This window comes from Medicago truncatula, chromosome 4 (assembly GCF_003473485.1).
Source record: "Medicago truncatula cultivar Jemalong A17 chromosome 4, MtrunA17r5.0-ANR, whole genome shotgun sequence".
NCBI classification, from domain to species: Eukaryota; Viridiplantae; Streptophyta; class Magnoliopsida; order Fabales; family Fabaceae; genus Medicago; species Medicago truncatula.
Window position 1 is genome coordinate 24,707,269 of NC_053045.1, and position 72,089 is coordinate 24,779,357.

At 32.4% G+C, this 72,089-nt stretch overlaps 8 protein-coding genes across 9 annotated transcripts in view; all 8 read left to right on the plus strand.

The window, feature by feature from the left end:
* The first annotated feature begins 7,618 nt into the window (after positions 1-7,618).
* LOC25492107 (uncharacterized) lies at positions 7,619-8,786 on the plus strand. 2 transcript variants are annotated; one of them, XM_024781470.2, is made up of 2 exons: positions 7,619-7,714; positions 7,816-8,786. In XM_024781470.2, exon 2 carries the CDS (start codon positions 7,980-7,982, stop codon positions 8,676-8,678), a length of 699 nt encoding a protein of 232 aa, XP_024637238.1. In that variant the 5' UTR covers positions 7,619-7,714; positions 7,816-7,979; the 3' UTR covers positions 8,679-8,786. The 2 variants fall into 2 exon arrangements, with proteins under 2 accessions (XP_024637238.1, XP_024637237.1); XM_024781469.2 differs by having other exon boundaries at positions 7,832-8,786.
* Positions 8,787-16,272: 7,486 nt separating this feature from the next.
* LOC25492108 (protein translation factor SUI1 homolog) lies at positions 16,273-20,716 on the plus strand. Its single transcript, XM_024781132.2, has 5 exons — positions 16,273-16,388; positions 19,476-19,574; positions 19,653-19,858; positions 20,240-20,293; positions 20,386-20,716. The coding sequence occupies exons 2-5, from the start codon at positions 19,538-19,540 to the stop codon at positions 20,428-20,430; spliced, it is 342 nt and encodes a 113-aa protein (XP_024636900.1). The 5' UTR covers positions 16,273-16,388; positions 19,476-19,537; the 3' UTR covers positions 20,431-20,716.
* A 7,101-nt stretch (positions 20,717-27,817) lies between these two features.
* Positions 27,818-28,847, plus strand: LOC25492109 (transcription factor CPC). Its single transcript, XM_013600168.3, has 3 exons — positions 27,818-28,051; positions 28,160-28,247; positions 28,557-28,847. Exons 1-3 carry the CDS (start codon positions 28,003-28,005, stop codon positions 28,642-28,644), a joined length of 225 nt encoding a protein of 74 aa, XP_013455622.1. The 5' UTR covers positions 27,818-28,002; the 3' UTR covers positions 28,645-28,847.
* Positions 28,848-32,031: 3,184 nt separating this feature from the next.
* On the plus strand, positions 32,032-33,376 carry LOC120580214 (L10-interacting MYB domain-containing protein-like). Its single transcript, XM_039833721.1, has 2 exons — positions 32,032-32,438; positions 32,524-33,376. The coding sequence occupies exons 1-2, from the start codon at positions 32,070-32,072 to the stop codon at positions 33,124-33,126; spliced, it is 972 nt and encodes a 323-aa protein (XP_039689655.1). The 5' UTR covers positions 32,032-32,069; the 3' UTR covers positions 33,127-33,376.
* A 1,040-nt stretch (positions 33,377-34,416) lies between these two features.
* LOC112420727 (uncharacterized) lies at positions 34,417-35,621 on the plus strand. Its single transcript, XM_024780301.2, has 2 exons — positions 34,417-35,017; positions 35,104-35,621. The coding sequence occupies exons 1-2, from the start codon at positions 34,474-34,476 to the stop codon at positions 35,571-35,573; spliced, it is 1,014 nt and encodes a 337-aa protein (XP_024636069.2). The 5' UTR covers positions 34,417-34,473; the 3' UTR covers positions 35,574-35,621.
* A 12,066-nt stretch (positions 35,622-47,687) lies between these two features.
* Positions 47,688-50,811, plus strand: LOC25492112 (isocitrate lyase 2). Its single transcript, XM_013600171.3, has 3 exons — positions 47,688-47,837; positions 48,590-50,192; positions 50,447-50,811. Exons 1-3 carry the CDS (start codon positions 47,808-47,810, stop codon positions 50,545-50,547), a joined length of 1,734 nt encoding a protein of 577 aa, XP_013455625.1. The 5' UTR covers positions 47,688-47,807; the 3' UTR covers positions 50,548-50,811.
* Positions 50,812-61,354: 10,543 nt separating this feature from the next.
* On the plus strand, positions 61,355-62,619 carry LOC25492113 (non-classical arabinogalactan protein 30). Its single transcript, XM_039833925.1, has 2 exons — positions 61,355-61,927; positions 62,176-62,619. The coding sequence occupies exons 1-2, from the start codon at positions 61,396-61,398 to the stop codon at positions 62,475-62,477; spliced, it is 834 nt and encodes a 277-aa protein (XP_039689859.1). The 5' UTR covers positions 61,355-61,395; the 3' UTR covers positions 62,478-62,619.
* A 9,295-nt stretch (positions 62,620-71,914) lies between these two features.
* LOC25492114 (non-classical arabinogalactan protein 31) overlaps positions 71,915-72,089 on the plus strand; it is a 1,279-nt gene continuing 1,104 nt past the window's right edge. The window contains exon 1 of the mRNA XM_013600173.3: positions 71,915-72,089. This exon is cut by the window's right edge and continues 342 nt beyond it. Within this exon, the coding sequence (XP_013455627.3) occupies positions 71,966-72,089 (124 nt within the window). The 5' untranslated portion in view covers positions 71,915-71,965.

The window sequence follows — 72,089 nt, forward strand, 5'->3', positions numbered from 1 at the left end:
AGTCCCTTAACTTAATTTCAGGTAACAATTTGGTCATTTATCTTTTTTTCATTTCAATTGAGTCCTTTTTGTCCATTTTTATATACATTTTCAAGCTTCAAATCTAATATTCTTATGCAAGTATAGACGAGGATAATAGATTTGAAAATTGAAAGACCATAAGAAAATAAAATCATAAATTTTAAGCTTAAAAATTCATATGAAAATGGACAAAAAGGACCAAATTGAAATGAAAAAAGAATAAAAAACTAAACTGTTACTTGAAATTAAGTTAAGGGACTAAAAGTATAATTTTGTCTAAAAATTACTATTGCTGAAATCTTAAGACATCATTATAATTAAAATAGCATTTTAAAATTAAAAGTCAAACCTAAAAAAAGAGAGAATTATGGCTAGTGTTACGGAGTGATCAATAATGTGGCACGACCAACATAACTTGCTTAAATATGTTAAAGTCTGACAAGTTCATACGAATATGGATAATGGAGAGCTGAACCATGTTATTAATTGGATTGACTTTAAAAAAATTTCAAATGACACATAGACGTTTCATGGAAACATATAATTTAATGTACATATGGCAGAATCATGGTGGCTGTTGTTCATGAAATTAGAAGAAATAATATGTGAAACTTGATTATGGATGACAAAATTTGTATGTTTGATAAAATTCGTCACGGATACGGAATGATAGTTTTATAGATATTTGAGGATAAAATAGACACATATTTTAATTATATGTCTGTTAGTAGATACAGAAGTGGAGATAATGGTATTTATACTTCTTGTATTTGTAGTACTCATTAGTAAATTATAAAAGTTATTTAACCTAATTTCGTAGTTTATGTTTATTTGTTTGATTAATAATTTTGTTGTCAAGATTTGAGTGCAATGTATCAATAGTTTTATATGTTAATATTATTTTATAAATGTATTTTTCTTTAAAATATACGTAGGTGTTGCCGGTGTTGTTGGTGTTCGTGTCGCTGAAACACCTATTTTTTAGATGCATTTTTCTTTAATTGTGATGACTATGAATGATCCTTTGATTTTTTCAGCGACACGAACACCGACAACACCTATTTTATAAATGATTCTCTTGAATATCTCCAAATATACACATAGATAGCTCAAAATCTACGTATTAAGCAATTTTTGGAACAATAGACTATTGTAATTATGTCATTAAACTTTTTTTTCTTGACAATAAACAATAGCTTAACATTTCTTGAAGTTGAGAATATTACAAGGAGCTAGTGTTAATATTAAAGGGGCATTTTCCAAAACTTTTGAATAGACAATACTAGAGAAATAGTCTATGCACATAAACTTTGTATATAGAAATGAGAAATTAAACCAAATTACATCACATAACAATCCATCCATCAACATTCTCCATCCACTAATAATATGATAGAAAAATTGAAAATCCATAGTTTTTTTTTCTATCCTGTTACAAATCATTATTTTAGTTTCATCATGCGCATTATGACCATAAGAGAAATGATATCTGTACAATTAATTTTAAACAATTTTTGTGACAACCACTTTTCTCTTCTTTTTATTGGACAAAAGCAATAGGGAGAGAAAAAAGAAAAGAGATATTAAAAACATGTGCGAGTATGAGAGAGAAGATTATTTCAAAAGATATCAAAAAAGGGTTGTACAAATATAATTTCTCCGACTATAATTAGTCTCGCATTTGTTCACTTTGTCGCACAGGCCAATAACTAATTGATAAAAGCCAAATTTATTGAAGTTGGGTTCATTCTCATCATAAAGAACCTTATACATTATATGATAGCTAAAATCGAAGCTTAGTTGAGGCAAAAGTTTAAAACCAACAAAACTCACATACAGAACACAAAACATGTTACAGCAAAGCAAAATTAAAATAAATTTATGTAAGTTCACTGTTTTTTATGCCATATAACAAAATAAATTAAAATACATTTACTCTACTTACACGGTTTGTATATAAGCATTGCAAAGATAATCTTTGAAATTATTAAAATTTGTACACAATCAGTCTTGTCAAAAAAAAATTTGTACACGATCAGTAAAATATGTAGCCGAAGGTTTCCATGTTGCATCCATGGTAAAAAAGTACACATTTTTTTTTTACCCGAAGGCTCAACACGCGGTACTGAACTGTAGTGGTTTTGCCAACTGTGAGGAAGGCTCCGGGATTGTTCTCAAAACAATGTTTGGTTCTGCAATCTTCTCCACAATATCTTCTAGACGCCTAACCGCATTAAGTTATGAAGGCGCAGTTAAAGTAACATCATTTCGGTCAGCAGGAGCTGCAAATGTTTTAGATGTATCAACATCCTTTCGACATATTTATGAACTGTTGGCCTAATAACATGTTACAACTTTTTTCCTCGATCAACCTTGTCAATAACCTTCTCAGGGTGTAACCAGCAACATTCAGTGACATTGTGACCATGCTTTTTTAATGCAAACAAAAATATGGTAACCATTCATTGACCACCTTAAAGTTGAAGGCAAAACCATCTTTTTCTACCATAACTTCGTCAAAAATGCATCGTGAGAGATCCATATCCACCAAAATACTAACATAATTGCCAAAAAAACTATTTTGTATGGAAGTATCTAATGTGAGAGGCGTGCCAATTGTGTTTGCAATTTCAAATAAAGTCCGTTCCCGCCAATACTATAGAGGAAACTCAACTAGTCGTATCTAAACTTGAGCATGAGTTTGACGATGTGAATAGATATTGAAGTCTTTTGTCCATTGAGAGAGACGGAGGACGCCCGACTTGAGGTTAATAATGTGGGGAGCCCAAACAATGCGCAAATCGTCGTGCGAAGCAAAGGTAAATTCAGAAAATCCTCTTTCAAGGGATATCATCTTCTAGAGATTTTGATGAAAAGTGCTAGTGCATTCTTCTCATGATAACCGTAAGACACCATACAAGACCATGGGCTGATGGATGCCATGGTGTTAGAGAGATGTGCATTTATCACCAGATTGCAAAAACACCAAGTTCAATTGGAAACGTATGTGAATCAGAAATTCGGTGAGTGCTCGAATTGTGACTAAACGATGGATTCAAAGTATGGTGGCGGCGCTCAAATTCCGTGAGTGCTCTAATTATAGTCTAACTAATGCAGCTGCATCTCAGATTTGTTCTGAAGTGTTTCACCATTTATTTTAAACACCTGATTTTATTAACCAAAAGCTGGCATCAAATTGATTGCCATACCAACCGAAATACAAGGAGTCTCTTCAATCCAAACAAAATCATATTACGAAGAAATTGCAAATTTGGCTAAATAATGTGCGCTTGGTTTGCCACATGACGAACATGGGAAAACTCAAAAGTATTGAAGCTAGAGAAAAGCTTTTTGCAGTCTTGAGCAATTGTCCCCAAGTAAAAGTGTTGAGGTCGAGTCTCTTTGAGAACGTTTATGACATTTGAAGAATCCGATTCAACCGTAAGATTTAGAAAGAGCATGTCCTTAGCAAAATCTAGCCCTTTATACACTGCCTTACACGCTGATATATCTTATTCTGGGATCAAGGCATACACCAACAAGCCGCAGCAACAACAATTCCTTTTGAATCTCGGATTACAGAAAACAATCCCCATTTTCCGTCTTCATTAGGACGTGCAGCGTCGACATTGAGCTTGTAACAACATCCAACAGTGGCTGACCAGTGACCAGTCGACATTGAGCTTGTAACAACATTCCCAATATGTATTTCTAACCACCGACTATTTCTCAAATTGGCAATACGTACCCACTTGTATTTAAATTGACAAGGTTTTTTACGCTTGCATTTTAGAAGTTGGTTTTTAGAATGAAGATTACTCTTGTTTTGAAGAAGGAATGTTACTGATTTTAGCTGCTAGATTGTGCATCAATCTTCTAAAATTAAGAACATAAGATGTTAAGTTCAAGGCCATAATTTTGTAGGAATCTCAAGCTTTTTAATCCAATACATACATATTGCCACACCAACCATGAATTCCAATACAAAAAGAAAATAATGTATATAAAAACAAATCACTATGAAAACTATTTAAACTATAAAACACAATACAATTGGAGAACAAAAATACATGATGAATATAAAAGCCAACAATTTAAGCCTATGATCTATAGAAAAATTAGAAAGAAGAAATGGAAGGGGTTGCGAAATTATATCCTTGACGGAGCAGCATGTTAGTTTCAAGGAAAGAAAAATTCCTCTTTTTAAATCTAACGGTCTCTACAACTGCTAAACAATACATTAACCATAGATCATGGTTCGATGCGCGATGGCATTTCTAACCAAGAAGAAGATCAGGTAGATTAAACACACAATGTTTTGTAGACTCACCATCAATAGGATTAAAGAAAAGGTAAATGTGCGACCCATCTTCGATTCCCCAATCAACAAGAGATTCCTTTTCTTCATCTTTGGTCGTCATAGGGCAACAATCAGCATCAAGAATGAGAATCATACGGTCACAAGGGAGTTTCACCTGGGCCTCAATTTCCCTTTTTAGATCTTCAACCGTGGCATCATTCCCCACTTGGACATAGAATAGTGTTCCTGTTAAATTCTCTATAACAACCTTCATGGTAATGTACATAAACATAAACAACTAGTGTTTTAGTAGTTTCCATTTTTACAATGTTGGTTTTAACCTATAAAGGAATGATATTGAATAGGGAAAGGAGAGGTGTAAGGTGTTAGAGTTGGAGTAACACACAAATGTTGAAGGGTGTTGTTCTGTTCATGTGGGCTGCATTCTCGGGAGTTAGTTTGTGCGTATTGAATTGAATGAATATACTAAATTTAGTATGACCAAATTGTCCATACATCCTTTTTGTACCTTAGAAAATTTAGGCGAGGTGGACCCCAAAGATGACAGGATTGAGACAAACTCGCCAACGGGATTCCTTACATTGAGAGTGAGAATTGAATTCACACGCTTGCGTGTATGCGTCAACTCTTATTCTAAACCTCGTTATATTATAATTAATATAAATTTAGTGGACTAGTCCTTGTTCGCACTTTAAATGTGGTACTCACAAGTGGATTGTAGAATTAAACCCCTTAAATTAGTCGATCGTTGGACTGGATATTGAGTTTTCAAAAAATTAATATTAATTATAGGGCAAATAACATCGACATACATTAAGGTTTCTTTAAACGACACAAACAACTCCTCTAGTTTTGTAGTAGAAACCAACATCCATTAAAATCTCTTAGGTTTTGTTTGGGAGTTTAGAGGGGAGAGGAGGGGAGGGTTTGGGAAAAAAGGAAGGAGCAAGTGGAAGAAATAGAAGACATTGGGAGGAGAGGGCTTTGGAGGTTAATTTTTTACTCATAATAAAAAATATCCCTCATTTGGGGGAACTAAAAAATTGTATTGGGGAAGGGTCTTGGGGAATTATGGAGGGTTTATATGAATTTTTCAAATTTAATCTATGTTGTTATAATATTCTTAAAATTAAAAAGATATTAATTATAAGTATTAGTTTATCATTCTCTAAAAAATAGCTCTTTCAAAAAATGTGAATTTTTTGTCCATTTTTCTATATATTTCCAATACCCCAAAGCCCTCCCCTCCCTTCCCATCCAAACTCCCAAACAAAACCTTAAAATTGATGGATACCTCCTTGGGGGTGGTGGGTGTTGTTTTATGATGGTTCATTATATCAATGGGTTGTCTTCAGGTGAGTTTTATTTTAAGGGAAATGCTAACCGGTGCCCCCGGGGCACGGATTAAGGGTATGAAAAAGGAAATTATATAGTAGTTAATGCATTGAAATTGTGTAATTAATTTATAATAATGTCAAAAACAGTTTCCTTTTATGGTAATAATTCTATTTTATGGTATTCTTAACCAGTGCCCCGGGGGCACCGGTTAGCAGGACCCTTATTTTAATAGCAAATGTTACTAATTAGTTGTTATATTATATTTTTCTTTCTTTCGTTTAAGTTTGAAATCATAACTTTGAATTATTTATCCCTTAATTTAAATTTTAAACCAGTTGAGTTAAACAACCCCCTATTTAAGTTTTAGTTATGTTTTATATTTATGAAAAAATTATAATATAAAACAAAATTAGTACTATATCAGAATATTTCTCTTATTTTTCAACATAATAAAATATGACTTTTTTCCAACAAAAAAAAAACTTCATTTTTTCAACCAGTAAAATAAGAACAGCACGATCAAAATCATCATACGTCATAACATTCTTTTTTTCATATTTTGAATTCGATACAAGTGATTAAAATAGCAGACACTCACTAAAGATATATATTGAACTTCCATAAAAAAAGATATATATTGAACTAATCAAAATTGAAATCCTAACAACCAAACTAAATTCCATCGCATATGGTAAATGATCAATATAGTTCGAGATCCACAACCTTCGATTTCATCCAACTACAATAAAATGACATTTGCATGTGATTGTTCAAATTGACTATAAATAATCTTTGAGATGATCAATTTCGTCACATATTGACAAGATATCTGCGAGGTTGAGAGATACTAAACTTAGTGATAGCCATCATAAGCCCTTTAATCAAGATATAGTACCTATGGAACAAGCTCTTTTCAAGCAATTCAACAAAGATACAAGGTGAAAACTTTAAGCAAAATAAGGAATACAAAACAAAACACATACAATGAAACAAAAATAAACACTACCAAAATAGTTCTGATGCAATATTTCTTTGGTGGCCAATTTATGTTTACACTAATGTCATATTATCACTCTTTTATGTTTATGACGTGTCCATATTATGTTCAATCTTTTTATGTCCATTTTATGTTAAAGAAATGTCAAAAACATGTCATAATTATATCCATTAAAGACCAAAAACAAAAAGAAAAATTTCGTGAAAATTAAAACATTTTATGTTTAGGAACTAAAATCAAAATTTGCTACATCCTCCGATCACTATTATAAGCAAAACTTTGCATTATAGATTCATTCATTTAATAATGTATGTGGTCGTTAGACCAAAAATGAATGACCTGATTATATATTAACGGCCAATCGTCTAGAAAAGAGAAGGTTCCATCGGAACAATTATTTATTGCTATTTCAGGATACCTGGTCTCGTTTTTTCACTTTTAAAAAAAAACGTGTGGGGATAAATGACAAAAAGATATTGGAACATAATTTTTGAAGCGATGATGGAAGCTGGAGTTCATTTTGGCCATGATACTCAGAAATGGAATCCTCGAATGGCACCTTTTATATCGGCAAAGCGTAAAGGTATTCATATTACAAATCTTATTCGAACTGCTCGTTTTTAATCAGAAGCTTGTGATTTGGTTTTTGATGCAGCAAGCATAGGAAAACAATTCTTAATTGTTGGTACAAAAAAAAAAAAAAAAACAGCCAATTCAGTAACACGTGCTGCAATAAGAGCTCGATGTCATTATGTTAATAAAAAATGGCTTGGAGGTATGTTAACGAATTGGTATACTACAGAACCGGAGGGTGTATATATTTAGGGACAAAAAATTAATTTAAGTAACCAACCATCCATATATATAAGATGTGCGGTTAAGATGAGTGCTACAAATAGTACTGCTCATATATACTTACTAACCGTACGAGAAATAAACTTCGATCCAATTATCTTTCCAAATTTTCTCTCACATTCACGCCAACCTTTATTTCATTTCATTTCACTCGTTCTTCTTCCTTTTCCCACGAGAATCAGGTATAATTAATCAACTTTGTAACTTTAATCTCATTCAGATTAGGATCATGATACATTTTGGGATTTTAAGATTATTCTCTTGTATTTATCAAAGATTATAGCTGATTTGTTATTTAGGTGAAAAAAGTGGCTGGTGAATCAAGTCATTTTTGTGCAGAATACACTGTCAGTGTAAAAGGTCCTTTTACACGCTCAACAAATCGAATAAGAGAAGAGAAATGTGGATAGATCATGAATAAATAAACAATCCATCAGAAACTTCGTAATGGAGAAAGAAATTGACACATTCCTTAGAAAACTTTCCATAGCCTCTATAGCCATAGCTTCAGTAACACTCATATCTCTATTCCTTATCACCCCCGATACATGCGTTCCACCCGAAGCGCCGTTAAAACCCCACTTCCGCTTCCCTAAATCCACCTGCGACTTCACCTCCTCCCGCCCCAGCCTCCCCTCCGACAAGAAAAACAACCGTCTCTGGTCCTCACGCGACTGGAACAACAAACTCCGATCATTTTCCCTTATTTTCCTCTCAATTCGCGATATTGGTCTTCTGCCTAACAATACTAAAGTCCTCTGCATTTCCGCGGGTGCCGGTCATGAAGTGTCTGCGTTACAGCGTCTTGGCGTGGAGGATGTAACCGGCATTGAGTTGTTAGAGTCTCTGCCTCTTGTTAGGCGTGCTGATCCGCATAATTTGCCTTTCTTTGACGGGGCGTTTGATTTTGCTTTCACTGCGAGATTTGATGAGGCGTTGTTTCCGATGAGATTTGCAGCTGAGATGGAGAGGGTTGTTAGGGGTGGTGGTGTTTCTTTTGTTCTTGTTGGGGAGTGTGGTGCTAATGAGGTGAGAGAGGTTGTGAGATTGTTTAGGAATTCTAGATTTGTTCGTTCTACTAATGTTACTTTGAGTAATGTTAGAATGACTAGTATTCTTATGAGAACTAGAAAATCTTCTTCATGATTTGTGGTTACATTTTCCTAATGTTATATAATTTATCTGTGTATGTATATTTCGTTTCATTTCTTTATAATCTGTCATTGTTATTATATGTGGATGAGTTTTAGACTATGATATGTAACACCAACACAGACAACTGACATGGCACTGAGACTAACACTAACTAACATGTATACAACAGTATAAATTTGAAAGAAAATTTAATTGATTGAAAGTAATTAAAGATTTGGTGTCAGTTGTGTCGGAGAACAACACATGTTGGACATTTGACACACCTTCGTTCTGAAGTATCAATATTACATAGGTTTTAGAATGCATCCTGTAATTAGTTATGTTCACTGCAACATTGTCTGAATCAAATGTTTGTAGGACATGAAATTGTTTAAAAAGTTCTTCTGTTTGAGTGACTGTTATAACTCGTTATTGGACTGAGTTAAGCTTGTTCTGTTTTTTTCATCATTGAACTTGGACATATGAAAATTTGTGATGTGTGTGTGTGTGTGTCATGATGAAGTATTGAGGTTCTTCTCTTCTTGACGAAGTAGGTTAGGTGAATACATGCAATGATGAGATATTTTTTTCTTACATTAAGATCTGTTGATTTCTTGGCCATTTTAGTTTATTAAAAATTAGAATGATATTTTCTGTGCCTTTTTCTGTATCTTTTTTAACATCAAGTTGATTTTTATTTACCTGTAGTGTAGGCTTGTTGCATAGGAATGAATGATTGGTTCATCATTTATTCTGCACATTTAGACAGTTAAATCCATTATCGTTATCCCATTTGGTTTTTGAGTTTCATTTAAAGCTACTATTTCGTAACAAAGTTATGAACCTCTAGTGTTAATTTTTGGTTCAAATGTCAATGATGGCTTCTTTTATTATTCGATAGAATTTCATTGTTGTGGTATCTGCTAAGACAGTGTAAGACATCCTTTTTACGTGTATCTCATGCTACAATACACTGTAATAAAATGATGATTTAATCAAATTTATTTTCAGCATGTTCCAGTTGTAAAGCACACTAAAGAATCATTATCACATTATAACCAAATGTCATGAATAATTTTAACTTTTAACAGTATGGTATCAACAGGGAGGAAGTATATTTTGAAAGAAATAAATGCTACTTATTTGTAATTAGAAAAGTGTCATACATTATCTGATTTGATAGACAACATGAATGAATCGTGCTTTAGCACTCCAAAGAGATTCATATGTGATGGCTTATTCATGATGGCAAGGGCAAGCACTAACATTTGAAAGATCCAGAAGTAATTGTTCCTCTATGATGTCTTGTGTCTTATAGAAATTTGACAGACATGGTTTTCGTTTAATTTAAATCCACTTGCAAAGAGTATAGATCCACATTTTACTTTGATATCTCAAAGATTAGCTACATGTGTCAATCTTAGGGTATGAATTTTGATTTTTGATTTCACACTCGTTTTGAAACTACAATGTGGACATCTTTTTCAAGATAGATGAGATTGTATATCCGCATGCTTTGGTAGACCACAAACTTGCTGTATTCATTTGTATATGATACAAGCTGTACATTATTTACTGCTGCTTGATTTTGGAAGTTGCAAAATCTGACAGTAATGATACGTGGTAGAATTTTACAATGTTTTCTGTCATTTTTATTCTGCACTTGTGTAACTTTGTGTGGGATCTTTACTGGTTTTGCATAATGTCCGATCCTCGTACAATACAACAGTTCTTGATATGAATCTGGATATCTTTGCTAGCCGTCGAGTTTTTGTCTTTTTGTTGTAATAAGTTCTCTAGTTCTGCCATCTTAAATGCAGCAGAAATTGAAATCGAAGTCTCTAGTTTGCATGAGATTCAAAAGGTTCAACATGGTTTTATTTGGGGTGATAATGAGACAAGGCGGCATATTCATGCCGTGAAATGGGAAGTTGTTGCAAAACCAAAATCTTTGGGGGGTGGGGCTTGGGCTGAGAACTCTTGAAGACATGAACAATGCCTGCCTTCTTAAGTTGGGGTGGAAACTGAAATATGGTGAGAATGCTTTATGGAGTCTCGTCTTGAAAGGAAAATATGACAGGCAGAATTTGTTATTGGATGAAGTGATAGCAAAACCAAATGATTCTAGCATATGGAAACATTTGGTGCAACTTTGGCCAAATATTAGCAAGCTAGCACATTGGGCAGTCCGTAATGGTGAATCTGTGAAGGCTTGGGAGCACTTTTGGTTGGTTAAAGGCTTAAGGGTGGCTGATTTAGATATTGATATCCCTTTAAGCATGCAAAATGCAAAAGTTGCAGATTTGGTGGATGAGTATGGTGATTAGAAAGTGGGTGAGTTGCAATCTTGGCTTCCGGTGGAGATTATGAACAGATTGCGTGCTATCCCTCCGCCGCATATCGAGTATGGTCATGATGTATGTGCTTGTCCAGGTGCGAGCATGGGTGATTTTTCTGTGGCTCACGCTTATAACATTTTACGAGGCTTTACGATGGGGCAGGAGGATAATCATTGGTCTCGGCTGTGGAATTTGAGAACACCGGAAAAAATTTGGTGTTTTGTGTCGCTCCTACAAGATGATAGATTGTTGACAAACAGTAGATTGCATGGAATGCAGCTGTGTTTCCCTTTCTGTCATCAGTGTGAGGAGAGTGTCGAAACAACACTTCATGTTATGCGCGATTGTCCGGGTTTGGGTGAGTACGGTTAGAGCAAGGTATTGGGAGGTTTTTTTTAATTGTGATTTACAACAGTGGATCTTAATATGATTATGGCAATGGATGAAGGGGAAAATTTGGTTTGGATGAGCTTTTGGGCAACAGCATGCTACTCTGGTTTTGGAGGAATAAGTTTGCATGATGATGCTGTTGTCATGCCTATGAACCCATGCACATAGATTAAAAGGAAAATTCATCATTATGATGTTGTTGCTAATATGGTTGTAGTTAGTACTAGTCCCATGACTGTGATTGAGGAGATTAGGTGGCTGCCTCCAAACATGGGTTGGATTCAGCTAAATACGGATGGTGCTTCTAAGCAAGAGATGGTATCGGGTTGTGGTGGAGGTTTTCGAGGGGAGAGCAGAGAGTGGGTATTTTTTTTGAAGGGGTTGGAATTGAAGTACTTAGTCATCATCCTACTTCCAATTCACTATCTACTTCCTTCGTCAGCCCTCCTCGATAGCTAACTTTGAAGGGGCTAGACCAAGCCTCGTAATTAATTGAATAAGAGGGAAAAAGGCCACTCAGGTCTATATCTAGAAAGGAGGCTGGATTGGAAGATTGAGAGACCCGGGACTGTGCAGGTTTGCAGAGAGGCTAGATCATTCCCTTCACTAAAATAGAATAGTAGGTAAGATTCACTAGCTAGAAGTTTACTGAGAAGGGTAGAGTTTGCAGTAATCGATGAGAGAATGGTAATGCTAAAGGTAGGAAGAAAGAAGACTCATTCTATGCTGACCAATTACTATGGCTCTTCTCTCATTTGATTTTAGAATCTTATTTAAGCCATAGGCTATCGATTGGGGGAAGAAAGCCTGCCTTTATTGGTCACCATCACCACCATTGTTAACATCGGTACACTCCTAAATAAGGCCTACCTCCCTTCCATTCAACCAGAGCAGCGATGAGAACATAGACTAAATTAACTAAGCAATGCATCGTTGGAAGCTAGTGCATATGTAGCAGAGCTTTGGGGTGTTTGAAGGTTGGCTACATTGCGTGGTTTTCATAAAGTGGAGTTCCATATTGTTTCTTGGGTAGTATCTTTGACACTTGCTTTAGGGGAAGGAGGAACTGTAGATGGTTGGAGATTATTGCAAAATATTAGAAGATTGTTGGAGTTGGAGTGAGAGATCAAGATTTGACATTCGGATGCAAATAAATGTGTCAATGCGTTGGCGAATATGACATGTGATGGAGGTTATTCTTTGATGTTATATGAGCATTATCTTGCTCAAATTAATTTATTATTTTTGGCTAACTCCGTTGGTATTTCGACTCTATGTTTTGTTATGCGGTTGTTCTATCTTTTTTTTGGGGCTAAGGCCCTCTTGTTATATAAAAAAAAAAATCGAAATCTCAGGAGTTTCAACATCCACGCCATTATCCATGCATGAATTCTAAAACGTTACTGTTATTTTAAGCATCATTGTCTTCAAGAAATTTTAGCCAGTTGTGAAATTATGAGTTCTAATAATGATTTTAATAAGTTAGAAATAATGTGCTGGTGTGTGTCTAACAAAAGATTTCTCCAAACTAGGAACTAAGCAGCTGGTAGTTCTTCTATAGCTCATCTATGCTACTAGTCAGCATCTTGTTCTTTACACTCAGATAAAAATCAAACCAGAGATGTGTTCTCATTACTGTTAGATAATAAAGTAATGGACTTAAGTTATTGGCCTTTTATATTAGTAAGTTAGAGTTCATTAAGTTTTATTATATATTCTCATGTAACCTTTTGCAATGTTAAGGTATTGATATTCTATGAAACCCTAGCCGTCTTTGTTGTTCATATTGTCTCTTTCTCTAATTTGTATTTGTTTTGTTCACAATTACAATCTCAGTTTAATTTTCTTTCTATCTCTTATCTGGTCTTTTTTATCACATCATCGGTATATCTCTCACTTTCACTCTTTCCATTTTATGCCTGTCATTTCTACACATTCATGAGAATGAAGGGAAAAAAAATATTTTTTTGAGAACATATGAATATCAATACATATACAACATTGAAGTTAGTTATAGAAGTAAGAATATCATGTACTCAAATCTGACTTATCAACATTTAAAGTTTTTGAAACTATTATGTATTATCATTTCATGTGTATCTATACAAGTTGTTTGTGTATCGATACACACCTTCATGTATCAAAACATGGAGGTTAAAAAAATGCTATTTGTTCCTTGAAATCATGCAGAGTCAAGTATATGTAATTAAAAACTATCTTACATGAGGGTGTTTAGCACAAATTGTGGAAATGAACATCTTATACATCAAATTTTAATTTTATCCTAATGTTGATATAACATCAAAATATTACCTACGGAAAAATTCTAACTCACAGTGAATTAATTGGAGGAAACTTTAGTGGTCATCTTAAGTTTTGACACCATAAGAGATGGCTAGAGTATAAGAGAAACATTTAATTGGACTGCAATTAATTTACTCTTAAAACTCTTAACATATGGAGGTATAGTATATGTTTGACCGGACTGAGTCATTTTTCTCTAGTGAATAAGTAATGACAATTGACACCTCTGAACCGTGAGAGGATCCTCTCATGTGGAAAACTCTGTAGTTTTCTATCGTGAGAAGAACAAATCAGAGACAATCTCCTCCTTTGAATCACACTGTATAATATTTAATTAGATTAAGCTCAGTGCAAAAGCCTACATGCTTAACTCTTGACCTTTTGGGATTTTTACTAATTGATGCATATTATGTAGTTTGTATAGTTGAAAGAGGTGACTCCACTAAAGGTGTTTGAGGGGAGATTCCGTTAAAAATGATCATTTAAATTTTTCTATAGAGATTAACCATCGACAAAACCGGTAGATACTTTCACTAACAACATGGTTAAGAAAATTACTAACCTTCAACTTTTCTTTTAAAAAATAAAAGATCAAAAGAATATAAATCGACATATTTCAGATTAAATAATCCAAAAAAAGACGTTGGAATTATATAACTCGAACATGAGTTTATTTGGAATTAAATAGGACGCGTGAAGAGGGTAAAGTGAGAGAAGAAGTTGCTTTATATTAATGATTTACCTGGATGCAGGTCTTCGTATTATGGAACACCGTAGCTTTGAGCGGTTGTTAATAAGTAGGTTATGAGTGAGAGTTTCTGATCATTCTTTTCTAGTATCTCTTTTGGATTTCTGTCTTGTTTTATACATATTTGTTTATGAAAAAAATATTATATAATAAAATTTTATTATATAAGTATATTTTTCTAATTTTTGAATTAATAAAATATAACATTTTTTTTATAGTAAAATAAACTTCATTCATTCAAATGTTAAAATAGCAACAACAAAATCAAAAGGAACATATGTTGGGACTTTGCCCAACTATATTTTGAGATGAGTACAATCGATTAAGATAGCTAGACATTCACTATAGACAAATATAGAACTATTAGAAGACATTAAAGAGTTAATAAATCAAAATTCAAATCATAACAACGAGATTAAATTCTTCCATATATGGGCAATGATGAGTATAACTTGAGATCGCCTTTGATTTCATTCAACTACGAGGAAAAATATTTGCAGATGTTTTCTCAAATTGACTACAGATAGATTATCTCTAATATTACCAAATTTTCCGCATATTGACAAAATATTTGCGAGATTAAGAGGATACTTAACTTGGTAAAAGCCGCCATAATCCACTTACTCAAGATATAATACCTATGAAACAAGTTTTTCTCAACAATTTAGCAAAGATACAAGGTGAAAACTTCAAGTAAAATAAAGCATACAAAATACAATTTGGGATAACTGACACTAAAAACTATTTATGAATGAAGAAGGTTTGGGATTAAAAAGACTGATACAACATAATAAAGGTGATTGAGAAGCAAGACGAGCCGATCAATTAAAATAACCCATCAATGTAAATTTGTTGGCACGCTAAATTAATCATAAGCCATTGTTTATACTCCACTAGAGTTTCTTTCCCAAATCGAGTCTTATTAATGCCCTTGAAGGTAAATGTACTACAACCTTCGTCCTTAATTATATGATCATTTTAAAAAAATAACGAGAATTAAAATATTGGATATTTGTATTAAATATGTTTGTAATTACTATTATTTTTACAATTTTATCTTTTAAGAGAGAAGGTTGGTTTATCTTTTCAACATGTTATTTATTGATGATTGAAGAAAAAGATGTATAATAAATAGGGCATGTATGTAAAGAAATAATTAATGTAATTGGAAATATCAAATGATTCTTATAAAAAAGGACAAAAAAAATTCTCAAAAGGATCTTATAATTAAGGACGGAGGTAATATTATTGGTAAAACTTTTTGAACCTAAATTTTTTCAAGAACATCATCCCCTCACCATAATTTTTTACCAGGAAAAAAATATACTTTACCCTAGTTAAAAAGCTGATACTTACACTCAAATGATTTAAAATAATAATTTGTTTTTTATGAAAATAAATAAAAATATCCTTTGAAAAATTAAGACAAATATACAAACTAGAATTCTCTCATACAAAAACAATATAGACCTTATGATCACTATATAAAAAAAATCCACTTTTAAATTCATTGAATAATTGATGTATTTAATCTATAATATTTATCATTTATTTAATAAATTTAAATAATTTTTTATTTATAATAACGACCTGACATAGTGCAAATTAAAAAAAATTGTTAACTAGTATCTCTTGAACACTATACAAAGATTCCCTAAAAAAATATTCTAAATTTTTTTTTTTTTATAAAAGAATCAAATATTTCAATTTTTATAACATTAATTACACATATTTTTTTAAAAAAAAAATAGCCACTCATTAACATTTTCCATTAAAAAATAAGGTCTATGTGGTTGGGATTATTTGTCGCGATTCCAACCCTCCCACTATAAATACAGCAAAATAAACATGATTCATTTTTTCGTTCCCAATTTTCTCACATATACACCCCCCAACTTTCATTTCATTTCGCTCGTTCTTCTTCCTCTTCCCAAGAATCAGGTATTATCACTATTCTATTCATTTTATTTCTGTTTTTTCTTTCTTTCTCAATTTCTATGCTTTTCTTTCTGTCTTTCTCTCGAATTCGTATCATGATTTTATTCATTTTGTTTCTGTTATTTTCCCCCCTCAATTTCTATGCTTTTCTTCGCTGGATAATTAAGTTTCTATTGTTGAATGATATTGTTGAATGATTTTGTGAGAAAAATTGAAATTTGGGTTAAATTTTGCGTGTGGCATCTTTGTTCTTTGAATTTGCTATTTTAGTCTCTAGGTGAAGGAAGTGGTTGGTGAATCATGTTTTCTTTGTGGTGAATTTGTTTTATAGGATACAATGTAAAACTTGTGACATGCTCAGCAAATTATAAATATATTTTTTTTAAATAAATCATAAATAGATTTAATTTGTATGCATCGACAGTGTAAAACTTTCCTACGCATGCATCCAACCAAATCACTCTATAGTGCCACTTTTGTAGGATAGCTCTTATAATATCTTCACAAATATATATGTAGCGTAATTTGATTGGGTGTATGCGTAAAAAGTTTTACACTATCAATGTATACCAATTAAACTCAATCATAATTAGGGTTTGTATGCCTTTTAAGTTTTTTTTTTTTTTTTTAATTAGGATCCTCTGCGCGCAATTGCATAGATTAATAACTTGAGCCGAATAGGACCGCAATGGGTGACAAAGCTAAGAGATTTAACACTGTTGCAATCCCAAAGTTGGATTTGAACTCATGACCTTTGGTTAAGCTAGAAGAGATCATTACCATCTCATCCAAGTTCTCTTGCGTATGCCTTTTAAGTTAATCATATGACTTTTAAGTTAAGTATCATAAAAGTAAAAAAATTAAATGATCAAATGGGTATAATTAATTGATACTTCACTCGAGCGTTTTATGTTAAATATTGTTCATATTGATTAAATCATTAATCAACATATAGTAGCACAAGTAGTAGATACTTGAGTATATTTGGATCCCTCTTACTTGGTCTAGGGTTCGTTTTTTGACTGGTATGAAAGAAAAATCATTTGTTTATTAGGCTCTGCAGTTGCGTGTGGAGGATACATTTTGTTTACAATAGAACATAATTAAATATTTAAAAAATTATTTTAAAACTAGAGTAAAAACCCAATTTGGCCATTTACCTGTAAAAATTAGATTCCTAACCAGTCTGTGTGGTTGGGATAATTTTTCTCGAACCCGATCCTCCCCACTATATATACAACAAATAAACTTTTATTTCATTTCATTTGTTCTTCCTCCTCGCAAGAATTGGGTATCATCACTATTCTATTCCTCTTGTTTCTTTGTTACTTATTTTTTCTGAATTTATTTATTGTTGTTATTTCATCTGCATGTGTTTTTTATTTTTATTTTTATTATTTCGAATTCATAACGAAGTATACCCAATCAAGTTTGTAACTTTAATCTGATTCTGATTGGGGACAAGGATTTTCTTAAATGATCAGTTTTTTATTTTTATGTTGGATATGTATTTATTTCTTGTCCACTAAATAATAGATTTAGGGATTTGAAGTTTATTCTCAGGATAATTTTTATTTCTTGATCAGTTTTGTGTAAATCTTGAAAAAATATTGGGTAAATTTTTTCTATTTATTTTGATTTGTGGTTTTCGTCTCATTTCTTTAGCCTTTAGGTGAAGGAAGTGGTTGGTGAATCATGTTTTCTGTGTGGTCAATTTGTTGGGTTTATAATTAGTTGAGTCACTGTTATCACGTTTCTCGAGGTCATGTTCATCCTTATTTTCATGAATTCCTCTTAGATTTGCTGTCGCAATTTCATATAAGATCCCATTTGAATGAACATTTAAGTTTGAATGTGTTCTTGCAACCAATGTTGTTAAATTCGCAATATAAATCGCCATTTAAATTGCAAGATCATGCAATCCATGATTTTACGCAAGCTTGGTGATCTAGACCGTAGTGAAATGTCAAAGAAGAAGGATGGCACAGTCCTGCGGCTGGTGGAGGTAGGTGGCTGGAGAGAACGGAAAGTTAGGGTTTCATTTCTGTTGCGAGAAGGATATTGGTAGGATTTTTCAATCCGTGAGTGTTCAATCCTCGAGTTACAATCTTTTACTCTCCCCCAGATCTTAAGCAGTATATCAAGTTTAAAAACATTGGTGTAGATATGAAATAGATGGATGGAATGTATATCATTGAGTCCTCATGTTATTTCTGTTAGAAATGTAAAATCATTCATGAACCTACTTCTAAAAGCATAACCTTTTGGAAGAGTTGGGTCTAGATATATGTAAAGACAATGAGGGTTTATTGTTTCTCAACATGCTATTTAGTTTATCATTTTGGACTGGTAGGGCATCCTAGTTCGTTAAAGCCTCGGACCTTCCGTTATGGAAGAGTCTAGAACAGGATTTGACCCAGTTGCGAAGGGCTAGGTCTCTTAAGTTACTGCAGAGGATCTTAAACCTTCTACTGCTTTGCGAGCGGGGGGGGGGACTCTGCATCTTTCCTCTGTACAATAAAAATTTGTTTAATCAAGCGTTTCCTATTTTTTTATAGTGCAATTGCTTATATGCTACATTCAAATTCATATATTTGCAAATTGACAACTACAATTAAGTACTGCATATTTCCTCTGTATACTAAAAACCTGTGTCATCTAGAGACAAGCAAATGAGGTTGCTCATAGACTTGCTAGGGTGGCCACATTTTATGCTAGTATCCACTATTTCACTGTATTACCTGATTGTATTCAAGATGTCCTTATTAATGAAATGAGATAATTATCTTTCTGTCAAAAAAAAACTAAAAACCTGTGTCATAAAATTTTCCTAATTTTTTGAAGTGCAATTGTTATATGTTCATATATTTGCAAATTGCAAACTACTATTACGAACTGCCTATTTCCTCTGTATAGTAAAAAACTGTGCAATCAAGTGGTTCCTATATTTTTTGCTGTCCAATTGTTATATTCTATATCCCAGTTCATATATATGCAAATTGAGAACTACTATTAAGTATAATACAGATATAGAAATGTCTTTTTGCACATCTCATTCCGGACTTGAGTATATTTGATATTTTTTGCCAGTGCTTAGTGGTTGATTACATCAGAAGGACTTCATTTATCACAAGTTACCAAGGCCAAGTTTCATGTCTGAGTTTGACACAAACATCCCAACAACTTATGGTGAGTGTCGAATTTCTTAGGTTCATTTATTGTCAACAGTTTCGCATTCGTTGCTGATGTGGTATGATACTTGATTAGATCCCTTTGCTGAGGCAAATGCTGAGGACTCAGGTGCCGGGACAAAAGAATATGTTCATGTCCGTGTACAGCAGCGTAACGGAAGGAAAAGCTTAACAACTGTTCAAGGGTTAAAGAAAGAGTTTAGCTATAGCAAGATACTCAAGGACCTGAAGAAAGAGTTCTGCTGTAATGGTACTGTTGTTGAGGACCCTGAGTTGGGACAGGTTTGTCTTCTCTTCTTCATAGATAAAGTTAATGTACTATGCAATGATTGCCCATCATTTTATTTTGTAATCGAAAAAAAGAATATATCCTCTGGATTTTTTTTTATTGGAAGTGCCAATCATTATGAATGCAAATTTGTAAAATCACGTCTGGATGTATTCTGTCAAAATCTAATTTTATACTTTTCTTATTTTAAAATTATTTTTTATTGAACAATTGGAACAAAAGCCAATGCTCTGATTTTTATTATTCTTTTTCATTTCCTTTCTCAGCATATGGACTTTCTCATTTTCCGTGATTTAATTGATGTTTCGTCATGTACATAATTTCTTCTCGTTGTTATCAATGAAAAATCAAATGTCTATTTTTTATGGATGCAGGTCATACAACTTCAGGGAGATCAAAGGAAGAATGTTTCTACTTTCCTTGTGCAGGTAAGCATTATGTTGCCTGATTATAATGTGCCTAATGTTCTATTATTTAACGGCGTTATAATCTCTAAGATTTTCTATCATGTTTGTAACAGGCGGGAATTGTAAAGAAGGAGAAAATCAAGCTTCATGGTTTCTAAGAGGAATCAACAGTGTGCAATTTAGCTTCATGTTAAATATTTAGCATGCAGACTACAGTCAATATAATCTGAATTCAAGTAATCAGTCATAGCAACATCTTATAGTCAAGAGTTTTGTATAATATATTCTACATATTTTGGATCAGTATATGCTAGGTTATGATAAGGACTAATGTCTGCCTCTACGACAGATACCTTGAATAAATTTGTCGTAATTTCTACCCATTCGTGCCTGATTGCTGTGTTTTGTGTCCTTGAAATGCACAACTTTTGACTGCTGTGAAAACCCAAGATTTAATTGTTTGCTTCGTTGAGGTATGATGATGATGAAAGAAATATGTAGGGAGAGAAAATAAGCAGAATGTTGGGAGTTTTTCTATTCGGATCTGGTTGGCTAAATCATCCAGGTCGCCCAGAATACGATTTGCCTAATACTTTCTATTGTGCTGCAGATGATTTAACTACCATTTTTCCTCCACCAGCTTCCTTTTGACATTAAGCCAACCCCTTATTGCTTGCATTAACTTGCAATATGTTTTAAATACCGGACCAAACTAACAACTTCAATCGGTTGAACTGGTAACCGATTGAACCGGTGACCAGCTAGTTCGCCGATTGGTTAGATCCCAGTTGTATTGCTGTTTGATTGAACTGAATTGAATTGAACTAGGGATGAATCACGGTAGTTGAACCAAGGTAGGTTCGAACGGATTTTATTTTATGCGTCTTTTAATTTACTTGTCTTTTACTTTTTATTTATTTATCTATCACTCATCTGATTCAACTGTGGTTGATTGATTTATCCTATTGAATTATGATTTGGAGGTTTAATTGGTTTGTTCTCCGGTCCGATTTTTACAACATTGTCTTTTTTTTGTGTCTCTCGACAAAATGGAAAATACCACCTAAAACTCGCACACAATATTGGTTTTGATCAAAGAAAAATACAGACGGAAAATCATTATGTGATAGAGACTTTTGTCACGTGATGTGAGAAGGGAACAAAAACAACAAGTTTTTCTTTTCTTTGAGGTGAGATCGAAAACATGAATTAGATGTTATAGTTTGAGCTACACCTAATGATTGGTGTAGAATGTTTGGTTCCACTTTCAGAGAGATCAAAATTGATTTTAGAGGTGTAGAATTGATTCTGACATGTATGGTTGCTGTCGAATAGAGCTGATTCTGCCTCTAGGATGGATTCTCCTTGAAGCTAGGATTTGTAGTTTTTAGTTCTAGAATTGATTTTCACACAAATTTATAGTTCAACTCACTTTTACATGAATGTATCCAATCTCAAATCACGTTTAATCATAATTACTTTTAACCAAAATCAATTATATAGAATTAATTCCATCAAAATCAATTCTCCCACGGTAGCACCAAACACACACATGCTTAAACCTTTTTACTTTATTATCTTTTCTTGCACTTTATTATTTTATTATTTGAGTATTCTTTTAGATCGTAAGTGTTGCTTTTTAAAATGTTAAAGTCTTGAACCGAGAATCATAAAGTTGAAGAGAGAATCCTACAATTAAGTGATCTATGGAAAACTGAAAGATCGTAAGTTTTTTAAAAGGGACTTTTTAGCTTATATTGTTTTGAAAAGTATTTTTAAAGTCAAACTTATCAAAAGATTTTAAGAACATCATTCAACCCTAGTTTATAGATGATGAAGATTTCCTTGTACACCAAATAAATCAAACCAATCTTCCAAGTGATTGTTTCATTTCACTACACACTTTGCAAGTACCCCAAAGTTCTCGAATCATTTTAGGATATCAATGCATTTCTTCAAGATTAAAGAAGTTTATCCAACCATAAATTGTAACATTTAATCTAAAATCAAAACCATGTAGAGCAAGAGAATCTAAATCAATCTTGTGTTCCTCCAACATTTTTTTGCAGTATGAACATTGAAACTTAATTTAACTAGAGCAACTTTCTTACCCTTGTTCTTGGAACATTTATTCAAATAATTCTGGAAACTTGAAAGGAAATTTAAAAATTATGAAACTAAATGGTGTAAATTTAAAATACCAACAGGACAATTTGTGAAGAAAATAACAATGACAACAAACAATCCAATAAACAATATTCAACCTAATTTTATAGAAAATCACAATCAAATCAAAGAACAAAGATACATAGAGTAAAGGAAAAAACTCATCAAGAGATTGTTTATCAAGTTCAGCCCAAATTGACATACGCCTAGGAGAGAGTAGGGATGGGCAAAGTTCAGTTCAAACCCAAAACTGTGTTCGAACTGAACTGAACTATAATGAAACAATTCGAACCAAACCGAACAGCTGCTTTAAAATAGTGCATTGTTTCATTAAAAAAGAACTGAACTGAATTGAGGTAAACCATGTGTTACTGTGATGTATATCTATACATTGCAACATAGAGAAAAACTACAATAAAATTATATATGTTTTATCATCCTTAAACTCAGGCATAATTAGCATTTCCAAACCATATCCACGTCATATCATTCCACTCTCAAATAAGCTACAAAGACAACCTTGTATGCAGTTTTTTGTTTCGTGTAGATCTTGATCTTGACATTTAATGATGCCACTAGTGTATATAATTTGTAAGGTAACATTGTATAATTTTTTGATGGAGTTTGTTAGAATACACCCACTAGTTTTTATGTGGAAGTGTTTTAGCAAGCTACACCTTAAGGTGTATTTAATTACTTTTTAGTTATAACTTGCTAAAACACACTTTCTAAAAAATAAGTGGATGTATTCTAGCAAATGCCTATAGGAGTTGCTAACATACACCTACTTATATTTTAGAAGGTGTGTTTTAGCAACATTCACCTTAAGATGTATTTAACAACTTTTTAGTTATATATTTGCTAAAACACACCTTAATAAAAACTAATGGGTCTATCATAGCAAACCCCTTTTTTAATTGATTTCATATGCACCGACCATGTGAAGATATTTTACATTATTAATTATTTACTTGCAATCGTTAGATTAATATAAATGTTTAAGTTTAATTTGTCTAGACGCTAATATGATTGTTAGAGTAAATTGCACTCTATTCTTATGAGAAATGCTTAAATTACTCTAATCTTCATTCTTATGTTAAAATATACATTCTCCTTCCTCTTATGCAAAAAATATTATAAAAAATTACACTCCTCTCCTTTAGGAGAAGATTGAATTACATTACCATCTCATCTAATATTAAAGACTACATTTTTTACGTTATTTTTTTTATTTTATTTTTTTTATAAATATTTTAATAGTAGAGCAACGAAATCTAACACACATAGGACAGTGAAAAATGGTGCATAATCAAAATCCGAATCATATTTTTCTTTATTTCTGATAAATTATATTATTAACATATAGTGTTAAACATTATTGTAACAAACAATACAAAATAAATTAAAAACCAATAATATATTTGTATTAAAAAATGTATTTATATTCTAAATTATTAAATTAATAATAAAGTAATCAATTTCATTTATAATTGACATTGAAATTAAAAAGAAATGAATGATTTTTGCTTTCCTAAAAAAAGATTCAATTTTAATTGAATGATGGATTAAAATTTGTAGATATCATAAAAATATTTATATATTTATTTATGTAAAAATAGATTAAAATATAATACATAAATAATTCACAGGGGAGTGGATTGTAATCCAAACATCTCTTAAGGGAGGGAACTATAATTTATTTTAGCTTTTTACTTTCAAGGGAGGGAAGTGTATATCTATACTATATATAAAGAAAATTCATAGTTTTGGACTTATCATTTCACTTCCAATTATATCCTTAAACAAATTTAATTATAAGAATCATATTTCGTGGATGCCAATCATAAAAGATAAGAATTTCTATTATTTTTAATCAAATATGAAAGTGCAATTTGTTACAATATGAAAGTGCAAAATATCAAATATCTATACCTATATTTTTAATCAAAATTTCATAAAAAATATTGTTCATCATTTATAGTAATTTATATACAATAACACAATAAAAAAACAGACAGACGACCACAAAATATCCATCTAAACAATAATTATAACATAAGATATGAGAAGAATGTAATTCAGACTTCTCTTCGAAGACAAGAGAGGAATGTAATTTAGACTTTTTTTTTTTTGACCGGAGTACAACTTCCTTTTTTGTTATTACAATTATTGTTATGTTTTTGGTGAAAAGAGCGTACAATTAGTAAACACAAAGTCCTTCTTGTACCCATGTTCCTGCACTTTATCAACGTTCAACAAAACTAGTTACGTGTGGAACACAATCTTGATTTTAGAGTCTTCAGAATTTGATTTATTATATTTTAACAGCAAAGACAAAAGTTCAGTCAAGTGAAAGTGAGATTCTAGATGAGATTCTAGATGCATGTTTAATTAGTATTATGTAAGAAATTAATTTTCTAATATCAAATGTGTTTTACGATACTCGTTTTTAAGTCAATGAATAATGGCAAATGATCTTTGGCCACCCATAAATCTATTTATATTCTGCAAGAGTAAGAAATAGAAAAATGGATATAATGTCTAGAAATTTCAGTTCAACTGGTAAATATCGAAATTGTAAGGTCGGACGTCGTAACTCATATTTAAATCTGAAACCTCACAGTTGTGTGTGAATTTAATTTTAATGAATTACCACTTCATCTAAGACGAAAAAAAAATGGATATAATAAATGTGATAGATGAGCGATAGAGAAAAAGAGAGACAAAAAAATTACTAGTAGATGTTAGGCTTAATTGCACTTTTCCCCCTTATCTTTTGTTAATTGTGCGATTTTGCACCCCCTCTTTTTTTTTTGAGCGATTTTGCACCCATCTTTTGTCAATTGTGTTTTGTTCAAAATCATCATTAAAAGAGAGGAAAAAGGGCTAAAGATAGGGTGCAAAATCGCTCAAAAAAAAGAAGAGAAGGTGCAAAATCGCACAATTAGCAAAAAGATAAGGGGGAAAAGTGCAATTGAACACAAAGATGGGGTGTAAAATCAGAAAGGGGGCAAAAAGATGGGGTGCAAAATCGCTCAAAAAAAAAGATGGGGTGCAAAATCGCACAATTAGCAAAAGATAAGGGGGAAAAGTGCAATTAAGCCAAGATGTTATATGCGTGTTAGGAAATTTTTATTTTTTATTAAGGTAAGAGCTCAATAAAAATAGGATTTTGTTAGGGAGTGACCTCGAAACACTCTTTAAAAATTCTAAATTTAGAAAATATTTCTTACAACATTCAAATATTACAAATTTCAATGCATTGATTACACAAATTTTTATAAAAACTTATTATTAAAAATGCTCCAGAGATATTCGTTAACATTTCCGATAAAAATATTGGAGATGCAAACAACATACCAGCTAGCTACCTACCACCATCTCAACTACTACGTACTTCAGATGAAAATCTGCATTGGATCCTTAAGTACTTGAAGTTGAAGATAACCTATAGAATTTGAATTTTATTTTTTTTTGTGAGGAAGAATTTGATGTTTCATTGTTAAAGGTATTTTCGACTATTTTTATCTGGGGTAGTTGTACATGATAAGTTACATTTTCACACACTAAAAAAAATGTGATTCTTCAAAAAATTATTAATTTCGAAAAATGATAAGTTACTTTTTTTTTTTATGAATCAAAGTCATATGAGTTTGGACTCAAGATCTACGAAATCGGTCCCATGAGCTTAGCTCATTTGGTAAGGGATAATGCACAATATGTGCAGGGGTCGGGGTTCGAACCCCGAACACCCCACTTATTCATCTTTAAGGTGAATTTCTCTAGCCACTAGGCTACTTGACAAAAAAAAAAAAAAAAATCTACGAAATCGAAACAGATTTAAGATATTAAGAACGCACAATTAAAATCTCTTAATTGATGATCAAATTCTTATAAAACGGTTTGTAAAGGAAAAACCGCTATTTATAAACTATTTTTGACATCTTTTTTATATAGCTGAACTAATTAAGGTTTTTAAATACCCTCTCACACTATTAAATTTAAGTGAGAATATTATAGTGTGTGGTTCAAATTGATAATCTATCATTCTTTCAAAAAAAAATTGATAATCTATCATATTGAATTTTTATTGGAGACATAATATATTCTTAAAAAATTAACTTGTAAGATGATGATAAATTGTGAACTATATGAATTTAGATCCTCTCATGTCTTTTTGGTTCAACTATCTTTACTTTTTGTAATCAATGATTAATTGGTGCACAAAGGAAAAAAATAATAAAGAAGAGAGAATGAGTGAGATTAAAGAGGATCCAAACCCAAATGTTATAATCTTTTTTTCCTTTTTTAAATGCCAAATGTTATTATTTTAACTGTGTGCTCCAATATATTTTTTTTAAGAGGGCTCCAACAACATTTATCTACTGCTAATTAATTAACTCGGTTAATCTTGATATTTTTTCTATTATTCATAAACACATGTAGTAAAAAAACGTGGTTAGACCAGTGTTTTAAAACCCGGACCGACCAGGTCGGTTGAACCGGGAACCGAAGGGGTGGGCGGGTTGGTCAAGTAATCAGACCAGATATGCAAGCAATCCAGGAAATCTGGTATGACCCGTGTAGTCTGGGTGGATGAACCGTTATGACCCATCCGTAAACCGGACCAAATTGTAAATGATTATTTTATAAAAAAATATCAAACTGTGGCTAGTAGGAATTGAATCGAGTTCATGCAACACAATATTGTTAACACTTACCACTTGTTTATATGAACTTGCTTGTTAAATTTTCATCTGAACTATATATATTTAAGTGAAACGTTTATTTCTTACAAGTATATATATACATGTTTATTAATATATGATATAAATATCTCTCATGTTTGTTAAAAAAAAAAACTCTCATGTTCCTAAAAGAATAATATCTCACATATATATTTGATAATTATAAAATATATTTTCCATTTAGTTTTTCTTGTTAATGTGAACATGATTTTGATATATATTCGATAATTATTTAAATGTGTGAATTTTTATTAATTTTATCACAGAAGAAATTTTATTAACTTTTATATTATGAAATTTATGTGATGACTTTTTTTTTTATAAAAACTGAATCAATAGACATGCGGTCCGACCAGTGACTCATTCATTGGTCCGACCACTGACCCAGTACGTTGACCAGATCGACTACCCGTCGGGTTTTAAAAGCATGTGCCAATCTTTCAGCTAGTTTAAAAAATATTGATTTGGCTTCTAGAAGACTTGTGTGTGTGTGACTGAGCATCTAACATATATTCTCAATTCCCAAGACTTGTCGTCATCCACAAAATTCCACTCATCCAACTAACACTAATTGTCCAACTACCAAGCAATGTTACCATGTGTTCAGCTACCCCTTCTTCCCTATTTCTTCTCTCTATTTCTAGTAAGCTTCTACAGTTCTACTTATATTAACAATAATTCACTTGCTCCTATATATATTAATATACCACTCAATCATTCCTTATTCTGCAAAATAACACCATATATTATCAAATAAAATAAAAAAAAAAAGATCATTGAAACTTAATTCATTACTCTTTTTAATTTCCTATTGCAATGGCTGACACTGAACACTCCTCTAAAAATGTTACAGAAGTTTCTACAGGTACTCTTTTAAATGCATGTCTTTTATATACTAAGGTTTTAATTTTATTTTTTTAAATCAAATTATACAATATTTTATTGATTAAGAGAAATGGCATGTATTTTACAGATCAGCAATCAAACCAAAGTTCAAAGGTTGAATTTTCTGAAGAAGAGGAAATGCTTATTACAATGGTTTATAATCTTGTTGGGGAGAGGTTAGTAGACCTTAAATTATTTATTTTTTTATTTTTTAACTTTTTGTTCACTTTCATCCCAAACTTTGTTATTGATGTTATAATGTATGAAGTACCAAATAAACACAAACATCGGACACGAAAGTAACACTTACATGATGACATTGGTAATTATTTATTAACAGTAATTTGAGAATAGAATAATTGAATGTGGCTACATGTATATTCGTGTTGACATTCACATGTGTACGACACCAGACAAGCCTTTGATCTAGAGTGTCTGATGTTATAACTATTATTATTAGATGATGAATGTGTATTTTCTCATAGGTGGTCATTGATTGCTGGAAGAATTCCTGGAAGAACAGCAGAAGAAATAGAAAAATATTGGAATTCAAGACACTCGACTAGCGAATGAAGTGCCAGCTATGAATGAATGAATCAAGAAATTTGTGGGTAACTTTGAGGGAAATGAAAAGAATGTCGATTTTTATTATTACGGCTACTTTTGTTTTTGACAAAAATATTATTACTGCTACTTGAAGTAGCAGCTATATGAAATGAAGCAAGAAATGAATCTTGTCAATTTATATCATAATGCTATTTGGTGTTTAATTTTAATTAGAAGATCTACTATTCACTGTTCGTGTAAACAACAGCTCGTTTACTGCAGTGCATTGTAACTTCACTGGCATTGTGTATTTGTGTTGAGAACTTCTCCAAATTTGTTAGGGTGCAAGCAGTTGGGAAATCAAGTGTGAGCGATTATGTTACACATCGATTAGGAATGGAGAGGGGACCGATATATCTATTATCTTAAGATTTTGGATGGAGATGTGGTGTCTAAGTCTCTTATAATCCTAAACGTTTGGTCCATTGCCGCTCCCCGGACTCCCCAACATTAACCACAATTTTTGATTTGGAATGACATTTTTTTGCATCCATACACCGTGGTGTCTAAGTACAAAGGATTACCTATGATACGAGCCATGTTTTTCAAATTGAGGCTGGGGACGTGGATGTAACATTCTAAACTTTTCTAAGCAATATTGTCGTCTATTCTTACAAACTAATATGAGTTTTTTTAGAGCACCTTTAATGGTGATCTCTTCTCTTGGTCATTTTGTGGACCCTATTATAACATTTCATCTTGAAGCAACTCTATAATTTTTAACTCCAATGGCGAACTCTAAAGAACTCATATTGGATCCCACAACTTTACCTCAAATATTAATATTATATTCAAATTTAATTTTATTATAACTAGAAAAATAAATTTAATTATTTTAAATTATTATTAATACGAAAAAATAAAAAATAAAATTGAACTTAAATTTTTATAACAATAATTGAAAATCAACATTAAATTCATGACATACATAGTAAAAATTCATACTACCAAATATTAAATTTTAGGGAAATGCTAACCATTGCCCTTGGGGCATTGGATAAAGGAATAAAAATAGAAATTTTGTGTTGGAAAATGATAAAAAAAATGGTCAAGTCAACTTGTAAAAAGTTTATAAATTGTTGTTTCCAATGTAAAACTACTAATTTTGGTTACCTTAACCATTGCCCTCAGAGCCCTAAATTTTAATAATACTACAACATTTCATCTTAACTAAAGTCCATACTTTTCCTTGAGCTTATTACAATATTTTTCATGAACTTGACGTTGACTCTCATTCATCGTGGACGTGTCTGACATGATGACTTGGAATGCCTTAAACTCTATTTCCTCCATCTTTAGGATGTTTTCTTCCTCCTTAAGATGTGCGAGTTTTTCCATGGGTGCTACTCTTTTATACATTGTATCATGGACAACCTTAGAAGACGTTTCAGTTGCATTTGCGTTTACCTTTGCCTTCCTTTTTGTCGCCTTTTGCCCCATGGGACGCTCCATTGGAGATGTTGAATTAAATTCATAACTCGAAGGTGTCTCTGGATTCGGTGATGATGAGTGCCCCACCAGTAGAAGTCTTTGTTCTTTTTGAAGAAGTTGCAATTGGTGCTCCCATTCATTTATGTTCATCTTTCAATAATCGCCATGCATACTCGAGAGTGAATGGTACATCATCATCTTGAGAAAAATAAGCATGTGCATTGTTCATGATATCATTCTTCGAGGTTCCACTTTTCTTTCCATCAACAGCTGAACTATAACACCCATTAAATTTATTAACGAGACCACTTATTCAATGAAATCAAGATTTTAATTGACTAGGTTCCTTCTCTCATAACTGCCCATGATACTGATTATAATTAGCAGCGATCCTTAACCAAAAAATTTCTGCTTTTTGATCATTTCTCACAATAGGATCCTTTGAAATATTGAGTCATGTTTGAATAAGAATTATATCCTCATCCCTTGTGAATAGCTCACAAGGCTTTGTGGGAGCAGAACGTTTTTTTTTCTTCTCCCCAAACGTAATATTTTCAAGACCAACTTGGGTTGAAGATTGTGAAACATGACATTCTGACATAGACCCAGTTGATGTTTCAGGTTCATAACAAGTAAACTCTCCACTTTGTGTATCCCTTGGAGGTCTATAAAATATGTTGGGGTTAGTTGGCGGCAACGGAAAAATGGTTGTGTTTGTCGGCGGTGACAAAAATTTAGAATTTTGAGAACTTCCGTGTTGGTGATTTTGCATAAAATGTAACAAAGATTGTTGATATTATTTTAATTGGGATTCATTGGATAATACAAACAATGAACAAAAAAGACTAAGCCTCTGTTTGGTACTGCGTTTGAAACCCTCAAACGTGGGTTTACTTTTTAAAACACGGTTTCACCAAAAAGTTTGGTGTTTGGATACCTGCAAAAGCAATTCAGCCAACCGTGAAAACAGTCCCAAACGCAGGTTTACAAGAAGCTACAAGTTTAAGCTTCTGCGTCAAAGCAAACGCCAGTTGTAGCTTCAACTTTTCAGTGACATGTATATTTACCAAATTACCCATAAATTCAAGCCTTCAATCTCTCTTTCTCACAGTTTTCTTCCTTTTTATTACTTCACATCACTTCAAACTTAAATTTTCTGCTAATTGTGAAGATTTTGCATATCCAAGCTTTCAATTATCTTCAGCTTTTCCCCTATTTTTTCAGATTTCATGGTTAATCTCATTACTCATGGTATATGTGTTGGTTGGGTGAATTTATTCCTTCAACTTTTCCCCTATATATGATGCTTATGAGCTACTTGTGAGAACCATTCCATTGCTCTGCCAAGGCCTGAAGGTAAATACATATTCATATTTTTTTTGCTTTGATTACTTGCTTCAATATTGTTAATTTCTATTTCTCTTTGCTCTATTTGTTACAAGTTTTACATTAATTTTTCCATCCTACATCAATGCATTGTATGTGTTTGATAAATAGTCTCAAAGAAAAAACAATTTTCTTATATTGATATGTTTATGTTGATGAATTTTCTTGACCTGTAGAAGTGATTGTTATGTTATTATTGATGTTTATCTTTATTTTTTTCTTTCTGTTTTTGTGTTTTTAGCAAGGAGTCTATTGTTTTTGTTTAAGGTACTTGGTGTGTTCAAAGTAATTGAATGAACTAATGTAAGAAAAGAAACTTATAGCTTCAAGCCATTGTTGTAATTCTAATTTTTGTGCCTTTACGAAAAATTCCAAAGTAACAGAACTCATTCTTAGCACAAAGTAACAGAACTCATTCTTAGCACAAAGTAACAGAACTTCTTCTAGTATTGTTTTTGTTTTCTGTTATCATTTTCATCTGCACAAAACAAGGATATTGGTGTTAGTTTGATCAAGTTGCTTATGTATAGTTTGTTTCATTTTTTTTTTTATCATACTTTTGTGTATATAGTATTATGGACTCACTTAAGAGGAAAGTTTCTGCTAACCCCCCTTCAACTAACAATGAGGGTCAAAGTTCCAAAGCTAGTTGGAGGGATCTTAAAGCCACCGAGTACTTTGTCAAGGCATGTTTGGATCAAGTTTCCAAGAGTCAACGCAATGGTACTTGTTTTACCAAGAAAGGATGGCAAGGTATTGTTTCCCAATTTAATGAACAAAGTGGACTGAATTATGACAAGGTAAAATTGAAGAATAGGTATGATAGCTTGAGAAAGGAATGGAAAGTATGGTATAACTTGTTTGGAAAAGTTACCGGATTAGGATGGAATTTTGAGAAGAATACCGTTGATGCATCCGATGAGTGGTGGGAGAAGAAAGAATTGGTATGTGAATCACAAATATCTTGTTTAGTAATATTTTTAGGCTTATATTTACCTTAGATTTATATGTTAGGTTATGAATATGCAGGAAAATCCTCAATATGCAAAGTTTAGAGACAAGGGACTTCCATTTGCTCACCAACTAACCACACTTTTCAAGGATGTAGTGGCTAATGGAGAGCATGCTTGGGCACCATCAAGTGGTGTATTACCTAATGAGAACTTGGGTAATGATGATAATGATGTTGGCTTGGATGTTGAAGGCTCGGGTGATAGTGAAGATGCAAGCATTGGAGCAACAATTGGTTTTGAAAATATTAACTTGAATACATCACAAGGAGTTGCTAGTCAAAGTAGTGGACAAAAGAGAAAGAGAGTTATTGGGGCTGAACAGAAAGGAAAGAAAAAAGCTACTCCTTCAACGTCAATAGCTGAGGCTGTTAATGTTATTGCGGAGACTTGCAAGTCGCGGAATGAGGCTATAAGTAATGCATCTATTGGTGAGGTGATGGCTGAGATTCAAACCATGGAGGCAGTTACTTCTGATTTAGAGTTTCATACAATGTGTTGTAACCTAATGATGTTTAAGCCAGCTAGGGAGATGTTTGTATCACTGTGGGGTTTTGAGGAAAGAAGGTTGATTTGGCTAAATTTTACATCATTCAACCCTACTCTATTCATGAGGCCGTGATTTGGAAAAAAATTGGCTCAAGAATTGGCTTAGTGATGTGTCTTGGACTTAGCTTATGCTTTTGGACTTAGTTTATGTATTTGGTTTCTTAGTTTATGTATTTGGTTGCTTAGTTTGTGTTTAGATCTTTATTATGTCGCACTATGTGTTAGGATTTTCCTTTATAAATTCCGTATTAAGAACTCAAGTAGTATGGTGATATAAAACCTATGTATTATGCCTTGTGAATTTGAATGAAGTGAATTTGTTACATGGTTGCCTCTGTTATTTTTTATATGTCTTATGACTTATTGGTTAAATTATTAAATGGTAATGGAAACTATTGTGTCTGGCAGACAAGTGTGAACTAGTTTGTGCTAAGCTGCAAAAGGATGTACTGTATGTAGATTTGTTGAAGATTGGGACTACAACAAAATTATCATCTGTGTCAGGTAATAAAGCATCTTACAGAACTTGTTTGGTGCATGTATTATGTTAAAGTTCACTTTTGTAGGTTTGCCTTCTTAGTTGGCAATCCCCTGTTTCTAGCTATTTTAAATTTTAGTTGTTTCTCTTTATCTATGTTAGTCTAGTAATCTAGTGTTAGTATATGAGCTTGAAAGGCTGATGCTTATAAATCATGCTTATATGTTAGTTGGAACCTGTGAACTAATTACCTTCATTTTATCTGATATATAACAACCTTAATGATTAGGAGTTTTGAGGCTGGGGTATGCTTTTTTCTACTGCTGCCTTCTCAGGTTTGTTGCCATTTTGGTATATGGCAGCCTTAAGTCCTTAACAGTTGCAGCTAGGTGCTTTTTTCTGGTTCTGTGCGTGAGTTCTAACTGTTGAGATTTTTCTATTTTTCTGTTTTGTTTCAGAGGCCTTATGTTGTTGTCTGCTACCAGTCATTCATAATAATTTTAAATTGCCGGCCACCTTTTAAAATACATTCAATGCACGTATTTTATTAGAAGATTAAGATGATTCATTGAATACCAGTAACCTTCCTTCACTAACCAAATTATAAACAAAATAATTATGGGCTCAAGGGTATACAATGCACATGTATTTTGGTGCATGTATTATACTGGCAGATGGGATACAATGGATGGTAGTGTTTATATATTGTCATTTACACACAGGTCCATCTTTATTAAAATGAATGTTTGGAAGGAACAATTGGAACACAATACACAAGAGGAAGAAGATGATGATACATTTGAAGAATCCTATATTTTCGCTGCACTACTTGGTGAGTATGCAACAAAATATTTATGCAAAGCGCCATGTAGAACTAGTGAGCTCACATGTCATGCATGGGTTCAAGAAATATTGCAAGGGAATCCCACTCGTTGTTATGAGATGTTTCGAATGGAAAAACATATTTTTCATAAACTTTGCCATGAATTGGTGGAACATGATTTAAAGTCTTCTAAACATATGGGGGTTGAAGAAATGGTTGCAATGTTTTTGGTCGTTGTAGGCCACGGTGTCGGTAATAGAATGATTCAAGAAAGATTTCAACATTCGGGTGAGACTGTAAGTAGACATTTTCATCGTGTACTTCATGCATGCCTTAAGTTGTCCTTCAAATATATTAAACCCGAAGATCCTATGTTTCGTGAATGTCATGCCAAAATTAAAAATGATCAATGTTATTGGCCTTTTTTTAAGAATGCTATAGGAGCAATTGATGGTACACATGTGTCATGTGTAGTTAGTGCTAGTGAGCAACCAAGGTTTATTGGAAGAAAAGGATATCCAACACAAAATATTATGGTTGTATGTGATTGGAATATGTGTTTCACTTTTGTATTAGCTGGTTGGGAAGGCACTGCCCATGATGCCCGTGTTTTTGACAAAGCTCTTACTATTGCTAACCTTAACTTTCCGCATCCTCCTCAAGGTATGTTATATATTGCCTTACTATATATGATTTGTTATATCAATAATTAACTTATTTTCATATTTTAATAATTAATTTATTTTTAGGTAAGTATTATTTGGTAGATTCTGGTTATCCAACACCAATAGGGTACATTGGTCCATATAGATGTGAACGTTATCATCTTCCTGAATTTAGACGTTCAAGTGGGTTCGAAAATCATAATGAAGTAATCAATTACTATCACTCAAGTTTAAGATGCACAATTGAAAGAACTTTTGGGGTATGGAAGAATAGATTTGCAATTCTGCGTAGCATGCCTAAGTTCAAATATGAGACGCAAGTTCATATAGTTGTCGCAGCAATGGCAATACACAACTTTATTAGAAGGAGTGCTGAAATGGATGTTGATTTTAATCTTTATGAAGATGAAAATACTGTCATTCACCATGATGATGATCATAGATCAACTAACTTGGATCAATCCCAAAGTTTCAATGTAGCTTCTTCTTCAGAGATGGATCATGCTCGAAACTCAATCCGCGATCAAATTATAGCGTATAAGCTAAATAATTAAAAATGTAATAATTTTCAATATTATATTGCACTTGAACTTATATTATCTATTATCTATTTGTAATATACTTTAGAGCCCTGCCATTTTTTATACATATTTACAAATCTATGATTATGTATTAATAATTTACGTATATTTTAGTTTACAATTGTGTAATTTCTCATTTGTTTTACATCTTTTTATGCTTATATTATTTTATTAAAAATCACCCAATTGATAAAAAATAATATTAAAAATAACATAAATTAATATTATTTTAAAATTAATTTTGGAACCAATAAAATTCATGTATGATAAGTTGAAATAATTTTTTAATGAGAATGAGTTTTAAATACAATTAAAAGGATAGTTTAGTCATTACACATTCAAAATCAATTTTGATTCAAACTATCCAAACAACATCAACCCACATGAATCACTTTTAATAAAGTGTATCCAAACATAAATCAATTCACATTCAACTCACTTTTAACCAAAATCAATTCTCTCAAACTCAATTCTATCAAAATCAATTCTCCCTGCTGCCATACCAAACACACACTAAAGAGATGAAATTATGAAGGTAAGATTGTGTGTAAAATTAAGAACAAAGAGGTAAAATTGTGAATGTAAAAAATTTGCAAGTGATCACAATTTATAGGTAAAAAAATTTTCATTGTAAAAACACATAAAATTAACACATAGTTTCACAACGGTCATATTGGTAAAGTAAAAATTATTGCAATGACAACAAGTCATGTCAATGTAAAATGGTCATATGTGCATCCTCCATATTTTACAACAATCATATTTGCTTAATCAAAATAATAATAAATACATACAACTGGTGAAAGAAAAGTTAACAATATATAATAGTCTTATTTTAATCAAACTAACCATTGAGTTGAGTTGCTTCAGAAAGTGACAGTAGCTATAAAGTGGCGTACCCCAATGGTAAAATATACAAAATCATCTACAGTTTAACATGCCAAGCTGTCGGACAGCAACAAAGTAACTTCCGTTGGAGTTGGCCTTACTGTCTTTGTCTTGACACACTTTATGAATTTTTTTTCTAAAGGTCACCTATCCCAAAATTTATTCAAGTCAAACAAGCTTAGCTATCATGTTTTTTTTATGATATGAACTATCAAAAAGAATATGTATCTTGTTTTCATTAGCTCATACTATAAAATTTTATAGTTATGCCTGTATGTTTTTAAGATATTTTGAGATAATCGACCTTCTGAAAAGTTATCATAAAGTGTGCCCATCCACAATTTGAACTAAAATTGAACAACATATCTTAAGTTTGTATTTTAGACAACTTGTAATTTTTGTTTCGTAAACATATTATAAAGTATTGAACAACTTTTTGTTTTGTACGATATTTAATGGACAAAAATTTATTTTAATATTTTAAACAACTTGTACTTTACATGCACGCGCGATTTGTTTAAGCACAAAATCAAGTAAATGGGGAATTTTGTGGGACAAATGAAATTGATTTTAAAGTTTTGTGTCTTTATCTTTTCAAATTGAAGAAATTGAGAGAAACATAAATGTAGAGGATTCTAATAATAAATACGTACAAACTTGGATCCAAGTAATATTCAATTTTATCTATCTCAATCGATCAAAGCGTCCCATCCAGCCCATCCCATAAAACATGTGTAAATTGTCCAGAGCATTTCCTCTAGCAACATCATGCTACAATCAGATTGTAAATTAACTATTTTTAGTAGGTGCATAAATTACGAGTACCGTTTTATGTTAAAGATGAATATTTGAAGCAAAGTGTACCGCAAATGATGGTTGTATACACCACAAATTCTTGCAAATATTGTTGTGTTGTGTCCAAGAATCCTTCAGAGCCATCATCAAGATAATCTACGTAATGGTAATAATTCTAGGTTAAATATATTTGAACAATAAATGAGCCATAATATGTATGTGTTTGTGCTACAACTGAGTTTTTTCACAGCTTATTGTAATACGTCACTAGACACTATCATTCCATGGCACAAGCATTCAAAATCATCACATGTATATTCATTGTTTCCCACTTTGAAAATTGTATCACTACAAAATCACCATAAACTTGTGTTGTTTTAGACAGAAGATTATAACAAAATCAAGGTAAACTAAATAACATCATATACATTCTTAAAACCACTTGTCTTGTGTTGAGGTCCTCCTGAAAAACATAAGCAAATACCCTGACTTCCAAATGATCTAGTTTCATGTTGGGTGTAGTCTTTACAACACACTTGAAATTCTGTTGAAGAGATTTGATTGTTAATATAATGCAGTTAATGTAAGTATTTATTTATTTCTGGTTTATATAATATAATTGTCTCACCTTTGGAACAATGAATCCATTGTTGTTTCTGAAAGCAGTTGGATTTCCACTATCAACGCACTCTTACCTTGACCACCTAGAGAACATCTGTTGCGTTTATTGTTTTTAGAGAAGGACCAGTTTTGGGACGTGATCCGAACTCATGATTGAGTTTCAATCCTTCTCCCGGTGAGGGTGTAAAAGACAACTTTTTGACATTTTAGTATGTGTTGTTCTTGTGTCCTTCTGTATATAACTACAAATAAGTAAAATAACAAAACATATACATTTAACCTTTCAAGAAATCTATATATAAATTTATTGACAGTATGCGGAAAAAACTAGATGGATATTCAGCTTTGTGCTAACTCATCTTCTGTTCTCATAATTAAAAGTCTTGTTAAAAGCTTCACATTCTTTACCATGATCACTATCTGCATCAGATTGAACATACAGAAGCTTCCCTTTGTTGGTTTATTGCCTTTTGTTATCTGGAGTAGTCTGTATGAAGGCTTATGGTGTGAATGTTATTTTCTTTTGTTTCGAACCTTCATCCTCTGTGTCTGAAATATTTACTGCATCAATGTTTTTTAGCTTTTCCATCATTTTTTGTAAACCTCAATCTTGATTCTGAGTTTCTTTTGGCACACCAGTGTTTTTGGTCACATTATTTCTGTTGTCTGCCACATCTAGAGAGTAACCCGAGCAGCTATAAACGTTGGCATCATGGGGTTTGGGGGTAGGAGAGTTACAACATCAACTTTCATTAGTTCCTTTATGTACTGTTTAATCATATTAGTGTTGCACATTTCCAGGATATCAATATGTACACTTATACCTTGCATATAAATATTGATTGTGTAATAAAGCTAATGTTGTGGTATGTTTTCTTTAACAATGAATAACATATGATAACATATTTGTTTATTGGGTTCTTATGAAATTTATACCTCAATAGCTTTTAGAATGTCAGCAAGAGTAACTTATTTAGTGTTGTTGTCAGGTTTTGGAGACTCACACATTGATTCTCTGTGACAAAGATTCCTCTACAACTTATCCAGTGTAATATGTTACAATTTTAACGTACTCCAAAATTTAAAAAACTTCACAGAAACATTCATCTTATGAGTATTTATTATTATGCCATTATCAAACCAGCTATAAACATGTTTTATGAAAAATTATGCATTATATCCACCCTTGAAGCAACTTGTGGCCCAGACCTACATATACCATACATAGAAATTAAACAGTGAATAATAAAGAATAAACGAATAATTAAGTACTTTAATTAGGAAGCTTGCATTTCATTTTCGTCTGTTTGAGGTTGGAGATCTATGAAATTCTTAAGAATGGACATAGATTTGTAAGAGACTGATAATAAAGCAAAGTAACCCTTATAATAATCAAGTGGTGTATTTCAGTCAGGAGGGTGTTATTTTTAATTAACTTTAATTATTGTGTGTTTTTTAGTATACAAATAACATTTCTAATTATTGTGTTTTTTATAATAATCACATACATATAATTCACACTTCATTATTTTCACCAAAATAAACATCATCAATTAAAATCACCAAATGTACAAATATCACCAAAAATAACACACATCATCAAGTATACATCTTCATATGTTCACCAAATTTCACCAAGTACACAATTCACCAAGGTACATAAATCACCAAGGTTCACCAAGCACATGTGTCTAGACACGAATCTATATGCATGTGGTACCAAACACCGTCAAGGTCGTCACCTCAGAACAATTGTATCATAAACATTGTCATTGAATACAAAGTATTCTAATCACCGTCGTTGGATATAAATATCCTATTCACCGTCGTTGGATACATGGTATCCTAATCACTTTCCTTAGATATAAATATCCTACTTATGAATGTATGAACATATGACCCAATAACACATATGTTCAAACAACACCTCACCAACATAAACACCAACATTTTTCATATATACAATCACCACCAATATCATCACCAATTTGCATGTCAGAAATTACCAACATAAATAAATCACCAACATTTAAAATCGTCATCATAATCAACACCAAAACATAATCATATTTATCAACTAACACTCATTACCAAAAAGAAACACATTCACCTCATAATTCACAAGTCATATTCAACAAGCGTCATCACCAAACCTTCAAATTAAAATCACCAAAGAATCATCATTGACAACTATCACCTCAAAGAAACAATAATATTTCAAAGTCACATTTCACATAAAGACTGACATCTAACCACATCATGACATTCATCATATTGAACACCCAGTCATTATCAATTCATTCACATTCTATCATACTAACATGAATTCAAAGTCTACTACAAGTTGTCTGACCATAAAGTATTAGTTTGACAAGGTCCGTCTAAGTTTATGAAAACTAGCATTTTTCGATTATTCCACCAAAACCAAAGTAACCAAATTCAAATGCCTCAACCGAGTATATACACAATTAACATATGAGTGCAATAACATATACATATACGTTTCATAGGCCAATTCCAATAAATTCCAAAATTCATCTAAGTTCGTCTCATTTTATCATTTTCTAAGTTATTCAGCAAAACAAGCCAAACAAGGTCAAACACCTCAACCAAACATATACACTACTCACATATGATCACAATAGCATATGCATATAGGCATCATAGGCCAATTCACATCAGTCCCAAAATTTCACAAAGTTCGTATTGTTTTATCAATTTTCCAAAGAATTCCAATTTTCAAAGCAAAACCAAGTTAAAGCTCTTGATTGCCATCTAAAACATTTTTATAATCAAGGTTATAACAACAAACATCGAATCATAACACCAATTCACCTCAAATTCAGCATCTAGTTCATTTTTACCAAAACCCTCAATTTTTCTCATTCTTATTCAAACTTCACAAACAACAACACCAATTCAAACCCTATCAACATAGAAACATAAACAAACACTCATGAAGTGAATTCAAACATATCTCAACAACATGTCACTCACCAATTCATGATTTACACTCAATTAATAAAAAATCATCAAAACAACAACTATGAAGTTTAAGCTCTTAACACAACAATTTTATGAAGTTTATCATACCCACAAATTCACTTGAATTAGGAGCACGAATTTTATCATTTTAAATTAAAAAAGTCACAATTAACACAAAAGCACTTAAACTCATAATTGAAATAATATATTATGACTTAATTGATGAAAAGAAACAATCCCCCTTGCCTCTAGTCTTAAAAATCCAAACCCTAGCTTCACTTTAGCTTCTAGCCTTCAATCCCAAGCTCTCTCCCTCTAGCTCCTCTTTTCTCCTCTTGATTCACTTTCTCTCTCTACCTCTCTCTCAAAATGTTTGTGAAATGAGTGAATGAATGTAATGACCTAATTTTCTCACAAGAGTTGTGTTTATATAGTCACCACATAATTGGGCTAGGTCTCTAATTGTCTTAATTGCTCAGTATTCTTACCAACTAATTCACCAAAATTTCTACTCACTTAAACTGTCAAAATAACAAATAATTACCGTCTATAAAATAATTACCCTAACTCACTAGTAACTTGGTAAAAATAATTATTCCCACTTAAAACACCGAAAATAACCCTCTTAATGAAATGATCAACATACCCCTGAGTCTAAAAATAACTAAAATACCCTTCTTAAACCAAAATATACTAATCCCGAATAAAATACATACATAGACAATTAATCACATACGAGGACATATAAATACACATAATAAATAATTAAATTAATCATAGCGAAAAACGGGTTGTTACATCCAACATCCTTACAATAACCATGATATACAACCATAATTATAGCGCTTGTGTTTTTGGGGTGATTTTTTAAAGGGGTTTTGTTCGAACCGGTGTTTTTGCGGCAACCGATTTCCCCTTGTATTTATTTTTTTTCCACCCGAGCTTATTAGTGCATCTCGCACGGGCTTGTTGGTTAATAATATTTTGCCATTCAAAAAAATAAAAACTTCTACTTATTCCAACGTCTTGTAACCTTCTTACCCTATTTATAAGAAAATGTCACAACTTTTAAGGTGTAGTTATTGCTTAACAGAATTTTTTATCCCTCATTTAATGACTGTATTTTTAATATTAGTTGTATTTAATATTTCACAATATTCTATAATGGTATATTTTTAAAAATGTTTAAAAAGTTACAACAATTAACGATAGCATTGGTTTTGATGTTTTTTTAGCTTTTCTTCTTATAATAAGGATCAGATGGAGTATTAAATAAAAGGTCATGCTAACCGGTGCCCCCGGGGCACTGATTAAGTATACAAAAAAAGGAAATTCTTACCATAAAAAGAAGTTTTGTTGACTTATTTATGGATTAATTAAACAATTTTCAATGCAATAATTAACATATAATTTCTCTTTTTATTATCCTTAACCAGTGCCTCGGAGGCACCGGTTAGCATTTTCCTTAAATAAATTCATAGTGATTAGGAGCATCATAGCATCTCCAGAACTTTCTAGACGCATGAACAAGATATTAGCATCTCTTGACATTTCTTGCAATAAAGTGGAAACATTAAATGTTTTCGGATCTTTCTTTGTGGAGTCTTTTTTTTTTTTTGGTACAATCTTTGTGGAGTCTTACTATAGTAGTACAAATAGGACTCACCACCAATTGTTTTGATATTCAAGAATTCAAGTATCGGTGAATTTGTATATGTATTTAGGTGCTGATTTTGTGAATTCTTTGTGGTCTCTTTGATACAACTTATGTTAAAGAGATTGCTTATCAGTGTTAATATATATCATTTTTGCTTGTAAAAAAAAGTTCTAACTTATAAAAAAAATAAAAATACAATTTAAATAATAATAGTAGTCTATGTTCTTTTTAGCAAGAATGCTAACTTTTATATTTAATTAAGGAATATTTAAACAATAGTTTGGATTTATGAACCAATACCGACATTTGTAGGTATCATTAAATCCACATTTACGAGTAGTTAAAATATCAATTTTTTTTTTTTTTTTGTCAAATTGCCTAATTATCAGTTTATGATAAACTAATTATCAGTTTATCAATTTGTTAAACTAATCACCGCTTATGATAAATTTTATCTGTATGAATCATCATGCACGTTAAATAAATAATTGTAAATTTTATTTTTTTAAAGGCTAAAATATGCTTTTGGTCTCTACAAATATGGCGAATTTGGGTTTTGGTCTCTGGTATTTTTTTTTTTGAAATCCATCCCTGCAAAATTTTTTGTTTTTTAAAATAGTCTTTGGCCCCACTTTATTGATGATTTGGCACATTTATGCCTACGTGGCATTCGCTGACTGTGTAAGTTTGTACATTTGACAGCCACGTGGTAATTATTTTAGTTTAATTTTTTAATAAACTTTTTTTAAAAATAAAAAATATATTTTCAAAATTAAAATAAAACATTTAAAAAAATACAGAAATTTATTTTTCCAAAATTTTAAAAATAACTAATTTATTTTTTTCAAAAAAAATTAATTTTGAGTTTTGAACATTAAATTTTGAATTTATTTTTTGTAATTTTCGAAAATGAATTTCCCTTTTTCTTTAGAAATATTTTTTATTTCGCAAAAAATGAAAAATTCTTTTTATTTTAGAAAAATGTTACCTAACTTTTTTTTTATTTTACAATAATTAATTTCCAGGAAAAAATAAAAAAACCTGTTTAAGTTTGAAAAAAACTAAAAATCTTTTTTTATTTTGAATTTGTTTTTTTAATTTTCGAAAATTATTTTCTATTTTTTTCGTTTTAATTTTGAAAATTAAGTTCCATATTTTATTTTTCTTGTAAAAAAAAAGTTCCATCTTTTTTTATTTAAAAATTAAATTAATTTTTTTTATTAATTTCAATTTTTTTATATCGAAAATTAATTTCCAGTTTTTTTTAATTTTCTTTTTTTCAATTTTTTATTTTTATTTCGAAAATATGTTTTTTGTTTTTTAAAAATTGATTTTAAATAATTAAAATGAAATCAGTTACACGTGGCTGCCACATGTGCACAATTAAACAATCAGCAAGTGACACCTATGCAAAAAGAAGACACATAAGCAAGAAAGTGGGCCTAAGGACCTTTTTAAAAAACAAAAAATTTTGCAGGAATTGATTTTAATTTTTTTTTTTACAAGGGACCAAAACTTAAATTCGCTATATTTGCAGGGACTAAAAACATATTTTAACATTTTTTAAATATATCAATTTCTTTTGTTGGTTAAATAGCCTAATGATTAATAATTTATTTTTAAAATTGAATAAGTAGAAAATCTTTGACTCCTACACACGGTAATGTATTTCCGAACAACCTGAAACAACAAATTATTCGTTTGAAGTATATAGACAAGTATGTCTTCGCTTGTTAAGAAAGGATAAGTATGTCTTCGATTTTTTTCGTTACATAGATAAGTATGTCTTTTGATTTATTTTTTTTTTGTTTTGTTACAAGTGTGTGTTCAATTAGGCATGACAATAGGGTGGGATGGGGCGGAGTTTTACCTTCTCTGTTTCCATGCCTTTACTTTACAAATATTCTGCGGCGATGAGAAATTGAATCTCATCCCCGTCCCCGACAGGTTCGGTATCCCCACCCCATCCCCACAATGGATATTTTTTTTAAAATAAAAATAAAAGTATTTTTAGCCCCGATCGCAATGTTGTAATGCGTTAACCAACAAAGATATGTTAGCGGTCGATGACTGTGGTGAAGGAGAAGAAAGAGGCCGAGAGTGTGAGAGATGAAATGAGAAAAGAGAGAAATATGGTAAGTCACTAACAATCAGAAAGACTGAGACCCTCACCGTGCGAGTGAAATGATTTATGATTTGAGTTTCTATTTATATTAAAAGGGTAATAAATTAATTTTTTACATTTAAGACGAGTTTGGGTATAGGTTCGGAGTGGGTACTTATATCCTCGTTATCCATCCCGTACCCGCGTTTTAAAATCGAGGAATACCCAAACTCAATCAAAGCGGAGAAAACTCATCAAATTGGATTTGGTTTGGACGAATACCTACGAGTATAGGTTTTGTTGCCATGATGCCTATGTTGGATTGTTTAGCAACGGTTCCTTAAAATCATTATTGTGATCACTTTTATTTTTTTGTCAAATTGTCATCACTTTAAACGGGTAAGGAAAAGAACGAATATGGGCTAGAATTGGAACAACAAATGGGAAAAACACGACCTCCTCGAAATGCTCAAAATGTAATTTGTTCATCATCATCCATTTTCTATTAAGAACCACTTGATATTTGATTGTTTAATTCCAATTTCCACAATTTACTCTTCCTTTTAAAAAATCTTCTATGATCACAATTATTTAGATGACACACATAAAAATATATATCTTTGTTTTTGACAAGATAAAAATATATATCTATTAATTGGTTTTAAAATACATATTGTTTAAATTATTTTTCTTTTGCCTCTTCTCAAATGTGTATGTGACTAAATAAAATGATTAAATATTTCTATTATCTTCCAAAATAATGTTGTGAATCCCAAGAGAACAATATAGTGGACCATGTTATATACTATTCATGATATATACCAGTTACTTTCAACAATTGTCCCATACTTATTTTTATCATTTGTATTCAGCAAACTAAACTCCAAATTCAAGACAATAACAGATTGCAACCAACCCGGATGAGAAGTTGGATGATAATTGTTTATCTCATGTCTCGACCCAAATGGATTGGCTTGTTAACACCAAACTATGCCATCTAAAGGGAGAGCTTCTAGTTAGCTTTCAATTTAAAAACACTTTCTTTATAACATTTTTTTTTTTTAAGATTTATAATACTTTGTTTAATATTCACTATTTTATTTTATAAAATTTACATAAGTCTCACCAATTTATGTAATATTCATTTCCAAAGTATAGGACTCATATGAGTTTCACATCATAAGAGAATGAGTATTAAGCAGGGTATAAAAACATCTCATTAAAAATAAAACTAGTAAGTAGAATTGCTAGCAACACACGCTGTCACAAATAATAATGTGTGAGACCCATTTCTAAAATCTATGACTCATATTGATTCCTCTCAATACAAAAATTAATATTAGAGAGAGTATTTCTAACACTTCTTTTCATTAATTTGTTAGACATGAAAATGCAGGACTTTAAAATAATATATGATTTTGAAAAATATAAAATATATCTCTAAAGTTTAAAATATTATGTGAGTCATAATAATCCTTTGATTTGATATCGAATCAACATGGAGGGAGTGAACATTCAGTTAATGTACCAAATCATAATCTCTCTCTTAACTTTTACGACGATGGATTACGATGTGGTACATTAACCGAATGTTTACTCCTTCAACGTTGATTCCATATCAAATAAAGGTTTTCAACATCAGATTCGTTGTGACCTAGAGAACATCGCCTTACCCGCACTTGGTTGGTTTTTTTAGCGGCACCTTACCCCCACCTCAGCCAACCACTAACTTTTCACGATGTAGACACAACTATGAGTGGAGTGACGAGTGACAAAGGTCCTCCACATCACCTCCTCCAAACCCATTCTCTTGAGGACGCTCAAAACACGATGATGTTGGTTGTTTAGAGATAATTAGAAATTGTTCGTGTCTTTTGAAGATGCTTTAAATCGTGTGACTGTTTCTTGATCTGAGATTGTGGTTGCTATTTCTTCTTAGAGTAACCGAAATGACAAGGATTGACTTCCTGCCAATGTAACTGTCGTTTTCACTACTTCAGTTCCAGGGTTTCTCAGAGTTTGGTTTCCAATTGGTTTTGGGTTCAGAGCTTTGTTGGATCTGGTTCATTGCGTCTGGTTGTGGTTTCTTGCCATCTGAACACGTTTAGGGTTGGGTCATCCCCATCCCGTTTGGGTTTGTTCCTTACGTATGTGTTCATACTATTAAATGAATTCGTCGGGGTGGTTCTCTGGCGGATTGAGTAATTACCTGGTTCAATTTCCTACTTTTCGGATAGTTGATTATTTTCCAGATAGAAAAAGGCCAACAACACACATTCTAACACACATTTTTCAACACATTCTGTTTGATTTGTTAAAATTTACATAGGTCCCACCAAATTAATAAATCCCTTATGATTTGTTGGAACCCATGTGAGTTTTAACCAATCAAATAGAATATATTAAAAAGTGTATGTTAAAATGTGTATTGTTAGCGTTCCTCTTTTCAGAGATGTTTGAGTTTTGCATGTTTCTAAAGATAAGATTCCATGTCAGTGCTATTAGAATATCTGTCTCGGTCCTTTGACTGACTTCAAATTACTTTAATATCCTAGTCATTAGTTATGGAAAAGGTTTATCATCACTAAAAATTCAAATATGAAAGTAAAGAGAAAAAAAAAAAAAAAACACTTTTCCTTTTTAGTAAATGTCACTAATTTACACACATCCTTCGTGTATGAACACCGAGTCCGTTCTTTTAGAATGAAGATAAAATCTCAAACTTACACATATATATATCATTGTCAATAAAATAAAACCATGATGAGAATGTTCGTCGTAGTAGCAATAATATATATAAATAAATAATGTGACATCATACTAATTAAATGAAAGATGACAAAGAAAAAGTGATAGATGAACGTAAGATAAATGCCACCACCATACGTGCCTATGGATGCATCATTCAAGTGCAATGTTTCAAAATTTTCCTTTAGAAAAATAATCAAAGATAATATTTAACATAACTAGATAAAAATTATTTTTGTTTGTTTCTTCTATCCATAATGTCATCTAATTACATTTTTCACATTAGCATGATCAACTTGGGTATGCCCCTTAGTTATATAAATTGAGGTGCTTGAAGAACATTTTTCATGAGCTTCTCTTAGTTGTGTGTAATTTACATAAGAAAAGAGAAAAAAGTTTTGTTCTTACCATGGCTTCATCACTTTTTATGCCTTCATCCGTAAGCTCAATATTCTTCATTCTTGCCTTGCTTTCTTCATTTCTTGAACTTTCTTTGTGCAAATTAGTTGAGTCAGTTCAAAGTTCATAATGTTTGTTGTTCTGGTTCATACTTTAGCGCGATTGATAAAAATGTATAAGACGTAAATTTTGAGTATCTCATTAACATATCAAATGATTTTAGACGTGACCTATGTTATCATCGTTTTCAGTGGTTCAAATTTTTGTTTGAGCTTTTAATCATAATATATATTTTTCAATATTTTAGTAGCAGCTGCAGAATATGCATTGCAATTTTAACTTGTTTGATTGTGCAAAAAGTAACATAGGTTTCTGGTTTTGCATTCATAGAGAAGAAGATATGTTTAACTCATTGTTCTGTAATTTGTACCAGTTTATCAAAAGATCTCTGTACATAAAATGTAGATCGCATACATCATTTATTGAATGAACTTAAAATGTAGATTTTTACTTATAATAGTGACCAGAAGGTGTATGTTCTTCAAAATTTTGTGGACTAAAATTATAATGACATGACACCAACACATGTAGAACATTCAATCATATATATATTTTTTTAAATCATTACCAGTATTTGCATGTGTGTCTGTGTCGGTGCTTGATAACTTATCTCATGGTATCAGGATATAAGTATCAATTCAACCTGTGAAATTAACTTATACAAAAATAATATTGGTTTAATTTCATGGTACAATGAACTTAAATGAACCAAAATTATATGAATGAACACAGATAATGGAAGAAGAAGCCAGATTCGAGTCCGAAGTAGCCGAGGTGCAAGCATGGTGGAACACAGAGAGGTTCAGACTAACCCAAAGACCATACTCAGCAAAAGATGTAGTTTCCCTAAGAGGAAACCTGAGACAAACCTATGCCTCAAATGAGTTATCCAAAAAGCTCTGGAGACTTCTCAAAACCCACCAAGCCAACAGAACAGCATCGAGAACATTCGGTGCACTTGATCCGGTTCAAGTCACTCAAATGGCAAAACACTTGGACACAATTTACGTCTCAGGTTGGCAGTGTTCATCCACACACACAACCACCAATGAACCTGGTCCTGATCTTGCTGATTATCCTTACGACACTGTCCCGAACAAAGTTGAACATCTTTTCTTTGCTCAGCAGTATCATGACAGAAAGCAAAGAGAAGAGAGGATGAGTATGAGCCGAGAAGATCGAGCAAGAACGCCTTTTATTGATTATTTGAGACCGATAATAGCTGATGGCGACACTGGATTCGGTGGCACAACAGCTACTGTTAAGCTTTGTAAGCTTTTTGTCGAACGTGGTGCTGCTGGGATTCACATCGAGGATCAATCTTCTGTGACTAAGAAATGCGGTCACATGGCAGGGAAAGTTTTGGTTGCGGTTAGCGAACATATTAATAGGCTTGTTGCTGCAAGGCTTCAATTTGATGTCATGGGAGTTGAAACTGTTTTGGTTGCTAGAACTGATGCTGTTGCTGCTAATCTTATTCAATCGAACATTGATACAAGGGATCATCAGTTTATTTTGGGCGTGACGAATCCGAGTCTGAAGGGAAAGAGTTTGGCAACAGTTATGGCACAAGGATTTGCTTCTGGAAAGAGTGGAGCTGAACTTCAAGCATTGGAGGATCAGTGGTTGTCGAATGCGCAGTTGAAGACTTTCTCGGAAGCGGTTACAGATGCAATCAAGAGCCAAAATGTTAACGAAGATGAGAAAAGAAGGAAGTTGAACGAGTGGATGCATTTTTCGAGTTACGAGAAATGTCTTTCAATCGAGGAAGGTAGGGAGATTTCTGAAAGATTAGGTGTGAGAAACCTCTTTTGGGATTGGGACTTGCCTAGAACTAGAGAAGGGTTTTATAGGTTTAAAGGTTCTGTTACCGCGGCTATTGTTCGCGGTTGTGCTTTCGCACCACACGCTGATCTTATCTGGATGGAAACAGGAAGTCCTAATGTGGTTGAGTGCACACAGTTTTCTGAAGGGATGAGATCAAAGTATCCACAGATGTTGCTCGGATACAATCTTTCGCCATCTTTTAACTGGGATGCTTCTGGTATGAGTGATATCGAAATGAGGGATTTTATTCCTAAGATCGCTCAGTTAGGGTATGTGTGGCAGTTCATAACTGTTGGTGGTTTGCACTCTAATGCATTAATCACTTCAACATTTGCTAGGGATTTTGCTAACAGAGGAATGTTAGCTTATGTGGAAAGGATTCAAAGAGAGGAAAGGAACAATGGTGTCGATACACTTGCTCATCAGAAATGGGCCGGTGCGAATTACTATGACAGGTACCTCAAAACTATCCAGGGTGGTGTTGCGTCAACCGCTGCAATGGGAAAAGGTAAGCATATAAGTTAATGTTACAATTAAGATTTTAAATTGCGGTTATTGTACCTTTAGCGTCTTGATCCTTGATATTACTCAGAGTCGCTATCAAATGTGGTCACGCTTACATCAAAAACCTTGATGTCACGGCTCATATCTTAGTCGCGAAAAATTTAGAAAACACTCATTATAATGCTAATTTTTTTTGAAAAAACAACCGTAACTTTTTTTACGATTTTAACGTTTTACACCTTTTATGTTGTATTATAGGTGTTACTGAAGATCAATTTAAGGAAACATGGACTAGGCCAGGAACAGTGGGCATTGATAGAGATAATGGCAGCATGGTGGTTGCTAAGGCCAGAATGTGAAGGATCTATACTTCTGCTATGAACTATACTGCTGAGTTTGGAATTTAGGGGAAATTCAATAATTTATCAATTTATATGTACTGTAATGGAATAAATGTAGACTGGCCATTAAATCAATGTGGAATTTTTTGGCTGTATAATTTCTATTATTTCCTAGTTTCTTCAAAAACTCTCAAGCCTTATGGGCAAGGGGGAAAAGAAGACAATTATGTGTGTTTTGTAATTTGGTTTACTCTTATCGTTTAATATATTTTACTTTGTGCATTTCTTTCTATTTTTTCCTATTACATATACCTTTTAAATCGAATAAATGTACCAGAAGAACAACTTATACCTTGAAAGAAATGCTGAATTTTGTTAATGTAAAATTATATGACAATAAAGATACTCTAGTTAAACTATGAACTACTTCATTAGCTTATTGATGAGTAAACACTTCCTTATAGTATTGAACCATGAGGATACAGCTCTTAGATAGAGTTAATCACAATGATAACTTGCGTAGCAAGTTATCTAGTTAGTTAGCAACAGATAACTGTCATTGTAATATTCTAGTGTAGCAGCTCTACCATAGTTATTGTACACACTTTTGTACCTATATAAGCTGTAACAAACACTCTAAATCAATGAATGAAATCATTTATTCATTTCAATTTTTATTTTTTTTGAAAGATTTCTTCATTTCAATTCTTAGTTACATAATATGGTTTAGCAAGCATTTCATGATTAATACTAGTAGGAGAAAGCTTTTGTACACAAACTTTATGTCTTGATTTCACGAGTAATTAGCATCAGAAGAAAAAAAGTGTATGATGTCAAATTCTATTATCAATAGTATAAATAGTGGTATTGGCTTGGAACCTGGGAGTCTGCTCCTCCTCAAGGTCTCAGGTTCTATTATCTCTGGTGCCAATTTGAGAGGGTTAGTTTAGCTTCTTCAAAAAAAATAGTATAATTAAGGTCCAATGGTATAGAAAGAATATGTTCTACATCTTTACGAAAAGACAAAGCATTAAGATCATGATTAAAGTTCTATTACTATTATGAAGGATCAATTAACATATAAAACAGGAAAGAGAGGATGCAAATTTTTGTGGACTAGTCCCATAGAGCTTGCTCCTTCTTTATATGGGACCCCGTTAGTGGACAGTGAGATTGTTTCTACAGATCAGTCGATCCTTGGACTAGATACTGAGTTAAAAGAAAAAACAACTAACACAAAGACCATGAAAGAGAGGATGAAATTCAGTTGAGAAGTATTTATAATGATGTTAGTTCAGAATCAATGTAACTAACTTGCAACTAAAGTAACTAACTCATTTGAGAAGTTGCAACTACTTAGCTCAAAGCTAATTACAATAGTAAGTAACTCTACACTATAGTATAACTCTAATACTTCAACATAGAGAGATTGAACCTATTGAGGATACGATTTTTTTTTTTTTGTTTGTTGAGGGAAACATGATTATAGCATATCATTAATAATAATAGTTTCAATACAACTGGGTATTTCAAAATAAACGGTGGGACTAGCTAGTAACGTGACTTCTCTTGCAAGAGCATGAGCAGCCTCGTTGGCTTGTCGCCCGACAAACTCCACCCTAAAGTTGGAAAATAAAACAGTAAACAAATAACGACAAGAAGAAATAATACAGCCAAATTCGGATGTGTCGTTCCTGTCGGAAAGAAAAGCATCAGAAGACAATTTAGAATCCATTTCAAAATCCACGCTATCAAACTGCATATCGCTCAACCATTGTAAAGCTGAATGCAAACCAAACGCTTCACCTACATCAGCTGAAACAACACATGGTAGTGACACATCTTTGGCCAAAACAAAAGTACCAGTAGAATCACGGATACAAATTTCAATACCAGTTCGATTGAGGGAGGATGAGAACGCGGCGTCAATATTGCATTTATATCTACCTGGCATAGGAGGCCATTAAATCATTGTGGAATTTTTTGGCTTTGTAATTTGTATTATTTCCTAGTTTCTTCAAAAACTCTCAAGCCTTATGGGCAAGGGGGAAAAGAAGACTATCATGTGTGTTTTGTAATTTATTTTACTCTTATCGTTTAATATATTTTGCTTTGTGCACTTCTTTCTATTTTTTGTATTACATATACCTCTTAAATCCAATACTATTATCAGACGAAAAAAAAGTGTATGATGTCAAATTCTATTATCAATAGTATAATTAAGGTCCAATGGTATAGAAAGAATATATATTCTACATCTTTACGTTAAGACAAAGCATTAAGATCATGATTAAAAGTTCTATTACTATCATGAAGGATCAACTAACACATAGAACAGGAAAGTGAGGATGCAAGTTTTGTGGTGGGCTAGTCAGTCCCACAGGGCTTTGTTCCGTCTTTAAATGAGACCCCGTTAGTGGACGGTAAAATTGGTCCTGTAAATTAGTCAATCTTTAAACCGAACATTGAGCTAAAAGAAAAAACAACAAACACAAAGACCAGAAAAGAGAACAAAATTCAGTTGAGAAGGATTTATAATAAGGGTAGTTCACAATCAATGTAACGTAACTAACTTGCAACTAAAGTAACTAACTCAGTTGAGAAGTTGTAACCAATTAGTTTACGCTAATTATTGTAGTAACTCATAAAGATTGGTAGACACCCTTAATGCGTACATCCCTTTGTACCACTCTCGAAAATTTCAGTTAACCAAATATATGGTTGATGTGACCACATTTTTTCAGTTGCGTGACCACTATTTAGAAGCTGAAAAATATGATCATGCAACTAAAATGCGCGTGACCACTATTTTTCCACTTAATTAACCAAATAAATTATGGTAAAATAGTAGTCACGCAACTACAAAAATGTGATCACATAAAACATATATTAGTTAACTAAAAATTTTCAAAATGTTACAAAGAATGTATCCGTTAAAGATGTCTACCTATTATTGCTCCTATTCAAATCTCCTATACTTCAACATGGAGAGATTGAACCTATTGAGGATACGAAAGTTAAGGCCTCCATCATTCTTAGATGTTGTAAAATTATCCCCCGAATCCAATGATGCTTCAACCTATATTACCTTTGGAGCCCCAACAAAAAATAATTCAGCATAAGCTCTTCTTCGAAAATAAATAAATAATTCAGCATAAGCTTTGTTTCCTCTCCCAAAGATTCAAGAATTAGAAAAGCACTAATACAATTGAGGGATGGATTCCAAACTACTTCAATATTGAGGAGATGTAGAATAAAATTCAATTGTATTTATATCGAATGTCCTAACAATTTAATAACGATGACAAAAAAAAATGGAAGTCATATTTAGATTATGAACACATTAATGAAATAGATGACACTTTATTCATCACTGGTTGGGTGTTAGTTTGGTGCTCCCAAATGCGTCTGCAGATTATCTCAACCAGTTTGGTTTCATTGGTGGTATTTGTTCTAAATTGCAGCATTCTATTTTGCATCTGATTTGGTATGCTACTGCGTGAAAAATATGAAAAGAAAGAAATAACAAGTTATTCAATGATAAAGAATGTTCAACATATCAAATTGATGAAAAGATTAAGTCTCTTTCTTATTTGTGGTTGAAGGTGAAACTTCCTAATCTCACTTTCAACTACCATAGATGATAGATGGTGGATTAGTCCGTTCACTATGTTGGACATAGACTAATGTTATTTCTTTCTCTGTTTTGGTTACTGTTTATTTGTTTCCCTTTTTTGTTAAATATGTTTGTGACCTTAGTTCTTATCCTGGTACACCTTGTGCTAGGAAGAACTTTTTGATTAAGTAATATATTTCATTTTAGCCTATTAAAAAAAAAATGAAAAAGATGACATTAAAAATAAAAACATTGGAACAAAAATCAAACTTGAGTTTATATCCGAGTTGAAAACTATTATCCAAACTAAAATCGCTCCATTGTGTTCCAAGATTTGTGGTTGGATTTTTTTCAATATTTTCTAGATTGTCCCATTTTTCTCGTGTTTAGTTTTTTATTTACCAGTAAAAAACATTAAAAATAAAGTTCACGTGAACTTAAAAAATTTAAAGGTAATATTACGTTAGTGATAAAAACATTAGAGTTTGAACTCCGAACCTTGCATATTTTATGCATTGTCCATATCAATTGAGCTAAGTCCACGAGGACAGAGCTGTTGATTATTATAAAATGATACAATGATAAACTAAATATTTATCAAAATATTAAAAAATTAATGATAAAGATGATGTCCAGTTTATAATAATAAATAATCACTAATAATAATCCAAATATTCAATAACAATGAAAAAAAAAAATATTTTCCTATGAATGCAAAAATGATTTAAAATCAAAACACGCTACCTTTGATTTTGATTATCAGTTTTGGAGGTTGAATTCTCATCATTGTTTGCCTTATGTAATTTAACCTTTGCTTGGTGTTTGGCGCTTTTTGTTGTCTGACTGATTGTATCTTTGGGTAATTTCACTAACACACCTTGTGCTGGAAATATTATTGTTTCTTATTAATTTCATTTTGACTTGTTAAAAAAATATTTTTTTTATAAGGTGATGTAAACTTTAATGTTCACTAGAAATGAGAAGTATCCAGTTTCGATGAACTAATTTAACTTATATTTTATTTTTAGAAGTGTCGTGTATTTGAGAAATTGTACAAGTCTTTTTTGAATAAACATGTAATTTGTTTATTCTTTTATTATATAGATAGATGTATAAATATATATATACCGAATTCTTCTCTTCCTCCAATAAAAAACGTTCCCTCTCAACTGAACTGTCCAAAATACTCCTCCGTAAGTTAACTCACTCAGCGTAACTTAAATCACGCTAAATTAAATTGTGTATTTACAGTCTGTGAATCACCCATGTTAGTATCCAGAACAAATCTCCACTCTTAGTGGGAGCTAAGCCAACATAATCAACATGTCCTCTTTTGACATCATCAAAAAGGGGATATTGAAGCCTCTATCTATAGCTATTATTTTATTTTGATGATGTTCCTTGCATTACTGTTTATCTTTTTCATGTTGATTAGTCTGTATGTTTCTAGTATGTTAAATTGCACCCTAGCTTGTCAAGCACTCATGAACAAGTTATTCATGCATCAAGTGTCTCAAAAAAATTGAGTTGAATAATTCCCCTTTGCTCTATGACTTTGTGTGAATCGTATCAAATCTTGCCTGAAACGATTCATAGATTACTAAACTATTACATGCTACTCTCTGACTTCATGTAAATTGTATCACAAATATAGTGAATCGACTCAATAATGAATCGTATCATTTTATGTTTGAAACGATTCATTAAACTCTCTGTCTTAGTCTAAATCGATTCATGATAGGTATGAATCGTATCAATCTCCTTTTTGGGCAACTTGAGTCGATTCAAATTTCACTTGACATGTATCATCCTTCATCACATTTCTTTGTGTTTTTGTTTCGTCTTATGTGGTTTGAATCGATTCAACCATTAAATGAATCGATTCAGTAAGTTGTTTTTGTGCGAAAATTTAGCCTTTTTACATTCCTCTATATATAGTCTCCTCCTCATATCTCCCAATTTATTGAATCATTTGCAACTATTCTATCTAGGTCTCAAAAACTCATTGTTCATACATTCTTCAAGATTAAACACTTTTTCTTAGAATCACTTTGTACATTGAGTCACATTGATTTGCTATGGTGCTAGTATGCATTGTAAGTTGGTTCTCTCAAGAAGATTGATTGGGCTTAATCAAGGCTTCAAAGGAAATGAATAATCTCATTCCACCTCCAAAGAACTTGGGGGTCTTTCTAACCGTTCTTGAAGTCGAAAGGGGTTCGTTTAACGGACGTATCATCGAAGACTTGAGTGAAGAGTTCGAAGGGGTGCACGGGTAATCAAGGATCCGAAGATTCAAGGAGCACCAAATTCAATAGTTACTTGGAGTTTGGGGGAGTGTTTTCATAGGGGTTGAAGAATTAAGTTTAATTTCAAGGAACTCTTGTAAACACATTGTAATCAACATTTGTTACTTAGTGGATGACCTTGGTGAAGGCGTACTTCATCAAGAGTAGTAGACGTAGCTCTAGCGAGGATGAGAAAGAGCGAACTACTATAAAAATATCGGTGTTATCTCTCTTCAATATCCTCTTTACTTTTTACTATTGCATGTGATTAATTGAATAGTTGATAGAATAATTGCTAGTGTTGATCTAAGTTGTTTTTCATTGAAAATTAATCTAATTCATTGAATTAGGTTTCTTATAATTTTCTTAGATCAATTGATTGCAAAACCTATTCAAATATTCAATTAAACATGTATTACGCTTTGATTTGATAGCATAGTATTTTGTTCACATAGATTTGGTTTGAAATTGTTATAAGTTTTGTATACTGTTCAAGGTTGATTAAAGTTTGATTGTATAATAAGATTTGTATCGTGAATCTCTCAATTCTAAGATTAAATATTATTGCACATATATTTGTCTCTTTTTGATTCATTGTTTGTGATTGTTCGAGCACAATTCCAATAGTCAATTTTGTTAAAATTGTTTTTACACTAAAACTTCAAAAATCTTCCCCCCCCCCTCTGGCTTGGTAATCTAATAGCCATTTAGACCAATAAGATAGACAGTTTGATGGGACAGATAGCATGAGCCCTCATGAACACTTGAGCCATTTTGCTGAAACATGTGAGTTTTGTGTACCCCCAGCCACTGTGACAGATGACCAAAAGAAACTTAGGTTATTTGCCTTCACCTTAACCGGTAGAGCCAAAGATTGGTTGTTAACCTTATCGAGTAGAACCATTCAAACATGGGATGAGTTAGAGCTAAAATTCTTCGAAAAATATTTTCCTATGTCTAAATATTGGGAAAAGAAACATGAGATCTCAAACTTTAGGCAAGGGGAGAGTGAGTCACTTTATGATGTTTGAGAGAAATTTAACTTGTTTCTTAAAAGATGTCCTGACAATGAGTTCTCTCACAAACAATATCTCCAAATCTTCACTGAGGGGTTATCACATAACAATTAGATGTTTCTAGATGCTTCAGCTGGTGGTAGTCTAAGAGTTAAAACTATCCAAGAAGTCCAACCCTTAATAAAAAACATGGCCCAAAATGAATATCGTGCTGATTCCGAAAAGAAGAAAAGGGGTGTGTTTGGGGTTAGTGACCACAGTGCAATCTTTTACACATCCTATTTAATAACCCTATTGAATTATTGAAATCGACACAGTCTTCGTGGGAACGAATTTATTTTATTACTTAGATAATTTTTGATACATTTGCCATATTTCTATCATGCACGACCGTGCTGACTTATGTGTAGTATTTTGATCATAACTCAAAAATTCAGTTTTTCTAAGCCCGGACAGGGTGCACCACCGTGCGCCCCGAAAACCACAAGTTTTGCTGTGATTTCGCTTAGAGGAACCTTCTCGAAACCCCATTTTAGACCTAAAACTCACCAAACTCGACCCTAAACTTCACCCCATGATTACCATACCATTCAAACACTAATTATTTATTAACATATTGGATTACCCATTCTTTTTAAGGCAAACAACTCAATTTAAAAACCTAAACTTGTTTCCTCTATTCTCATCCTTCAACTTCATCTTTTAATTCGTTTGTCATCAATGTCTAATCACAATCTCACATCATAGCAACAACATCCCAATTTTGGAAAGATAAAGGGCCAAAATATCTTATTTTATTAAAGATAGAGGGCCAAAATCGCATATTACCCTAAAGTTGGAGGGTCAAAAGAGCATATTTTCTTAAAGATAGAGTGAAAAATATTCATTTTTTTAATAGGGTTCAAAATCACAACTTTTTAAAACTTAGTCGGGGGCAAGTGGACTTTAGCCAATTTTTATTTATTTTGCTTTTTGCTAAATGAAGTACTAGTTTGTCTCCTTAAAAATTCTTTTAATTTTATGTTGGTACTTAACTGACACTCCTAACGTCATTGGTTGAATGATAGAAATTGATTTACGAATTAAATTTTTCCGTTTAATTTTGTAAGAGAAAAAATAAGGTCTTTTCATTTGTTGAGGATTAGTCACGCACATACATGATTTGTCAAGGATCAAAATGGATCAACACTTTTTTTATCTTTTTTTTTAGGGTTAATAGTGTTTTACCTCCTGTAATATAGGTTATTTTCGATTTTCCACCCTGTAAAATTTTTTGTTTGATTTTCGTCCTTGTAATTTGAATATTTATAGTTTTGGACCTTCATGAATTTTGACAGTACAAAATCGACGGCATGACAGGGGGCTAAACCAAAATTCGCTCAAATTAACAGGGAGTAAACCGAAATTTGCTTAAATTACACGGGATAAACCGAAATTTTATCAAATTATTGAGGGGAAATTTGTCATGAAGGTCCAAAATCAAAAAATCTTCAAATTACAAGGACGAAAACCAAACAAAAGATTTTACAGGGTGGAAAACCAGAAATGACTTATATTACAGGAGGATAAAACACTATTAACTTTTTTTTTATCATGTGACTAGTGGTTGGAGCTCACACATTTTAAATGTAAATAAGTGAAGAATCCAGGATACAAGGTTCGAGCTTGCATATATTATGCATTGTCCTTAGCAACGAAGTCAATCTTTTAGAGACGGTCCCTACACTCTTTTATCATTTAGTAATTTGAATTAAATAGCAATTTGTTGATTTAATTTGATTTCCTTTTTTTAGTAGGTGCATGCAATATGTTACGTCTCAAGAATGATTTGGTTAAGATTTAACAACACCACCAATGGTTCCTTGACATAGATGAATGACTACATAATAGTAGTGGAAACTTCATACCAATATCATGGTAATAAAAAAAATATTTGCGTTGATTTCCGTGAATATATCTCAATTGATAGGAACATTGTATTACATATGTATCCTCAAGGCAACCCTAAACTAATTGAAAAAAAAAAAAAAAAAGATTTGACAGCTCAGTGGTAAAAGATAACCTTGTAACCTCAAGGCACAAAATTTCGATTATCTTGGAGACGATAATATCACTATAAATTATACAATTTATTCTTCCCCATTTTTTTAAAATATTACTAAAATTAAATTAGTATTCCAATTATTGTATGTGGTGTAATTTGGCTTAGAAAAACGAAACTAAAATCTGATTTGAGCTATTTTAAAAAAAATAAAATTCAAGCACATCAAATAATTTCCAACTTTGTTCAGTTTTAATTTTGAGATCGATTAACGATTTTAATTTAAATCGATTATAAATAATCCTAATCGTCTCTAATCTTTAATTTTAAAAGTTTAAGAACCAAATGGAGAGATCATTAGTGGAGTACCAAATTGACTCTTCATTCAATTTTTAATTTCCTGCGTTTTATTAAATTTAATCTTAGGGTGCGTTTGTTTAAGATTTTTTTTAAAAAAAAAAATCACTTTTACCATTTTTGAGTGTTTGTTTAGGATTTTTAAAAAAATCATTTTATCAAAAAAAATCTATTTTGACTTTAAAATGAAAAGCTATTAGGATTAACTTTTATCAAAATCCATTTTTTCAAAAACAAAGAGGTGACACATAAACTAGTTAAAAATCAGTTTTTTTTAAAAAATCTATTTTTTTTTAAAGGTAAAACAAACGCACCCTTAAGAATGTTATTCCTTGAAATATAAAGAAAGGAGTATTAGTCCTTTTTAAAAAAAATATCTGGTTAATATTTATTTATTCGCCCAAGAATTATTATAATAGGAAGATTAATGGATGGTTACACACTATTTTTCCCCATCTTCATGAGAACGTTTATTCCCACCCACTACAAGAAATTCGTTCATTACCCAAAACAATTATCCACGGCCTTGCGGCTGTGAATAATTTTAAGCTTACCGACATATTACCCACGAATAAACCGTCTATAAAGTTAAATGTTTAATGTGATTTTTTTGGAATTGCTACCCAGCTTAACCATTAATAATTATAGACATCTTATATTCGTCAATAATTACCCGTGGTCTAACCATCTGTATTATTGATTTGTTTATAATTTATAATAACAATATATACTTGAAAATTTTGGCTCTAGAATTTTTCACCAATGTCAAAGTTTCAATAATTTGGCTCCAACAAAATTTGCCGAAAACGAAAATCTCAAATGTTTGTAAAAAAAAAATCCAAAATCGCATATCCTTGAAAAACAAAACCCAATGTCTCTTGTTCTTCAAAATCAGAAACAAAATTCAGTAATATAATATAATAAACTTGTAACAAATATTTCTATCATTTCATTTCTAGAATATACAAATTTAACTTGAAACAAACACACTCATATTTACATGTTATTATAAAAAATACACTACGTTTTATGTATGTAATATATTCATTAGCAAAGGAACGACGAATTCTCTATATATTCAATCTTAAATGTGAAATTATAGTCATAAACTACTTGATAAGAAAAAAATGATTTTTAAAAAACAAAATTTGTTTGTTTACATCATTAACAAAAACCGTAAAAAGAATTTGGACATTAATTACCACGTAATGTAATTTTTTTTATTTCCTTACACCCTTCCGAAATTTCAGCTTGGACATTAACTCTTAGTTTACATTTTACAACTTTTTAGTGCATCCTTGCATAATTTCAATTTGAAAATTAACTCTATAATTGTTTTATTACCTATTTTGCGCAGAAAAGGAAAAATAGAGAATAATTTTTAGGAGGAGAATCATTTTAATTTAAAGTTTGTTTATGAGAGAAACAAAAACCGCAATGATTATGGGGTTTGGATCTAATATAAATCAAGCCACACACTCAGTCATTTTCACAATACCACCATCACTTCCTCTCTCTTTCTAGCTTACTTTCTCTCACTAAGAGAAAATGGTTAAGTTCTTAGCAATGTTGCTACTCTTACTCCAATTAATTTCTTTCAATGTATTTGGTGAAGAACTTGAATCCCTTCACGAACCAACACCACTTCATCCATCGGCTAACGCCCCTCTCCACCATCGTCACAACCACAATCTCTCACCGACCACTGCTCACACTCCTTTACACCCTTCTCACCCTGCTAAACCTCCAACCCGTCACCACCACCAACACCCTCCTGCTCATGCCCCTCTTCAACCTTCATCCCATCAACACCCTCCTTCTCATGCCCCTATTCATCATCACCAACCTCGTCACCCTGTTAAACCTCCAACCCATCACCACCATCAACACCCTCCTGCTCATGCCCCTGTTCAACCTCCAACCCATCGTCATCATCACCACCCTCCTGCCCATCCCCCTGTTCATCAACAACATCCTCCGGCTCATGCCCCTGCCCAAATAGCTGTTGAAGGTGTTGTTTATGTCAAATCATGCAAGCATGCTGGAGTTGACACCCTTTCGAATGCTACATCTCTTAATGGTTTGTCTTTCAGTTTTCACATTTGTTAGGTTTTTTTTATTTATTTATTTATTTTTTTATCATTTTTCTACCAAGCTATTTTTTTCATGAGTAATGTCATTTTCATTTCTTTTTCTATATTTTTTTATACTCTGATCATTTATGCTGTTTAAAATCAGATTTCTTTCAACTTTTGTGTTAATTTATTTTTTCAGTTTTGTTGGATCATTTTCACTGATGATTGATATTATTATGTTATTTTGTTGAAGGTGTTGAAGGTGCCGTTGTGAAGCTCCAATGCAACAACACCAAACACAATGTGGTTCGAAAAGGCAAGACCGATAAGAACGGTTATTTCTATATCAAAGGTCCAAAGGACATCTCAATTTTTGCAGTTCACAAGTGTAATGTTGTATTGGTTAGTGCACCAAATGGATTAAAGCCCTCAAATATTAATGGTGGTATCACCGGTGCTCGTATTAAGCACAAGAAATCATTTGTGTCTAAGGCTCACAATCTCATTCTCTACAATGTCAAACCTCTTGCATTTGAGCCCAAATGCACTAATTAAGAAAATTAGAGTTTAAAAAAGTGAATTTATATATATTGCTCTTTTGGTAATAGGAGCTTTCATTCCAAGTTCGTAATAGATGGTTCTTGTAAGAATTCAACAATAAAAAAAATGTTTTATGGTTTTCATTTAATTTGCTTACTTCAATAATACTTATTCAAGAAATGTGAATGAATGGAATTTATGGGAAGTTTTTTTTTTTTTTTTTGGTATAAACTTAGACACTAGTATTTTTGAATGACAAAACATATATAATCTTGTGTCATAAAAAAATTCTAATCTTGAAAATAAACAACATATATTCTCTACAAGGTTCTATTAATTAATCATGTAAAAATGATATTTTACTAATAAAAAAAATCATATTTTTTAAAATAAATATTATGCGCCTTTAATTACTAAAAAAAAAAAAGAATAGTTAGCACTTCAAAGTTATAAAACTTTTCTGAAGTTCTTTGTAACATTTATCTAAAATGCACATTGGTGATAATTTAGACAGTGCAATTTGAAGATTAATCAGGTATTAATTTGTCTCCTTAATTATTATTACCATTCAAAGAATTAGCCAATAGAATAATACCATATTCATACAATATAATTATTTAACATAATGAGTTATAAATTGTAATTACTTGCGATGCTACACAAAATAGGCAACAGAAAATCAACGATTGAAATGAAGATAAAGAACACAACTGGGTCTAATTCTTGAATGCTGTTTTTTTTTTTTTTTTTTGATCAAAGCACTAAAATAAAAAGACAGGAGATGTCTGAACCAATACAACAGAGTCAGAAAGCGTATAACCTGCGGAAAGAAAGACTAGATCTATCCCTATAAAGGAAGGGATCCTAAGAAAAGAGGTGACTAAGTCCACCATAATACAGAAAAGCTAAGCAGATTACAAGACTACACGCTCTAAGAAATTTAGTACAAAACAGTGATATTCCTATCTATGCTTTTGCAAATGAACCAACTATTATGTAGCTGCCAAGACAACTTTGGCGTTACTCTTTTGGGCACGGGTTCTCATTCCGGCTAAGTTAAAACTAGCAGGCCTCACTTTGTGCACGTGCTTCTACTTCTTTTTCTCTGCCTTAGTGCTCTCCGATAGACTTGGATAATGTTTCTCAAAGTCAGATATGAGGGCTTCAACATTGTCCTCTTCCGCCTCAATTCTCTTGTCAGGGCTGATAGTGTCCTCCATCACCTCTTCTACTTCATCCCCCCAAAATTTGGAAAAAATTTGCACACTCTTTAAGGCTGCACAAGAATGCAGAGAGGATTTGAAAATAGGAATTTGGCTTGATGGGAGCTTGTCACTTGTCAAACTAGCATAACTGGTAATTACAGGTTGAGGCATAGGAGCGGTTGCATACATAGATTGTGTGACAGGCTGATGATAGGAAACTGGTGACAGCACAGGGGTGGCAGCCCAAGCAACAACCTTATCTAGGGTAACATTGGGAGAATTTCTAGGTGCATCCTGCAAACCAGTAAAAACCTCCATTGTACCCAAATCATCAGGCAAAGCCTCCCCAAAAGGAACAGCAACCTCTTCCGAAGAGAGTAAGTCAAAAGAATTATTTAGAATTAGAGGGGCATCATCCTCTCTTTCCGAAGTAACAGATGCAACGTTAGCACTCAATCCTTGCTTAGTTAATTCTTGAATGCTGTTGCAAAGGCAATCTCAAATCTCAAACAATTTGCTAATATTAAAAATGCTAATTTCATGTTCAATCACTTTTAATGAGAATCAAATTATATAAATGCAATTCGTGCTTACTTAATGGTCAGCAACCACATACAAGAAAATATATGATTCGCTACGACCACTATATCGTAGCTAAGTCATAGTAAATGAATTTAACTGGAGATTATGTTGTTGACTCACGTCAAACTTACTGATTATTTGCTAACAATCTCACCTGTTATGGCAAAGTACTCAAACCAAATGAATCAATAAAAAGGTTTTCACTTGAATCCAAATCTCTTGCTTCAAAAGTGTGGATAGAACTTTGTTTTACCTCTGTTTTTGAATTAAGGACTCCACTAGATATACCAAGTTCCAGCATCTACATGCCATATGCTACAATTGTTTTCTTTTTTATTTTTTATCAATGCTCGGAAAATTAAATTGCAAAACAAGATAAGGCCTGAACCTTAGTACAAAAAGAGGAGGCCAACTATGACCATACAGCTAAAACAAAACTCAACTAAAGCAACACATATGCAAAGAAGCAAAACAACTGGCTAGACTAGGCTGCCAAACAACTAGCTACAAGCACATCTTAAGAAACATATTTGGGATTGCTTTTTATAACACCCTTTTTGAAACGAGTTTGGATGTACTCACTACTTGTGATGCCATCAGAGCATTTGCTTCTTGCAGAGCTGCTACTCTTTCTTGACTTCCTAGTCGACTTAGATTTGTGAAAAGCATCTGGTTGTGCCTCCAGGAACTTCAAAGCTGTTGGAACACTATGAGTGTTAATTTGTGAATTAAAAAATTCTCATGTCAACTATCCTATTGAGTGCTCATTTATGAGGAGAAATCATGTCATTGATTTTGTAGAGGTCAACTAATCCTAGCCATTGGATTTGTAACTTATCTTTGGCTCTTCACCTATAAATAGAGTTCCTCTCCCCCACTTCTAATCACCCCAAAAGTTCTCTTGAGTTGTTAAAGAACTTTTCTCTCTTCTCCCTCCTTTAGCTTGTGTTGACGAGCAATTCTTTTCCTCTCCCTCTTTTTTTGTCCCTTCGAATTTAAAGAGTGTTCTTAAGGCCATAGTCTATTTGGTTTAAAATGTCCCTTCAGAATTAAGAATGGTCTTAAGAACATAGTCCCTTAGGTAAAATTTGTCCCTTCAGAAATAAGAGTATTTTTAAGATCATAGTCCCTTTCGAGATAAAGTGTCCCTTCGGAAAATAAGAATGATCTTAAGAATATAGTTCATCTTTTTATGTTTTATGCCCTTGGAGAAGTTAGAGTTGTCTTAGTACCATATAAGAGTGGTCTTAGTACCATAATAGAGTGGTATCAATACCATATTGAAGTGGTCTTAAAGCCATATTGGAAGGTGTATTTCTAGAACAGATCTTATAGTGCAATAGGATTCTTTTGTAGCTGAGTTGTTTTATCCTGGGGACGTCGTGGTTGACAGTCTGCTTGCACAATTTTGGACAGTGCCACAAAACGTCTTAAAGAGAGCGACCTAATCCGCGACTCAGCCTAATAATCTCTTCAGTGACAAAAAAAAATATTTTTAACCAATTTTGACTATTGTTCCAACAAAAGCCATAGGCTAAGAAACATGGAATTTATTTCAGTGAATTGAAGCGATCAAGTAGTATAGCATTATAATTTAAGTACCGTGACAACTTGAGAGGTCATCATTCCAAGCATGCTTAAAGAATAGTCTTCTCTTACCAATTTATACGAATAGTTTGACATGTACCGGAGCCACTCACATCACTGTAGGGGCTACTGCCTGCACTACTATTTTAAATCTAATATATATACAAGCAGTCAAACACATGAGAAATACAGGAGCCACTCACATCACTGTAGGTGTAACACCCCATTTTCCCAACTTAAAAATTTCATAACATTTATCAAAGTAAACAACATATAACGGGATATCACACTTCTTAAGAATTTCAAAAATAGATAAATAAAAATTTATCCTTCAACATAAACATCAACATAAAAGCAGCGGAATTAAATTCAACTTCATAATCCGTCTTGGCATGCAGGCCTCATAAAGGTCATCTCATAAATTCAGTTAAGCAACATGAAAACATAGCATATACGCAAAGGAAAGAGAAATAGCCACTAAAGATCCCCTCCCGTTACGTATCAGAGCAACCTAAGACTCACGACAACTTAGTTAAATAACAAACAGCAACATAGGTAGTATGCAAACCATCATGATATAATAATATCGAATGTAAATCAGCAACTCAATTATCAAACTTAAGTCATGTAATGTATATACAATTATATAACATTATAAGCAACAATAATTCATAAGCATCAGTCTTACTGGAACATTAACAGCAAGGTAAACAACTTAGTTTCTAACCTCTAAGATCAACTCACATCAACTCGAACGACAAAGATCACATTCAACCTAAAAAGGCATTCTGTAACACAAACGCCCGCGGGGCGAGAACCTCTACTCGCCATGGCGAGTTCGGTCAGATTCTCTAAATTTTCATTCTAAGTCTTTCCAGGTTCAATCTCATTCTACATTCTTTCCTAATCATTATTAGACATGTTCAGGCACTCAAAAGCATCTAAGGTTCAATTCAAAAATCAAAATTACAGAATCTTGCATGCTCTCTGGTCTAGCTCGCTAGGCGAGTTCAAGTGTTCGTCGTGGCGAGCTGCAACGTGCAACTCGCGAGGCGGGAAAGGGTTACTCGCGTGGCGAGGATCATAGCTCGGGAGGCGAGCGATGAATGTCGCTACAGGCAGAATGCAGTTTTCACCTAAAAATCATTAACTCTCGTGGTTTTAAGCCTAATCTCGATTCCAAAATTCATCATAATCATTATCTAAGGTCTAAGGACAGTTTCTACATCTTTTTAACAAGTTTTCACCATTTAATCATCAATTCTCTCAATTTGACCTAATTTCCGATTCTTCTTAAACTCATCCTAATTCATGTTAAATGTAACCGTTGATTCATAGACTTAATAGAATTGCAAGGTTAGTCTCACCCTTACCTTATAGATGAAAATCGCAGCACTCCTAGGTCTTCTCCCTCCTCTTGGCTTTTTCTCCAAAACTGATCGTACGTACGTTATGTTTTTTTTTTTCTTCTTTCTTTCTAAACTAGGTTTCCCTATTTATATCTCCTCCAATTATCTTATCTTATTTCTCTTTCTCCCCCAAAACTCTCTAAAATCTCAAAACAGCCCCTAAACTCAATATTTATTTTATTTTCAAATCTTATTTTATTAAACAATAAAATAAGTCACAACTCCTCATAATCACATAAAATCACCTCAATCATATAAATCATATAAATCACACATATATTATATAAATATAATATAAACTCATCTAAATAATTTCTAAACTCAATTAAATAATTAAATAATTCAAAGAGGGCGTTACAGTAGGGCTCCTGTCTTTTTTGGGTAGCTTTGATTAGTTGAAATTTTAATCGGTTTTCTTACAAGCAGTCAAACACATGAGAAAAATTTCACCTCATTAATTTTTGTGACCTCACTATAACTTCATGCCAAGTATAATTCAATTTATTTTTTAAAAACACAAGTATACTTAAATTGTATATTTTGTATCGTAATACTTTTATAATAGCAATCTTAATTTGTTTCAACAATCAATATATAACATGATAGTTTAGAAATAATTTTTATTCTTATTCAAAAAGAAAAGAAATAACTGTTATTCTTGTTTTTAATAAAACATTCATGTATTTTCATAATTTATATAGCTGTAGAGAATATTATGATGTATATATATATACTCTTAAATATGTTATTTTTTATATTACATATACGCAGAATATTGCCCCCATTACATACAATTCCTAGCTCCGCCAGTGCATAGTTCACTACACTAGTACATTACATACTTAAATGTTATTATCAAAAGTACACTGCATACATACATATTATTTTTATATTTTATATAGGTAATACATGCATTAGCAATACTATTTGGGGAAAATCTTTCATGGACACAATCACAAATGAATATTGTTTAGACACCCTCATATGAAATGAAAAAATTAAAGGAAAAGTATTTAGTTAAATCAATTGACATTATTCAATTTTGTTCTCTTATATTTTTCTTTTAGTTTTGTGAGTATGCCCAAATATATTTATTTGAGTGTGTGTCAAAGCAAGTATACCCCTACGATTTGTTAGTGTTTTTTTTTTTTTTTTTTTTTTTTTAAGGCCAAGAGAAAGGTTGGGTATCCGGGAGAATTTGAAACATCCCAACTAGGTTGGCACCCAACAGAATCCCCCATCACCTACCGCCTTTCCAATACGTAAATTTTATTAAAAAAAAGGGAAAAAAATTTACAAAGAGGGGGGACTAAGCCAATACCCTCGAAAGAAATATAAATATATAGAGAAAACTAGGAACATAAGTAATTAAGGAAATAAAGTTCGGCATCCCATTTCTGTCCCTAGCAAAATTGCCCCCCAAAGATGGAGGCAACAAAGTGGACCACACCGAGTCATGAAACAACAAATTTCTCCAAAATCACACCGTGTCATGAAACAACAAACACAAGCCGAGAATCATTGTTGCCGATTCCTCGGATATTCCATAAAATTATATTCATTTAAACGGTGGTCGAGAGCGGGTTCTGAGTGAAGTTTTTTTGTAAAGTCTGTAAGTTCTTTTTTTTTCTATGACTTGGAAACAACCTCTGTAAATGATGTTTCGGTCTTTGTTGCCTTTGCCAACCAAGCCTGCATAAAGTGTAAGTCCTTCTGGAGCGCCGGATCTATCTTAGCATTATTCGGGGCCACAATGCTACTGATATCAATATGTGTATTTTTTTACGGGAGATAAAACATGCATACAATTCCCCTCGAGATTATTTTCAATTATCTCATTGGAAACATTCTCAAGAGGCTTACTAAAGTTATTAATTTGGAAGGTAGGAATTACCATAGGAGTCGGTAAAACTGAGGGCATTGCCTCTGATCTGACAGGAATTACTCCCTCCTGAGCATCATGTGTTTCCTCTTGGATCGGAATTGCTTCCCCTTGGTTCTGAATTGTTTCAATTTGCAATGAAGTCGTTGTTGTTTCTGTTTCTTTATGGCTCCCCATAGGAGTCGGTAAAGCAGTGGGCACTGCCTCTGATCTGATAAGAGCTAACTCCTCGTGCGCATCATGTAATTCAATTTGCAGAGGAATTGTTGCTGCTTCTGTTTCTTGGTCAGAAACGTGTATATCTTGTTGAATGTCATCATTTGTTTCCCTTTCCACTTCCACAAAATCCGATGCTGAAGTAGTGTCATTTGTTGCGCCAAAAGCTAGGGAAGAGCCGATCCCTGAAGGCTTGTCAGTCCTTGGAATCCATGTATCTTTCTTTGTCATGCCCGATATTCTGACAGTGAGAATAGAAATCCGGCATCCATTCATAGGCCACGGCAACCGGGAAAGCATATCCTTCCCTCTCAACAACAATTTCATGAAAAATCTTACGGGAGAAATCCATATCAACTAGTACTCTCGCATAATGTCCAAACAAACTCTTTAATTTGATGTCGCGTTGTCTATCACAAGAGGGGTGCCCACTGCACTTGCAATCTCCCGGAGAGTTTGTTCCATCCATTACTCCTGCGGAAGTTCTAACAGGCAAATCCAAACCTGAGCGTGAGTGTTTCGCTGTGTGTGCATATTGAAATCCTTGGACCACTCGAAAAGTCGAAGGACACCCGATTTTAGAGAAACTGTGCCCGCTGCCTAGACATTACATTTATCCATCTCTGAAGCAAAGAAGAATTCATAATAACCTCTTCCGAGGGACATCATGTGCCATGATCCCGCAGTCTTCCAGTGCTTCTGTAATTTCAATTCAATCTCCTTTGTAGAATAGGGTTTCTCTCCTTTGTGTAAAACCAGACGTCCCCGAAGGTTTGTCTTACAAAAATTCATTCCATGTTCATATAGATCCTGTGTGATTTTGATACTTAGTGTTTCTCCCATAATTGTTGGCGTTGGCAAAATGGCATTGGGGACAGACTTATGTGAGGCCGTAAGAGCCTGTGCAAACGAAACAGTCGACAAGACAGATAGGGCAGGCGGTGGGGGAGCCGTTGCAGCCTTTGGAGCGATTACATCTCAGCCTGCCAATCAAACATGGCGGGTGAGAACGGTGAAGCTTGAATGGAACTAGAATTCAACGTGAAATGAAACAAATGAAACTAGCACTCACGTTAGAATTGAGTGAACAATTAATGGAATATGTGAGTGGAATGGATCAATGGAATAAAGCAATTTGGTGATGAGTTTGAAAATTAATGGCTGCGCTCTTGCTAGGTGCAAACCCTAACAGAGCGATTCATGATTCAATAAAAAACAATAAGAAGATCAAGATTTGTTAGTTGTTGACGTTTGAGTTCAGTCTAATAAAATAAAAATTTAGATTTTTAACTTTAGATGGTTATAAAAAATTGCTGTTAAAAAATAATGGTTATAAAATTGGCGTTTGAGTTTAGAAGATTGTTGACATATATAATTCACTCAACGAAATGTCATTGTTTTGTGTAAACCATACTATTGCCATGGTAAATATAAATGATGCATTCATGTTGCATGGAAAATCAAGACGTTTAAAGTTTTAAATTTTTATCGTAGTAGTCGGTATAGGATAGAAGTTCCAGCGGGATACCAACCTAGTTGGGTTGTCTCTGGACTCCTTGATGCCTCGTCTACTTCCTGCCTTATCCAAAAAAAAAGTTGAGGTATTTCATCTAGAGCTTATTAACACATTTAAATCGGTAAACAGATAATTGCAAAATTTCTAGATATGTCACTGTAGCTTGCACTAATAAGCATTATTAGAGAAAAAAAGATTATTCCCCGCAAGCATCATGGTATAAACATTGCAATATGTAACAAAAGGTTCGAATCACAAATTCTTCACATATTCCGTATCAATGTAAAATTATAGTCATTAAATTACTTGATAATAAAAAAAACGATTGTTTTCTTAAAAAAATTGTTTGTTTACATCATTAACAAAAACCGCAAAAAGAATTTGGTCATTAACTATCACATAGTCATTAACTGTTACGATTTATAATTAGCAAATTCTACGGTACAATAAAAAATTTGAGTGTACCGGTACACCAAATCGTTAAATTAATAATTAAATGAGTTGTATTTTTGAAGAAAAAGAATTATTTTTTATCATTGACAATTATAATAATTACGTTTTATTTACCAAAAGCGTCGACGATTTATTATTTTTTTTTGAATTTTTAATACTCATAACAAAGAATATTGATTATTTTTTATGAGAAAATGTTAAAAATTTAATATGATTCTTATAAAAATATGATTCTTATAAACAATGAAACGATGTTTTTTCTTATGAAATGATGTTTTCTAAAATATAACTATTGACAGGTAAATTTATTTCATAAAAATGATTGTTAATTTATAAATTAATGAACCATGAGTACAAGTACACCTTAATTCGTGAAATGTGAAGTTCCCTTTAAAATTTCCTATCTTTTAGTGCACCTTTCCATAAATTCAATTTGGACATTAACTCTAATTTTTGTTATTACCTATTTTGCACTAAAAATGAGAAATAGAGAATCAATTTTTTGAAGGAGAATCATTTTAATTTAACTTTTGTCTATGATAGAAACAAAAACCGCAATGATTATGGGGTTTGGATCTAATATAAATCAAGCCTCACAGTCAATCATTTTCACAATACCACCATCTCTTTCCTCTCTCACTCTCAAAGAGAAAATGGCCAAGTTCTTAGCAATGTTGCTACTCTTTCTCCAATTGATTTCTTTCAATGTATTTGCTGAAGAACTTGAATCTCTTCATGAACCAACACCACTTCATCTACCGGCTAACGCCCCTCTCC

Bases quoted from the DNA above. Each gene is read 5' to 3' on its own strand.
- LOC25492108 (XM_024781132.2), top strand. From the start codon at position 19,538: ATGTCTGAGTTTGACACAAACATCCCAACAACTTATG. The intron at 19,859-20,239 runs GTTTGTCTTCTC...TTATGGATGCAG, and splicing joins AGGACCCTGAGTTGGGACAG to GTCATACAACTTCAGGGAGA. The intron at 20,294-20,385 runs GTAAGCATTATG...TGTTTGTAACAG, and splicing joins TTTCTACTTTCCTTGTGCAG to GCGGGAATTGTAAAGAAGGA.
- LOC112420727 (XM_024780301.2), top strand. From the start codon at position 34,474: ATGTTTCGAATGGAAAAACATATTTTTCATAAACTTTGCCATGAATTG. The intron at 35,018-35,103 runs GTATGTTATATA...ATTTATTTTTAG, and splicing joins CTTTCCGCATCCTCCTCAAG to GTAAGTATTATTTGGTAGAT.
- LOC120580214 (XM_039833721.1), top strand. From the start codon at position 32,070: ATGGACTCACTTAAGAGGAAAGTTTCTGCTAACCCCCCTTCAACTAAC. The intron at 32,439-32,523 runs GTATGTGAATCA...ATGAATATGCAG, and splicing joins GGTGGGAGAAGAAAGAATTG to GAAAATCCTCAATATGCAAA.
- LOC25492113 (XM_039833925.1), top strand. From the start codon at position 61,396: ATGGTTAAGTTCTTAGCAATGTTGCTACTCTTACTCCAATTAATTTCT. The intron at 61,928-62,175 runs GTTTGTCTTTCA...ATTTTGTTGAAG, and splicing joins GAATGCTACATCTCTTAATG to GTGTTGAAGGTGCCGTTGTG.
- LOC25492112 (XM_013600171.3), top strand. From the start codon at position 47,808: ATGGCTTCATCACTTTTTATGCCTTCATCC. The intron at 47,838-48,589 runs GTAAGCTCAATA...GAATGAACACAG, and splicing joins CACTTTTTATGCCTTCATCC to ATAATGGAAGAAGAAGCCAG. The intron at 50,193-50,446 runs GTAAGCATATAA...GTTGTATTATAG, and splicing joins AACCGCTGCAATGGGAAAAG to GTGTTACTGAAGATCAATTT.
- LOC25492107 (XM_024781470.2), top strand. From the start codon at position 7,980: ATGGAGAAAGAAATTGACACATTCCTTAGAAAACTTTCCATAGCCTCT.
- LOC25492109 (XM_013600168.3), top strand. From the start codon at position 28,003: ATGGCTGACACTGAACACTCCTCTAAAAATGTTACAGAAGTTTCTACA. The intron at 28,052-28,159 runs GTACTCTTTTAA...TGTATTTTACAG, and splicing joins TGTTACAGAAGTTTCTACAG to ATCAGCAATCAAACCAAAGT. The intron at 28,248-28,556 runs GTTAGTAGACCT...ATTTTCTCATAG, and splicing joins TATAATCTTGTTGGGGAGAG to GTGGTCATTGATTGCTGGAA.